The sequence below is a fragment of the Hibiscus syriacus genome, unplaced genomic scaffold (assembly GCF_006381635.1).
Source record: "Hibiscus syriacus cultivar Baekdansim isolate YM2019G1 unplaced genomic scaffold, ASM638163v2 tig00112507_pilon, whole genome shotgun sequence".
Taxonomy (NCBI): Eukaryota; Viridiplantae; Streptophyta; class Magnoliopsida; order Malvales; family Malvaceae; genus Hibiscus; species Hibiscus syriacus.
Window position 1 is genome coordinate 577,748 of NW_024063351.1, and position 72,089 is coordinate 649,836.

Sequence of the window (72,089 nt, forward strand, 5' to 3'; positions counted from 1 at the left end):
TACTTGCTAAGATTATCCAGTACCTCTGAATAATATTTGTAAACTCTGGTGTGTTCCCTAATCATATAATTATTTTATCTGATTTCCGACTTGAATTCTGTTCTGATACATAACCTGAATTCTGTTCTGATTTCTGATCTGGATTCTGTTCTGATATCTGTTCTGAATTTTGTTTTGATTTCTGATATCTCCGTTTAATGACAGAAAAATGTTTTAATTGGGGGTATTGTTGAAGGAAGAAGTTTCGCAGGTTTCTCGACTTTGTGCTCAAGGCCTTATATGATGTTGGGTTGGGTGTATGGTTCTGGGGAACCTACACATTCTGATGTGATGGGATGAGGGTATATATATATATATATATATATATATATATATATATATATGTTTTAAAAGATCTGTATTTTTTTATTGGTTTTACGGAACACACTAGATAACCTATTCTGATCTCCTGAACTCAGTCATCCGAAATATTTGTCTGAACTGAAAGCTCATTGTCCGTACCATCTGAAATATCAGTAGGATCTCTGCTCAGCATAAAAATCTGTAAATGTTCGGAAATAATAAGGATATGTATGCTTATCTGTATATGCACGTTCTTCAGCATCATCTGGTAGTTCTGTATTACTGAGCTTTTCGAAGCTCACTCTATTACTCACCTTTTCAAGTTAAAAGAATTGTACCAGTGCATCTATCGACTTCAGTAAGGGAGTTCTTCCGGCGTTGTTGCAAAGTATGGTACATGTGATTAGGGGGTATGTAATTGTATTTTGTTTTGTATACGAGTCTGGAAATATGTTTTATTTTTAAATAGTGACAAATGATTTTTATAAGTTTACATGTTCTGATAAAAAGTTTTAAATTTTCCGCTATTTTTATAGTGGGTCGCTCCGGTGACCCTAATGTGACAACCCAGATCGGATCGGGTTATTCGCATCGGTCTGGGGGTTACATTTAGTGGTATCAGAGCTTTGGTTTGAGTCAAAAATTTTCAAGATAGACCGGCCGGTCGAATGTAAAATATGTCTGATCAGTACATGCCCCTAGACTACAATCGTACCTCTCTGAGCCAAAACTCCAGGACTGAGTCCCTATCTGTAACGAGTAAACCGAAGTTTCTATCCTTTAAGGATATACTTGTACAAAAAGGAATACGAGTAACATCTGTTTAAACGCTGTGAAGTACCTCACGATCCATGTGAGAGTTATTTATCTGAAAAATTCTGACTTGACTCCGGAAATGAAATTGGGATATGCTACTGCTCTATGAGCCTATTCTTATGACAAAGACTGAATTGATTACTCAAGGACATTTTCGTTCGGATTCTTTTATTGAAATAAGGAAAAGTTCTGATAAGAATGTATACTCAATTGGTTAAGGATTAGTGGAGAATCAGTATTTCTATAAAAGCTACTCGAAGATATGGAAGAGTTGATGGAAGTTTCATTTCTACAATTATGTGACATGAATAATTTCGAGGACGAAATTCTTTTATGGAGGGGAGAATTGTAACACCCCAATTTAGGGGCTAAATTTAAGAAATTATAAAGTGGTGAATTTAATTGGTATTTTTGGAAGAAATTGGGGATTAAATTGTAAAGTTTTAAAGTTGGTATATCGTTTTATAAAGTGCAAGAAATTCAGTGGTTAAACCCATGATTTAACCATTTTTTATATATGTTGAATTATATAACTCTCCCCCGTTCGCAGCTCAGCATAATTTTTCCCAGTTTTCCCTCTCCGATCAACCAACTTTCAACTCCGATCTACTCGCCGTCCGACCTCTGATCGACGAGCCGAAACCACCATCGTGTTCGTTGTCAACCGAGGAACACCTCAAACCTTTCGTCGTGAATCGTCGCCGTTCGTCCTTATTTTCAGTCGGAAGTATCATCGGTAATAACTCGATTTCAGTTGGTTTTTCATCGATTCACGATGACCCGAGCATCCGTTTACGACACCTCCCACACCATCGTGTTCCTTGCATCGTTCCGAGTCCTCCGGTGTCATCCTTGGTCTCCGATGACGGCGGTGCGTGAGGAGGTGAAGCGGTCAAAGTTTCCGATTCATTGAAATCGAACTCTCCGCCGTTCAAAATTTGAACCGAGCTTTGTAAGTATCTCGAAATAGCTTAAATAATTTTTAGGAATTTTTCCGGGAATTTAGAACTGTTCACGCGCCGCCACTGCGCGTGGGGAAGAAAAATGATCGGTTTGACCGGTTTTGCTTTTGTTTTAACGGTCATAACCCAACCCGACCCAACCCGTTGACCCGACCCGACCCGTTGACCCGACCCGTTGACCGTTGACCAAAACTTTGATCGGCTTTGACCGGGCCTTAAACGACCTTTGACTTTGACCAAGTATACCTATCCTGACATTTTTCGACGTTCCAAATCCGATTCCGAAGTCCGTTTTCGAAATTCAGACCCGAAGGCCTTGAAATTGCCGGTCAAACCCGTTGACTTTGATTTTGACCGAAAATTCCAAATTTTTGAAAAGTCTTATTTTATGTTTTCGACGTCTTGAATCCAAATCCGAAGTTCGTTTTGCCAAATTCGAACCCAGTAAGCTGTTTTTCACTGATTTATCACCCGATTTGATCCGTTTATCGCAATTAAGCTTCGTTTCTGGTATAATTTATGTTTATATGTATCTTAGGAATTATTGGAAGTTGAATTAAAGATCAAAGGCGTTCGAATGGAATTTTTATGGTCGATCAGTATTGCACAGAAATCGAGGTAATACTTTACTACCTCTTTATGCTTTATGGAACATGTTTATATTGATAAATACATGAACAAGATAATGTTGGTCACTTTGGTGGAGTTGAATAATTTATACACTCGATATGATGTGGTAGAAATTCTGTAACTAATTACGGATCGAATGACTAATATAAGAGATTGAGGAATTATTAGATTAAATTACAAGTTTGTGATTAGTGATAAAGAAATCAGCCCTGTATCTGCAACTTATAATTTATTTCATCAAAGGTTAAATGTTAAAGGTACTTGGATGAGAAATTATGAGAATACTTCGGTAGGGTAAAATTATGAAAATACCCTTATGTTATAAAAAGACAAGATTTGAATATGGAAGTTAGATAAGAGGATTTTACATACATATTGATCTGATAAAAATATTGATGTGCATAAGAAATGTTAGTTTTATTTGGAAATTATGGATAATCGGTTTTAATCCTAAGAGAGTTTGTGAAGGATACTAGAAGTCTGTTAAGAGAACCGTTTCAAGATCATAGAGTGTTTAAGAAAGCAATTAATCATAGGATCTCTAAATTATATTATTTTCGTTAAGAGCTAATATCGAAATTATTTGGTTAAGAAATTACGGAAATGCCCTTAAGAGGTAGAATAGTCTGAGTTGACCCTGAATGAGAAAATACTTTGAGGATTCGTACTTAACTCGATTAAGTACGGATTTGATTGTTAAGATCTTAACTTAGTTCAGGAAAATTCCTGATATTCCGTTTGTAAAATCTGAGAAGACACTTGACCCAGAAATATCCGAGTTATGAGTAAATACCTGAAGAATAATTTGTTGGGGTGTTCTGTTGTCATAATTGTTCGAAATGACTGAAATAAATGATAAGATTGAATTTAATAGTAAGATCAGACGGAAGGAAATGATTGAAATACGATGAATCTATAAAATGACCAAAATACCCCTGTAATGGAAATGACCCAAGAATATAACTAAGCTCAATAATGATTGGATATCTTCGAGCTCTGAAATAAATAGAATAAAAATGAATACCAAAATTACCAAAATACCCTTGTGTCCTATTCTAAGTAAATGCCTTGGATTAATTAAGGAATCCAAATAAGCATAGGTGTTGGACTACCTTTAGAAGTTATGGATCATTACTTAAGTAAGTTGATCAATCTTAAAGATATGTTAATACCTGAACGACATAGATGTTTCTTGAATGTGTGTTCGTCTTCTCAAGTGTGGTTCGATGATAATTTTGAAAGTACTCAGCTCAACTCTGGATCACATCCGGTACTAAGAAATAAATATTCGTTAAAGAAATCAACCAAGAAGACCAAATTGAATGGATCTGAAGTACAATATATCTGAAATACAGGAACGTTTGTATTACTCTGAAAAACCCCGAAGTAACTGGAATGGACTTGACTGCTAAATAAGCTAAGTAACCTCAATGATTGAGGATTAAGTAAGTGAATTGGATAAGTCTGGAAATTCTGATGAGTTTATAAGATGTAATGTCCTTATGGAACATGAACTAAAAATCAAGCACGTCAGTATTTCATGATATCGTGGAAGGTTAGAAATGAAATAAAGATCATTGGATGATATATTCAGCGATGATTCTGAAGATGATCTATGAACAAGAATTTGTGGTATTAAAAAGTAAATACCCTGGAAGGAAAATGAATTGACAAGTGGACATAAATTGTTAAGGTTCTGAATCTTCGTTCTCAAGTTGTTCGATTATCCGATCAATTGACATGGATGTAAAGGATTCTGAATACCTTTCTGATTATGTACAACTTCTGAAAATTGTCCGAATAAGATATGATCCTGATAATTCACATTCTGAATAACTGATGATTTCGTCAGTTATTGAACTTTTTACAATTGTGATTCTAAATTCTGACATTCTATCGGTATACTGAAAATCCGTGTTTCTCTACTTGCTAAGATTATCCAGTACCTCTGAATAATATTTGTAAACTCTGGTGTGTTCCCTAATCATATAATTATTTTATCTGATTTCCGACTTGAATTCTGTTCTGATACATGACCTGAATTCTGTTTTGATTTCTGATCTGGATTCTGTTCTGATATCTGTTCTGAATTCTATTTTGATTTCTGATATCTCCGTTTAATGACGGAAAAATGTTTTAATTGGGGGATTATTGTTGAAGGAAGAAGTTCCGCAGGTTTCTCGGCTTTGCACTCAGGGTCTTATATGATGTGTTGGGTTGGGTGTATGGTTCTGGGGAACCTACACATTCTGATGTGATGGGATGAGGGTATATATATGTGTGTGTGTGTGTGTGTGTGTGTGTGTGTGTGTGCTTTAAAAGATCTGTATCTTTTTACTGGTTTTACGGGAACACACTAGATAACTTATTCTGATCTCCTGAACTCAGTCATCCGAAATATTTGTCTGAAATGAAAGCTCATAGTCCGTTACCATCTGAAATATCAGTAGGATCTCTGTTCAGCATAAAAATCTGTAAATGTTCTGAAATAATAAGGATATGTATGTTTATCTGTATCTGCACGTTCTTCAGCATCATCTGGTAGTTCTGTATTACTGAGCTTTTCGAAGCTTACTCTATTACTCACCTTTTCAGGTTAAAAGAATTGTACCAGTGCATCTATCGACTTCAGTAAGGGAGTTCTTCCGGCGTTGTTGCAGAGTATGGTACATGTGATTAGGGGGCATGTAATTGTATTTGTTTGTATACGAGTCTGGAAATCTGTTTTATTTTTAAATAGTGACAAATGATTTTTATAAGTTTACATATTCTGATAAATTTTTTTAAATTTTCCGCTATTTTTACAGTGGGTCGCTCCGATGACCCTAATGTGACAACCCAGATCAGATCGGGTTATCCGCATCGGTCTGAGGGTTACAATTATTAAGTTTATAATATTGAGCAAAGCAAGAAGAATAAGAATTGAGAGAGAGAGATATATGAAAAAAATTATTATTTCAGAGGTATTTGTATCTAAAGTGGTGGGAATTATTCATTACCTAAGAATTTAGAGGTAATGACATTCCCACCATTTTAACCCGAAAATACTACTATTAGTAATAAGTTATTAGTTAGTAATGATATTTTCCGCGAACTAAACGTCCCCTTAGTTCATAGATGGGTTTTTAGTAACACTATTCTTCCTTCCCTTAGAGTCCTCCTCCTCTCTCTAAGTAGTATTATGATTAAATTTAAAATTTATCAAAATAGAAAAGTTAAATATTCAATTTACACAGTTAAAAATTTATTATGTTGCACATAAAGTTACATACCAAATGCAATATTTACTTTTTCTAAAATCTAATAATAAATCGATTTAAATTCGGCTTTCTCCGGAATCCCTTGTTTTTCAAACTTCAAACAAATATGAATCATAATGGGATAGTCAAAAGAAAACAACCAGACAGGAAAAGGTTGTTTAACAGAAACATGGATTTAGGTATTATTACAAATATTACCTCTTTTATTAAATGCGTTAGTTATTATTATTATTTCAACTCCAATTTTAAGCCAATTCTTTCTCATTTAATATTTTATGCTCCTATAAAATAATCTTTTAAATAAATAAAATCTGGTTTAAAATAAATAATTATTTAAGTATGTATTTGAACCGATCAATTTATTGGTGGCCAATACTCCATACAAAACTAGAAAGTCAAAACTATCAAGTAAAAAATCTAGACTCCCATTAGTATTATTTTGGATATCATAATAAAATATAAATAGAATTATTATTATCATATATATTAATAATAGAAAAAATTCACAAGTGTTATTCAAATTAGTGACAAGTGTCCAATTAATTTATATTTTGATTTTTTAGTGAATATATTTTGATTTTTTAAATAAACGTAAATGACACTTCACATTATTCAAATTAGGTTCTCTCTAAAGAACCTAAATGTGTATATATTTTCAAGGATCATTCTTCTGCGTTCGACGAGTAGCGATGAGCACTACTAATGACGAGCACCATTAATTTTATTTATAAAAATTTAAATTCTAAATGACTCAACGTATAATTATAAATTAGTTAAAATTTAAAGATGAATTATATAAAATAAAAGGTAAACTATACCAGTGACCACCTAACTATTATCCATTTTTTATTTTGACCAATATTTTTGAAATTTTGTCAGTCAGATCACTCAACTATTTAAATGCATTCAATTAAGCTACTTGTCGTTAATATTTAATGGAGAAGCTGATGTGGCAGTTAAAATATTTGATATAATTACACATTTGATCACTGTTACTTATATATATTTTATCAAATTGGTCCTAATTTTAATAAATTAAAATAAATTTAACCCTCGAATCAATTTGGTCACTTACAATTATATTTTTAACTTCCGAACTGAAAATCAAATATTTTCAGTTTAAATGACAGTATAAAGAGTTACGAAAGTTTAATTTTTTTTTCTACTACTTTTCATTTCTTATACTATTTCTATATACAAACCAAATCAAATATCAAATATAATAGAATTGAATAATATCGAGGATCTCTCGATATTGCTCCATATTGCATAGCCGACGATGCTAGGTGCCCATTGCACACAAACAATTCCCTTTAAGGGATTGATGTGGGTTTGCTCCATATTGCTCTCTCATTTTATACTCTTCGTCAATTGGTCCTCCAAGCTTTTTTGACTCTACAATTCAGTTCTTATCATTGTCATGCTCTCAATCAGGTCATCATGTGATGCCTCGATGTCCGAAAATAAGTCACAATAAACACTATACGCTAACTCATATTAATGTAAATTACGATATAAATTATTATTTTATATTTTATATTTTATATTTATCTATAAAAAATAATTTAAATTTAAAAAATATTTTTTATAAAATAAATATAATTAAATCATGTTACAATTAATTATAATTCTAAAAAGTATTTTGAGTATAACTTAAAATTTTATTGTTATTTTTTTTAAATTAAATAGTAATAAAAAAGAAAGTATGAAAACATATAAATATTTTCAATTACACCATTTGATTTGAGGGTTAAGTTTATTTTAATTTATTAAAATTAGGACTAAATTGATAGAATATATAAGTAATAGTGACCAAATGTGTAATTATAACAAATATTTTAACTGCCATATCAGCTTTTCCGTTAAATATTAACGACAAGTGGCTTAATTAAATGCATTTAAATAGTTGAGAGACATGATTGACAAAATTTCAAAAGTATTTGTCAAAATAAAAAGGGACAATAGTTAGGTGGTCAATGGTATAATTTACCCTTTATTTTAAATAATTTATCTTTAAATATTTAACTAATTTATAATTATACGTTGAGTCCTTTAGAATTTAAATTTTATAAATTAAATTAATGGTGTTCATCGTTAGTGATGCTCATAGTTGCTTGTCGAGCATCGCAGAATTTTCTTACTTTCAATTATCTAATAAAAATTCTAAATAAATATTGCCTTATAATCACTCCAGATTATTTAAAAATTATATTTTAAACTAAAATATTTTATTCTAATATAATAATGATAAACAAGTACTATGACTTTCAAGTTCATAGACTTCATCTTCTTGAATCTAATTATTAGAAGTTAACTCAACTTTCCTTTGGATTCTCTCCATTATTAGGAGATGATGTAAAACTAAAACAAGTGAGGATACCCCAATCTTTTTACTTCCTTCCATCTTTGTTAAAAATTAATGAAAAGTATAACGATCTCATAATAAAATAGAAGCTAAGATTTTACGTAATTTTTTTTAAAAAAAAATCAAAAAGCAAAAGAAGAAAATTTTCATTCATGTTTAAAATAAAATAACATAAGAGAATTTACAAAAACTACTTAATTTCTAACTCTTATCTCTAGTATCTATCTAAGAGTAAAATATATGATATATTGCTAAATTATATTGAAATGATTGTTTACGAAATATCATTAAACTAAATCAAATAAAATAATTATTAAGATATTATAATAATTATAAAAATTGATAATTTTAATGACCCAAACTAAAGGCATATTTTTACTTTTGGTGGATTTGATTTCTTTATTGTTAACTTGTATGTTTCTGAACTCAGAGCATTATTAAAAAATAATTTTAAAATATCTCGTGACTATAAAAATAATACTACATAATTTTAGCTCATACTGCCTCTTCCATCTCTCTAGTAACTATAAAACGCCGTTCCATGTATGTTTTCCTCCTAATTTTCCCTCTCTTTTCCATTTTCGTCCAAAATGGACAGATCATTCAACTCGGTGACTCGTCCGCGTTGGACGCAGATCCTTTTCCTACCCATCATTTCATTTCTCTGCATGTTGACATGGCCATGTACCGCCGATGCCGCCGCCCAGGAGCTTCACAAAGGCTTTGAAGCCACCCCAAATCCTTCAATCTCCTCCTTCCAACCTCTCCTCAACGATTCTTCAGACAAGTTCTCCTTCGGTTTCCTCCGAGTTAACTCAACCCAACTCGCTCTGGCTGTTCTCCACGTACCTTCCGGTGAACCCCTGTGGATCGCCAACTCTACCACCTTATCTCGATGGTCCGACCACACAAAGACGTTCTTCAATGGTAGTCTTGTGCTTTCAGATCCGCGGACAAGGACGTTTTGGTCAACTCAAACACAAGGTGACAAACTTGTCCTCCTCAATAACTCCAATCTTCAGATACAGAAAGCCCTCGACAACAGAAACAACGTCCCAACTATTTTATGGCAGAGTTTCGATCATCCCACGAATACTCTTGTCGAAACTCAAAATTTCACTTCTACCATGACCCTCGTTTCTTCAAATGGCTTGTATTCAATGCGTCTGGGCAACGATTTCATTGGATTATACGCTAAATTTGATTCCGATTCCGATCAAATTTATTGGAAGCACAAAGCTTTACAAGCCAGAGCTCAGATTGTTGAAGGCGGTGGACCGATTCACGTCCGAGTTGACCCGGATGGGTGGCTGGGAATGTACCAAAATGAAACAGCCCCTGTGGACGTTGAGTCCTTTAACAGCTTTCAACGAACGCTTGAAGGACTCCTTATGGTCCGGTTAGAACCGGATGGGAACCTCAAAGCTTATTATTGGTCCGGTTCAAGTTGGGGTTTGGATTATCAAGCCATTAGTGACACTTGCGAGCTACCTAACCCATGCGGTTCGTACGGGCTGTGCACTCCAGGGACGGGTTGCTCTTGTTTGGATAACAGCACCGAGTTCTCATCCGGCGAGTGCTCCTCCGGTTCACCCTCTTATTCGAACGACCCGTGTACCGACCCGGAAAGCCAAAACATCATCAGAGTTTTAAGGAGAGAGGGAGTGGATGTGCCGTTTAAGGAGCTAATGAGGTACGAAACGACGTCTTCTTTAGAGGCATGTGAAAACTCGTGTGAAACGAATTGCAGTTGTTACGGGTCGGTTTATAATAATGCATCCGGGTTTTGCTACATCTTGGATTACCCGATCCAAACCCTGTTGGGAACGGGCGATGATAATAAAGCCGGGTACTTCAAAATCAGGGAAGAAGCAGATAAGAAAAGAATGGATCCCGGTTTTAGGGGTGGGGATCGGTCTGCTGGGAGCGGCTTTGTTATGTTTGATGGCGGCAATCGGGTTCGGAAGCTACAAGGTTTGGGTGAATAAGAGAAGGGTGAACCGGATATTAGAAGAAGAAACGGGTGGGGCGATGTCCGGCCCGTATAAGGATCTCGGGTCGGCTAGCTTTAGATCGATCGAGATGTGTGGTGGCAGTCATCTATAATACCGGAAATCCGACCTAAGGCCAGGGCTTGTTTTTATTTTAATAGGGAACACGTGTAATTTAATTTTATATTATATTATATTATATTCGACTGATTTTTATTGAGAATTAAAAATAAAGTGAGAATGATGTGAGCAATGACGTAGGAGTGGGTTTTGACTTAGAAAAGTTTAGGGCATCCACTAACTTTAGTTGGCCTAGTGGTAATGAATGTGGGGTCCCCTTTCAGATAGAGTGAGTTTTGCTTGGTTTTATTTTTCTTTTCAAATTTAATTTATTGTGATTGTGACCGTATTTATTTAAAATTTTTCTTAATTATTGATTATATGTATATTTTATAAATGTAGTTATTTAAATTTATAATTATTAAGAAACACAAGCTAATTTACTTCGGCAGTTGAAGAGAAACGTTGTTCTTAGATCTTATAGTTCAATACTATTAACTATAGCAGTTATTGAACCTTTAATATTAAAATATTCAGAATATTTAGAAAAAAAATATTATTTTATAATTATTTTAACTTAATAAAAAAATTCTAATAATGATAACACTTTCTTATATTATTAAAGTCGTTTAATAACGAAAAAAGCTAAATTGTAAAGGGAGGATCTTGACAAAATACCAACCTTTATGTAATGTAGTGTGTGTTTTCCTTTGACTTGAATGAGAGGATAATGGGTACTTCACTTGCGATCATGTGGGCCGCACTTTGATTTGGATGTATTTGTCCACCTTTATTCATCCATCTATCTATGTACTATTATTATTCCACTGCCAACCTTATCTATATATTATTATCAATGGCCACTCCAAACATCAAGAAGATGTAACTTGAGTTTACCATAATTTCATTTAATTGAATGTAAACTCTTAATATCTTATGTCTTGAGTGGAGGAAATGCTAAGATATCAACAATGATAATTTTCTTTCATTTTTAGTCATATTAAAGTTTAATTTAAGTAATATGTATTTTTGCTTCTTTTTGAAAATTAACTTAATCAATAACTAATTAACAATTAGTTGGTCAAGTGAAAAGAAACACTAGATTCATTAAATAATTCATGAGTTCAAATTCTAACATTTGCGAATAGAGTAAACTGAATTAAGAGGGTTGTCATCGTCTCCGTAATACCTGATCTAGATCACTAATCCAAGTTTACGCATGCTATTTTGTGTATTTATTGTTGATCACCTTATTGATTATCCACATTGCCGTAGCTTGGGCTTGCCGTGAATGATTGAATATGGTGTAAATATTATAAAATGTATGTAAATAATAAGTTAGTTTTTTTCATGATTTTGAGGTAAAGTCTAGAAATAATCTTAAATTGGATTTTGTATAAATTGTATTTGGGAAAGAAGAAATTTTTAGCTGAATATTTGGGCATGTATTTCCGTGGGCCATAATAAATGGCAAAGAAGGTCGACCACATCCCGTCTGGGTTTACTTACAAGAGCCACATCGAGGCGTTCGTTGTTTTAATCTCACCAAAAGTCTGATTTCTTAACTAAAACATCGCTGAGAATCACGTTATTCACTCTTAAAGATTGATTACTCTTCTGACTTTAAAATATCTGATCTTTTTTACATAGATAATTGTGAATTATTGTCGTCAACACCCAAACCTGTTCAGATATGAGTCTAAAGCTCAAACGTAACTCAGACTCAAATAAAAGGCTATTCATCAAAGCCTAACTAGCTGAATTCAATCCCAAACCTCAAAAATAGCAAGAGACAATCCCAAACTTTTGTGATCCATGTATCCGTCAAAATTTGGGGTCTTATGGTGTGCGGCGCCTAAAATAAGGCTAATTAACAGCATGGCAATATTATAACTCGAAACTAGAATAATTATGTAGCACCCACAGACCGATGTGGGTGACCTAATCCGATTCGGAGTGTCACATTAGGGTCATCGGAGCAACCCACCGTAAAAATAACAGAAAATTAAGAATTTTGTTAAAACACTTAAAATCATAAAATAATTTATAAATACAAAATACAACCTACATGTCCCCTAACCACATGCACCGTACTCCATAAGCAAAGCCTGTGGAACTCCTTTATTTATGTCGCTAGATGCACTGGTTTGATCCTTTTAATCTGAAATGGTGAGTAAAAGAGTGAGCTTTGGGAAGCTCAGTAATACGGAACTACCAAGTGATGATAAAGGATATGCAGATAAATGTAAAGCCATAACATTTTCTTGTTGATTCAGATGTCTCCAGGTTTTCAGGATGAGCTGCAATTCCACTGGTATTTCTTCAAGTAAAAGCATTGAAGATTTCATTTCATAGGAAACATTCAGAGTACCATGTTTTTAGGGGATTGGAATAGGATGTCTAGTGTGTTCCAACCAAAACCAATGAAAAATACATATATTTTTAAAACAGTAACAATTTAGAACATATTTTTAAAACAATAACAATTTAGAACATATTTTTAAAACCATATTAGAACCCTCCAACCGAACACTATTATGCAGTTCCCAAGAACTGCATCCATAAGGACTTACCCTGAGCACACAACAAAGGGAGCCACCCTAAGGGAATGCCTTGGGGCCCAATAGCCTACCCAAGAAAGTTTTCTAGGGCCTCGGAGCTACCCAAGGGTCACCTTAGGTCCGTAAGGATTTACCAGTTTGATCAGTGCTGAACCTCCATACTCTAAAATCATGCCCATACAATATCCAGTAAAAATCAGATTTAACAGTAAACCATAATATCTAGATCGAAATCCAATAAAATCTCGCAAACGTGACAATGAAATAAACTATATAACTGCCCTACATTCGTACACCATATGTAGTCCCATGATTAACCCAAGGGAGTCCCTTGGGGCCTGAGAGCCTACCCAAGAAAGTTTCTCGGGGCCTTAAAGCCTACCCAAGGGTCACCTTAGGTCCATAATGATTTACCAACTTGATCAGAGTTGAACCTCCATATTTTCATCGTCGCCCAAAACGGGTTCTTCGGTTTCTTCATCTTCGCTTGAATCATCATGAATTTCTCCCCATCGATTTTCAGCATCAATATCAACAACCAATTCTGGTATGTTTCTCGTCTCATACTCTGCTGCTGCAGATGTCCCTTTGACTTCATTTACATTTTCCAATAGTGCCATAAAACTGTTCGGGAACCTGTATGTCGGCTCCTCAAACTGACTATATAAAGCCATTTCAGATGGATTTTGAGCCACACCTCTTGATGACCCAGGAACATCACATATGTTACGCACATCAACAAATAACTCAATAACTGTTATATTGGTTGACTCATGTAATCCAACCATGGTTCCAATATCATCATCTTCTTTAAGTGGAATTGCAACATATCTGACTCGGTTGAGGCATATCATAAACCTATACCTCAAACCATCAACTGCAGTTCGAATTTTTCTTTCTATCTTATGCTTCATTTCTATAAATGTGATGTCTTTTTTTAACATCATATTTATTGGTTTTTCAGTCTGAAAAACTACTCCGACCTCATTTTCCATAATATGTCCATTATAATGGAAAATCGTGTAACAGTTATTGATCATTTTCTTTACAAATAAAAAAATCAATAATTTAGATTAAAAATTATATAAGATAATTACATAAATAATTAAATAATTAAATATAATATAATATAATATACTATTATATTAACGATCAAATAAAATTTGTTATTTAACTTGATTGTTTGATTACTAATATTACTAATAATAATTTAATAATTATTAATCTAATGATTTGATATTTAATGATTTAATAATAATATGATTTAGTCATGATTACTAATAATTATTTATTATAAATATTTAATGATTTATATTTGATACTAATCATTTAATAATGATTACTAATAATAATAATATTAGTTTGATAATATTTTTTTTTATTTTTTTAAAATATCAAACACATTTGTTAGGAAAAATTGTCGAGATAATGTTCTCGAAAGAATTATTTCACGAGATAATGAGTTGGCCAGATTATTTCATTCAATTAATTTTTATTCCTTACTAATTTACATATATAATATAAATTAAACAAAATATTTTTTAAAAAAAACTCTAAATATTTTTAAACACAATATTTTTTTAAACGAAAATTATCTCGCACAAATTATCTAATATAAACTTACTAACTAACTAATTTGCACATACACAACAACTAAAAATTGACAACAAAAAATAATAAATTACCCGCGTATTTGTGCCTTCTTCCTTTCCTTTCTTTTCTTTTCTTGTTTCTTTCTTCGAATTAATATGTACGTAGGCAAATGTTGTGGAATAATGCATTGTATGTGTAAACAAAATATTTCTTTAAACAACAATAAATTAAACAAATTAACTTTATATAATCTAATATATTATAATATAACTTAAACTAATAAATTATTTCTTTATTATAATATAACTTAGTTAAAATAACAAACTAATTAAGCACTAATTAATTTTTTATAATATAACTTCAACAAACAACCTAATATACGTTTAAAGATACTAACAAATTAATTAAATTTTTTATATTTAATAACTTAAACTAAGAAACTAATTAACTAATTTTTTATATAATATAATATAATATAATATATAACTTAAACTAACAAACTAATATAATATAATTTAAACTAACAAACTAATAATTTATACTAACAAACTAATTAACTAAATTTTAGTTTTACCCTAAACCCTAAGCTAACAAACTAATAATTGCATATAATAAACTAAATTAAACAATAAAAAATTACCTCAAAAAAGAATGTTTGAGCCTTTATCTTCTTTTCTTCTTCTTCCTTTTCTTTCTCTCGGTAAAGTTTCTATATATACTGCTTCTGCTTTTAGCCTAAACCCCCATATCCTCTATATAAAGAAAATGAGCGTTGGAGAGCGTCATTAAATTTGACTATTGAAGCAAATAATATTGAACATTGAATCGTGTAACTATTGAGCGTTGAAAGGCTACAATTCAACAGCAATATTTGCTGCATTTAGCAGCTAAATTAACGCTGCAATAATGCAGCTATGGATGCAGGAATCTCCCAGCTATGGATGCAACGCATGCATGAGGGAGCAGGGTTAAGTTTGGTCGCCAGCTTGGTCGCCTGGCGTGCATGGCGACCTACCATGTCACCGGGACTGCTTGGCGACCTACACAAAGAAAATTCGACGTGGATAGCTCGCCGGGCGTGCATGGCGACCTACAAGGTCGCTGGGAGTGCATGGCGACCTGTGTTGGGGACGTGCATGGCACATACAGACTTTAAAACGTCCATTATCTGTGTGCAGCTCGTTGGGAAGCCATGGCGATGTAGTAGGTCGCCCGGAAGGCATGGCGACCTACGGCCAACACTGTGGATTTCACCCTATTTCAGCAAATAATATGGGGAGTGCATTATCTCGTGAATTATTTATTTTGAAAGTATTATATCGTGAGTTTTGCCCATTAAACCGTATAAACAAGAAAATTGATGAGATACAAAATTACAAAATAATTCATCAAAATATAACCAAATTCTGGCAATTTTGTTCCGATAATATTTGAATTTTTTTCTTAAAATAAAATATCTTAAAAATTATTTCCTGAACCAAAGTGAATTGTTCTATCTTAAAAGAGGACAATATAATCACCATGCGAATTAAGATTTGCCATATACAGTAACACCTTGTGAAGCTGAAGACTTACTGTAGTTGATACGTTTTTTCAGCAAAACCAAAGAAGACACTATAATTCATACGTTTTTCTAACAAAACTAAAAAAGATGTACCGCAATCCATGCATGTTTTCTGACACTATAACAAATATTTTATTCGAAAAAATAATCTTAAAAATACAACGTACGAGATATTGTTTTTTCATTGCCCCATATGAGCAATTTTGCCCTAAAATATACTCATATAATGATGTATTTTAGATAGATTGTCCAATCATTTGTTACCATACAACAAATTGAGATTGGGAAACGAAAAAAAACATTCTCAAATAAAGTGATACATATTTTATTTGTTCAAATGAGATGAGTGTTATAATGTTGGAGAATACGTCACTCGACGTCTTTTATGGAAGACACGTGAAAGATATGATATCTTTTTCAAATAAACACAAGAAAAATATTATGCTTTTCTTGCATCTTTCACTAAAGATGTTGAATACTCTACGCATTTTTCTCAGCACTATAACATTCATCTTATTTAAACAAATAAAATCTAAAATATCCCTAGCAAACAATATTCATTTTTCAACCCACTATCCAAATAAATCAGCCAATATTTTAACAGTGTCCCATATTTATTTATGAGTTGACATTTACATACAAAGAAACCAATGATCCTTGATGGCCAAGGATTGAATCCAAATATAATCCACGAACCTCCTTTTCTATTCATTTCCAGTAAAGGGAAATAGAAGAAATTATGTTATTATATATATATATATGAGGATGTAGGCATAATGCAAATAAACATCTCTAATGTTTGATAACATATACAATTTTATTCATATTATTTTTTGGAACATTTAACCTTCATGTTTTATTTTGAGTCAAAAAATATTCTTGTTGGATAAAAATCATTAGTCAACTGACGGTTAACGTCTGAAGTTGACTCAACAAGAATATGTGAAGGGAGATGCTGACGTGGCATTTCCATATCATAGTAGTTGATGATGTGACAGATACACGTAGACTAAATGTTGACTTGACAGAACCACATAAACTAAATACTGACGTGGTAGATTCACATAGACTAAATATTGACGTGACATGTTCACATGTGACGCCACATCAACAACATTTTTTTAAAATAAATAATTATTTTTTACTAAATTAATAGCAACCAATAAGATGTTGCCACATGAAAAATGTACTTTTATTAAATTAAGAAAGGATTTCACAACTTATGGGATTTGAACCTGAATCTAAAAGATGAAAGGTTTGACACCTAACCACTAGACCAAATCACTTGATTGTTATTCAATAATTAATAACATCATTTAAAGTATATTGTTGTCATCAAAACTATCACTAACACAAACATTTTTTTTAATTTATTGTTAGATTTAAATTGTTAGAATTATTTGAGTCAATTTAAATTCATATTTAAAAATTTAAATTTATAAACTTTAAAAAATGATTTAATCTTTTAACAAAAAGATTAATTAATTTCAAAGAACATTGGTTAAAAAATCTTATCTTTTGCTGCTACGTGATGGGCGATACGTGCTCGAATGGGGATTCTACATGACATCTTTTGCTGCTACAATCTTCACTGCTGGTGTTGTATTGGTAACTTTGCTCGTCAAATTAGCAGTAATGATGAAGTCTTGTTAAAGCAGGAGCAAGGGAGTAGTACAGGTTCAGAAAGGCAGTGATGTTTACCATTATTGCAAGGCTTTTGCTTCACATGGCGAGCTCAACAACTGGGAAGAATCCGAGATTCCTCCGGTCTGCCTGAGTCTTGCCTTTCGATATATCGAACGGGGAGAATACGAACGAGACTTAAATTCCACTATCTCGATGATCGAAAGCTTTTTCAAGACTATTCGATGGTAAAATTAATTAAAATTTTAAATTAACTCAAATAAATATAACAATTTAAATTTAACTAGAATTTAAAAAAGTGCTTGTGTTAAGTTTATAAAAAGTAAAACGATTTAATCTTTTAGTCATAAGACTAAAATAAATAAAATTAAGAGATTAAATTATAAAAGAAATATATTTGTAATTAGAGAGTATGTGATTTAAATTTAATAAAAATAAACTTAAAATTAGAGATTAAATCATTTTATTTTTTTTAAAGTTTATAAATTTAAATTTAATTAGAATTTTAAATATCAATTTAAATTGACTCAAATAATTCTAACAATTTAAATATAACTATAATTAAAAAAATATTGTGTCCGTGGTTGTTTTGATGACAATAATATATTTTAAATGATGTGATTAGCCATTCAATAACAATAAAGCGATTTGACTGGTGGTTAAGCATCAAGCTTTTCATCCCTTAGACCCAAATTCATATTCCATGGGTTCAAAAAATTGTTGAGGTTTAATCCCTCCTTTTTTAATTTAATAAAAGTTTATGTGTCATGTGACAACATCTGATTGGTTGCTACTAATTTAGTAAAAATAATTATATATTATTAATTAATATTTTTTTAAAAAAATTGTTGTCATGGCATCACACGTGGACATGCCACATCAACATTTAGTCTACGTGAATCTGCCACATCATCAACTACTATGATATAGACATACCATGTCAGCATCTCCCTCCACATATTCTTGATGAGTTAGTTTCAGGCGTTGATCGTCAATTGACTAACGGTCTTCATCCAACGATGGTGTTTTTTGACCCAAAATGAAATGTGGGGTCAAATGTTCCAAAAAAATAGAGGCAAAATTGCATATATTATAAAACGATAGGGGTATTTGTTTGCATTATACCTAAGATGTATTGCATATACACAACATAATACCCTGCTTTCAGCATTGCATCTTTTCAATTAGTGCTATTACTTATGAGCAAAGGCAGGTGACTGTACTCTAATCAATATACGGTTTTGGAGGGGGATGAAAGAAACATCATCTTCAAAATTTGTTCCCTATCAAGCTCCGGTTAAACACACTAGTTCTTCCGATAGTTCTTCCATCAGTAATCCGAAGATTGCGTATTCGACTTCTAACGCGGTCTCTCTGGTTTGCACTTGATGTCTTCTCCAACAATCGAGCTCTTTTCTCAAATCTTGTTCCACCATCATGTCAATGGTGTTCGATTCCACCTCCTTCCATGACTCCATCCTCTTGCATACCCTTTTAGTTACTGCTTCTCTATCGGGGTCGTGGCTTTGTTCCGTCTCTTCCTCGGCGACAAGGTCTGTTACTAGCCTTTTCATGCCTCCAGGGACATGTCTTAGATTGTGGAAGCTTGATTTAAGAACTTCTTGGACAAGGCCATCAACATTCATTTCGTCGTCACATGAAACAGACTCGATCTCAAATTCCTCTTCTTCTACGTCGCGAATTCTGTCATCGTCATTATCGTTATATTCCTCTTGTTCTATCATTCTTTTCTCAAGTTCGATCAGATCAAATCCGGCCAGTTTCTCGAATCTACGAAGTTTGTGCAGTAACTGCTGCTTTGCTCCTGGTTATAAAACAGCGAAAACCAAAGAGGATAACAATGGTAAGCAATCCTCCGTTAAAGAGAAGGGAACAAGCAAAGTTATGACAGTGACAAGAAAGTAACCGAACTCTTCTGGTTTTATGTCCACATTTAAGATGTTCATGCATACAGTCATCACATTTAAGATGATCATGCATACAGTCATCACATTTAAGATGATCATGCATAGAATCATCATATTTAAAGATGTTCATGCATATAACCATCTTATTCAAACTGAATTTTTCATGCATATAATTAATCATCATATAAGATGTTCATCTTTATAAATCAAATTAAAACTATGCATTGAACATGGGAAAACAGAGAAGCTGACAGATAAAAGGACCACACAGAGCAAGTGGTCCAGTAAACATACTTTGTACGACTGTGTAGTCGCATTCAAGATCGAAACCATCGTTCTCATGTCGATCGTCATCGTCCTCGAACGGAGGGTCCAGTACAGATACAGGACTGCATTGTTCTTTCTCTTCATCATCCTCTTCCACTTGCAGTTTCTTCAAGCTCTCAAATTCATAGTTCTTGTCCTGTCACAATCAATACCAGCAAACCTTTGAATAGCATACTACTTTTTCCAGACAACATTCTTTAAAAGGGTAGTTGCTAAATAATTCCATAGCTGAGAGAACTAGAATTAGAGTTATTAACACATATAATTGAGGATTGATTGGGTTGTTGAATATGGAAATTTAGAAACAATTGTCTGATTTTGGTGAAGGGGTCCAACAGAAAAAACAAAACCTTTTAGTCCCTTTTGGTAAATTACTTTCTGAAGTTGGTAGAAAAGTAAATGGCGAAAACTAAATCACATATATAACCCTCAAAACCAGTCCAACCAACCGAAACCTTCCAACAAAAAGACTCCAAGAGTGGCAGCGTTTATCTGTCAATTCAGGTCCAATCCGGCAAAAATTATTTTTGTAGGAAAGGATCACATTTGCCGACAGTTAAAGCATGTCAGAGAGAACTCAGTCACCTGAGTCACGAGTTCACTCAAATGAAGAGGCTTTAAAACAGACCAGATTTGCAGTTTTAATTAATCAATTTATTTCCAATATTTTTCTTTAAACGTACTGACCTGGTTTTTGTGGCGACCGGGGGATCCCGCCGGGGAAGAAAAGAGGGGTGTCCGGTGACCAAAGGATGGGCCTCTTTGAAGCACAAAGTGAAAAGGGCTCTCACAAGAAGAAAAGGCTGAATAATTTTTGAACATTAAGATGTCTTCGAAATCCTCGGATTGACTGCAGCTACATGAAGTGTCCATGGATTTTTCTTCATTGCTTTCCGACCAAACAGCACTGCTTGGTCTACCATTGTAAGAAAATGAAAGCCCCATTTCATAACCACCTTTGACCGAAACATCTGCTCCTTCATTAGCTATTTTACGCTTCCGGTTCGCGTTGCGCTGTGTTAGCCTCTTGAGAATGGAACGGAAGAACCCAAAACCATTGTTTCTGTCGTGGCGCTTGGTTTTCGATGAAGATTGTTTTTGAATCCTGAGAGCGGCTTCGAGAAGAACAGCCGCCGTTCTAGCTGGAATGTGAAGAAAAATGGAGTTGGGATTTCTGCAAGGAGGGCTTTTAGCCGGCGATGCCAACTCGAACAACGGAGACTTCCAGGGGTGGTCCGGCGAGTCGTGGAAGGAGAAAAGGCAAGCGTTCTTGCAGAAATTTGTAGGGAACTTTGGGTTTCGAGAGACGGGTTTTCGTTTCTCGAGTTGGAGATGAGTTTGAGTCGATGGTTTCTCGAGTTGACAACGCCGATCAGAAATGTAATTCTTCAGAAGAAATGGCTCTTGATCTTCCTCGAGTAACTCGTGCAAATGCTTGTGAGCCATCATCAACCGATAATCAACTTTGAAGTTCAAAGCAGAAGAAAGAAACGTAATGCGGAATGCGGAAGTGGAGAATCTGGAGGAGACAAATATAGGTAGCAGGAGGACGATAAAGTAATATAGAGGGACTTTACAAAGTCCAGGCATTAAAATAATAATAACAGTGAAAAAGGAAATGACTGCAAACTGCAGGTGTTTTTATGGGAAGTTGTGGATCAATAAAATTACCTAGCCCCAAAAAAATATACTATTAAACATTACAGCAAGTCTGCTACAGACAAACTAATAAAATTTAGTGCTACAACTTTGGTCATTGTTATATCCACTAAAAATGCCATCTAATCATACTTAAAATTCCTTAAAAATAAAAACAGAAGGAAAAGTCATAAGATCAGCGTTTGAGAATAGACACGTGGCACACAAAGTCATTTGTGTGGACAGATGTCGGGCTTAGATCGCGAGTTGTTGGTTAGTTCCATAGCTTGGTAGGGTTCATAATTAATTAGTCCATAATCTCACCCAAAAAAAAAACAAAAAAGGTGAAAAGAGATACTCTAGAGAGGAAGAAAACGACGATAAACAGAAGTGCGCGCGTGCTCACTAACTTAGAGGGTTCGGATCTGCACTCTTTCATCTATTTCCCATTCCTTTCCCTTTCTTTTTCAACCTTTTCTTTTCGTTTTTTTTACGGTTCAATATCATTTTTTATCACTTTAATTACTGGAGTGAGCATTCGATTTAGTGGAGTAAAAAAATTTCAAGTTATTCGAGTTGAAGAGTCCTATTTTATAACTTTAACTTAACTTAAAATTTTCTCGAGTTAAGTCGAGTTTAAGAAATTCGAGTCGAGTTATTTTAATTTACAATTATAATTATTTATAGTATCATAGCAAGGATTTGTTTCAATTTTCGACTTTCTCTAACCATAAACGATATATATATATATATATATATATATATTATTCTTTTCATGTTATAATGTTATTTAATATATAAATACAATCTAAAATTATAAAATATATTTCAAAGAAAATATTTTGATGGTAACATATTGATGAGAGTATAAAGGAGTCACGAAATTGATGGAAATAAAGAATTTGCAAATAATTGTAATCAAAAGATCAAATAAAATAAAATGAAAAGTTAAGGGATTAAATAAAAAAGAGAGAGTACATTTCTAGTAAAAAAGTAGAAAGTCAAGTTACATTGGTATTCCATTGTGATGTATGAGGATGTGGTTCAAATTTGATAAAAAAAAGGGACTTAAAATAAATGATGAATTGAAGAAATAAGGAAATTATGAAAAATTGAGGGACTAAATTAAAAAATAAAAAATTTATTATAAAAAAGAGGAATTAAAAGTAAATATGTATTCTATGATATTTTAGGAGTATGTAGTTCGAATTTTGTAAAAATAGATTCAAAATGAATGAGGAATGGAAAAAAATAATGAAATTACAGACTAAATTGTAAAACTGTCAAAATACTCATTCAGTTTTTTTATTTTTCGAGTATCTCGAAATTTCAAAATTTCAAAATTTCAACTCGACTTGAACTCGAAAACCGAATTGATAATTTGAGATGACTTTAATAACTTGAATAACTCGACTCAAATAACTCAAATGAAAAAATTGATTTTCCGAATCGATTTGAGTTTTGTTAGCCCCTAATAATTACATGTAACTTTAATATTAAAAATATTGGGGTTAATATGAAAATAAGTTCCTAAATTTTATTTTTTTTTCATTTAGGTACTTCAAATTGATCAATTTAGGTGCATAATGTTTTTAACGTTACACTTTTAGGTGTAGTCAATCACGATGTTAAATTTTAATGTTAGATGACACGTGTCACCTTTATAATTTTTTGAAATAATTATTTAAATTTAAAAAAAATAATTAAAAAAACTTAGTTTTTATAAAACTACAAAAAACCCCAAAAATCTTTTAAAATCCTAATTCAATCTCTTTGCCACCGTTGACAACCACTAAAGTTATCAATCGATCGAACACCTAATGATATATGATCGACCAATCAATTACAACCAAAACTCATATACTTTCACAATTAATTGAACACCCAACATCAATGTAAATGTAAGATTTCACGATCATCAATTTTCACCACTATCACTGGTTTTGGATGCAATTAGAAGTTGGAGTAGGGAGTTTCAATCGTTGAGTGTTCGGCCGACGATGATAAAGGGATTGAAATTAAGTTTTTAATATTTTTAGTTTTTGCAATTTCAAAAAAATAGGGTTTTTTAAATAACATTTTAATTTTTTTTAGATAAATAATTTTTTTAAAAATTTATAAATGTGTCACGTGTCATTTAACAGAAGATTTTAATAACCGTGATGGGTTAGGTACTTAAGAATACAACATTAAAAACGTTAGGTATTATACACTTGAATTGATCGAATATTAGTTTAAAAAACTATACTAGAAAAATTATAATTTAAATATTTATTTTTATATTAAACCAAAATATTATCACTATTTAAAAATGTCTTTTCGAAATGCGTGGTGTAGCGAGAAATTATTTGATGTATCATGCTCACCATGTCATCCGTGATTCCAATAAATGAGAGCTATAAATTTTAAAATAACTTTTAAATAACTACCATTTTCTTATTTACATTTAGAAAAGAGGTAAAACTTTATATTAGAAAAATGATATAGACAAATATTTTAGTTGGACCACAAATGACGTAGTAACCCCTGTCGTCTAATAATTTTTCATGGCGCGTGACCCACCGAAGCAGGTATTTTCGAATTGCGGTAACTTTTATATAATCATCAGCTGCGGATTAGTAATAAAACTAACCATAGCAAATATAGGGACAGACGAACAAAAATCCTCTGCCCCCTTCTTGTGCCCCTTTTTGTGTCCCACCTGTCGTAACCATCTTTCGGTTGGGCCCCGGAATTGGGCTTCGACTTGGATTAAACGAATTGGAGTCGCCACCGACCACTTTAAAATGAATTTAGATGGGTCGAACACCATCTTACCTGATCTGCGTTGTACCAGAAACGTGTTGGGTTCGGGAGTCGGTTACGGTCAAGGAAGGATTAGCACCCTTGAACCGCCCTTTCGGTACCAATTAATTTGTCGGTTGTCTCTGGTTGCGAAAATTGAAAAATTTAATTTGAAATTTAAAAATCCGATCCTAATTACTTACCTTTGATCAATCGAAAAAAATCTTAAAAAGTCAAAAATGTTAGATAAGAAATAATAATAAACATTAAATAAATCAAATGGAAAAAAATTAAAATTAAAAATTAAAATTTTAAAAGTAATAACATAAACGACATAAAAAAGAAACCTGACTGGGTAATCCACTATCAGTGACATTTATTAGCTGCAAAACACGAGCTGAAAGTTCTACATCTAGAACTTCTTGTGATTCCATGATGTTCTAATATACTTCCAGACACCGCCCTTTTCTGCCTTCAAGAACTCTGACAGCTCAAACTTGCTTTCAACAATTTCAGTGCTTCCTCGATTCCGTCTGGATTTAATCGGTTCGTAAGCTTGACGCGTCTATGGAAACAAAATCCTGGGCACATGCGAGATTGTTGATGACCAAAGTGAAGAATGGGTATGGCAGTGTTGTTGTCTCCTGCTTAAGGATTGGAGTGACACAGATTTCCCTTAACATTTGAGCATCCGAATAGGTCATGCATGGAACTAGTGTACTACGCAAATTTCAACATATCTCTCCGACAATGCGGCCTTGCGGATTGGACAATGATGTCCAGAGGGTTCTCGACAGCGACAATTACACGAGCAGTAAACTGAAGCTTCTCCCAGGTCTTGCCAAGGTTGATGATGTAGATTCCATTATTGTGACGCTTGAAAACGTGACGCTCCATTTGGAAATCAAGGTTCTGGGTACCGAGATGGACTTCGGCGGCCAACATCGTCTGAATGTCGGCTTCTTTAGGAGAAAGCTGCCTCAGCATTTGCAACTTCTAACTTCGCCTGTAATTCACTTATTAATTAGGAAGGTTCCAGTTTTGCCGTATCTTTGTTGTCCACTAGAACGACATCTAGTCCGGGTAATCGTTCCTCAGCCTCGATAGCTCTCTGGTAGAAGGGCTTGAGGAGCTCTTCACTCGCCATGTTTGGTTTCATTTTTCGTATAGAAGAGCGATGAGGCACTGGCGAGGCTTAGCTTTTTGGGGTCGACGGCCGGCGTTGAGGCTTGAAGTTTTGAGAGTACAACCGACCGTATGGTTAGAGAGAGAGAGTATCCGAGAAGATGAACGTGGGTTTTATTTGGAGATCGAAAAAAAATCCCCCGATTCCAAGCTACCCCCGATTCCAAGCTACCCCCCGCTGCCTTTGTTTCTGCTTCTCCCTTCTCCTGGGATCAGAACCCCCCCTTGTTTTACCCTGTTGCAGGTACTTATAGGTGAGTTGGGGGGGTTGTTTCCACTCAATCCCGAGATCACCGGGATTCAGTTGTTGACGAGGGGTTGTCGCTTGGTGGTTGAGTGTGCCGAGAAATCTGGTGCAAGGGTTGTGAGGAGTCATTGGCGGAAAAACAGGGAGATGGGTGAGAAATTAGTGTCTACAGCTGCCTCTCTTTGTCCTTTTTCATGGAACGAAAAATAGGACAAAGATAAAATGACACTAATTTTCGTTCGGTGGAGTTGAAGAATGACTCCCTCATGTAGTTGACAGGCCCTCGAGCTGAATGAAACCGAACCCGAAAGGTCTTCGCTGACAGATAGCTTTCCTCGACCTAAGCTATGTTACCGGAAAAACGGCTTATTGTCACTAAGACACGGTTAACCCAGGTCTTCTTCTCAACTTGAAAACCTCGATTGTAGCTGAACAGTAGTGTGATTGAGGTGTCATCGAGCTGAATGGAGCCGAACTCGACAATTTTATTGACAGATAGCCCTTCTTGCCTGGAGCTATTATGTAAGCTTGATTTCCCTCTAAGTTGAATATAATCGAACTCGAATGTCTTTAGCAGATAGCCCTTCTCGACTTAAGCTATGCTGCAAATGATGTGCTTTGGAGCTGAGCCTAGTCGAACTCAAAGGTCTTTGGTTGGCAGATACTCCTTCTTTGAGTTGGATATCCCTCGTCGTGAAGTTGAAATCCAATCTAGAGATTGATGTTGCTTGTGTGCACGATTCCCTTCGTCATGAAGTTGAAATCGCGGGTGACCCTTCGTCGTTAAGCTGAGCAAAGAATTGGATATCCTTCGTCGTGAAGTTGAAATCCAAGTAAGTTGTATTGTTCCAAGTCCAATATCCTCCGTCGTGAAGTTGAAATTGGCTTTGGAACTGGGAAATTGTTTGTTGACAACCAGTCGTCCCTTCGTTGTGAAGTTGAACTTGCGTTGTCTGGAGTCCAATATCCTTCGCTGTGAAGTTGAAATTGGCTCTGAAATTGGGAAGTTGTTTGTTAACAACCAGCGATCCCTTCGTCGTGAAGTTGAACTTGCATTGTCTCGAGTCCAATATCCTTCGTTGTGAAGTTGAAATTGGCTCTGAAATTGAGAAATTGTTTGTTGACAACCAGCGGTCCCTTCGTCGTGAAGTTGAACTTGCGTTGTCTCGAGTCCAATATCCTTCGTTGTGAAGTTGAAATTGGCTCTGAAATTGAGAAATTGTTTGTTGACAACCAGCGGTCCCTTCGTCGTGAAGTTGAACTTGCGTTGTCTCGAGTCCAATATCCTTCGTTGTGAAGTTGAAATTGGCTCTGAAATTGAGAAGTTGTTTGTTGACAACCAGCGGTCCCTTCGTCGTGAAGTTGAACTTACGTTGTCTGGAGTCCAATATCCTTCGCTGTGAAGTTGAAATTGGCTCCGAAATTGGGAAATTGTTTGTTGACAACCAGCGGTCCCTTCGTCGTGAAGTTGAACTTGCGTTGTCTCGAGTCCAATATCCTTCGTTGTGAAGTTGAAATTGACTCTGAAATTGAGAAGTTGTTTGTTGACAACCGGCGGTCCCTTCATCGTGAAGTTGAACTTACGTTGTCTGGAGTCCAATATCCTTCGCTGTGAAGTTGAAATTGGCTCCGAAATTGGGAAATTGTTTGTTGACAACCAGCGGTCCCTTCGTCGTGAAGTTGAACTTGCGTTGTCTCGAGTCCAATATCCTTCGTTGTGAAGTTAAAATTGGCTCTGAAATTGAGAAGTTGTTTGTTGACAACCAGCGGTCCCTTCGTCGTGAAGTTGAACTTACGTTGTCTGGAGTCCAATATCCTTCGTTGTGAAGTTGAAATTGACTCTGAAATCGAGAAATGTTTGTTGACAACCAGCGGTCCCTTCGTCGTGAAGTTGAACTTGCGTTGTCTAGAGTCCAATATCATTCGTTGTGAAGTTGAAATTGACTCTGAAATCGAGAAATGTTCGTTGACAACCAGCGGTCCCTTCGTCGTGAAGTTGAACTTGCGTTGTCTAGAGTCAAATATCCTTCGTTGTGAAGTTGAAATTGACTCTGAGATTGAGAAATGTTTGTTGACAACCAGCGGTCCCTTCGTCGTGAAGTTGAACTTGCGTTGTCTAGAGTCCAATATCCTTCGTTGTGAAGTTGAAATTGACTCTGAAATCGAGAAATGTTCATTGACAACCAGCGGTCCCTTCGTCGTGAAGTTGAACTTGCGTTGTCTAGAGTCCAATATCCTTCGTTGTGAAGTTGAAATTGACTCTGAGATTGAGAAGTTGTTTGTTGACAATCAGCCGCCCCTTCGTCATGAAGTTGAGCTTGGAATTGGATATCCTTCCTCGTGAAGTTGAAATCCAAGTAAGTTGTATTGTTCCAAGTCCAATATCCTCCGTCGTGAAGTTGAAATTGGCTCTGGGTTTGGGAAATTGTTTATTGACAACCAGCGGTCCCTTCGTCGTGAAGTTAAACTTGCGTTGTCTGGAGTCCAATATCCTTCGTTGTGAAGTCGAAATTGGCTCTGAAATTGGGAAATGTTTATTGACAACCAGCGGTCCCTTCGTCGTGAAGTTGAACTTGCGTTGTCTGGAGTCCAATATCCTTCGTTGTGAAGTTGAAATTGGCTCTGAAATTGAGAAATGTTTATTGACAACCAGCGGTCCCTTCGTCGTGAAGTTGAACTTGCGTTGTCTGGAGTCCAATATCCTTCGTTGTGAAGTTGAAATTGGCTATGAAATTGGGAAGTTATTTATTGACAACCAGCGGTCCCTTCATCGTGAAGTTGAATTTGTGTTGTATGGAGTCCAATATCCTTCGTTGTGAAGTTGAAATTGGCTCTGAAATTGAGAAATGTTTGTTGACAACCAGCGGTCCCTTCGTCGTGAAGTTGCACTTGCGTTGTCTGGAGTCCAATATCCTTCGTTGTGAAGTTGAAATTTGACTCTAAAAGCTGCAAAATATTATGTATGTGGAAAATGATAAATATGATGCTCTAAAATATATGCAACATGAATGAATTATGCTTTATCTCTTGGACTGGAGTCCTGTGTTTTGCCTGCCAATCTGGTTCATGGAATTGACCGTGCCCCATTTGCTTCTCGAGCTTTGGCTTTACAGACCTTTCATATTTGAGACTGTCATGTTTAAAAATGTTTTTCTCCTTTTTTCTTGTTTTAGGAGGGAAAATGATAAAAAATTCTGTAAAATATTGTTTGCAATTGAATCAAATTATAAACATGAGTTCAGAGTATATCAAAGGAATCAATAGCTCTTTTAATGCTTTCAGAGTTACAGCTCTTTGACAAGTGTTCAAATGGATGAGTTGGCTTTAGGTTGGTCTCCTTTCTAAGGTTTTGGTAACCCAAAATGTCAAAATATCGACATATGCTTTGGCATTTCATTTGGGTGCGGACATAATGACGCAACTAGAATGACCACTTACTAGACATTTTATTTCGGTCCTCTGAAATCTTCCATTTGTTCAAGCTTTGTAGGCTCCTCCAACAAAGGCAGTGCGAAAGATATCGGTCTAAAAATGAAATTCTTGAGTTCTCGTGTGAAATTGACTATAACAGGTGTTCCTTGACTCCCTTAGTCCATCATTACTGAAAATTTATTGCTTAGATAAATTTGATTTAATTTGCCGTTATCTGGCTAGCTGAATCCATAAAGCCAGGGCGTTTAACCAATTGCTTTAGAGGGACAACTTAATATTATAATCACTTTTATCAAGTTAACTGAAGGGTTCATCTCATCACAAAGTCTTCAGCCTGACAAAAGCAGTGGAGCAAACACCGAATTGCCAAGTGTCCGAACAATGTCATTGTTTGAATGTAATCTATTCATAAAGCCAGGGATTTCGAGTTTCCTCTGTAACCAATTGCCTTAGTGGAATAGCTCAGTTTTACGGATTTAATTTCTTAAGATTGTCAAGAAGAACCTGTTATAGTCTAGGTGTTTGTTGAAAGTAAAAAATTTCATCTTTAGAGTTCAATTTTCAAGCAACTGACCTAAACTAGATTCACTTACTCGACTATTCCATCTGTGAATATCATTATCATCACTGAACGTCTTAAATAAAAAGTATAATAATGTCATATGCAAAAGGATGCCCCATGTTGTCCGCACCTTATGAAAGGAAAATGTTATATTGGTTAATTACAAGAGCAGGGTACGGTGTTTGAGTGTATATTCTGGGTAAAGTCAAATTCCTTGTTTTAAATCATGTTACTTCGTCAAAGATATGTAACTTTGAACCATTTCAGAGTTTCTTAATTCAGATGATATTCAAAGAATTGCAAGTTTGCAAAAGTGATTCATTGTTTAACATCTTTAAAGTAACATAAATTTATTTAAAAGTCCTTACAAAAACTTGAGAAAAAAAATGAAAAAATAAATTCAAACAAAATGTCTCAAATGATGAAATGGTATTCCTCACTTGGATGCCCCCAAGTTGTTGAAGTCGATTCGATTCTTGTTACGTATTTTATGTATGATTCTCTTGATTGTGGAGTAATTCTCGATAGTGCGCCCTGGGACTCTGCTATGATTTTCGCAATGAGCGTTTTCATCATACTACCTGGGGTACGGGGCTTCATGGATTTCTCTGGATATGGTGACACCACGTGTGCGTCAAACAACTATTGGTAAAGCTCCTTATATGTCATAGGATCAAAATGTTCTCATTTTTGATGAGACATGTGAATGTAAAAAAAGGAAAACTAATGTGAATGTAAAGAAAAATAACAAAATGCATAATATGTCTGAATGCATGATGCATGAAATGTTTCGAGGCATTGATCCAAAAAATGTATCTGTTATTATAAATAATCCTTATTGGGGCAAAAGTGTTACGTCTTAAGAGACAAAAATATTTTGAAGGCATAGACCCCGAACAGCTTCTGATAGGTTGACTAGTCTTCTGCCTTCGTCTGTCACCGGTTGAATACCCTGTCAAACCGTTCCGGCTCCTTTGGCTAAAATGTGCAAATAACGAGCTGCTTGCCCCCAAAAGGTCTCGAAGGACTGCATCGCCGGCTTTCACTCTATGTCGAGCTTGTTCCAAACGAAAGTGCCATCGGAGCCCTCCACCCAAAGTTTATCGACTTGTTTCTAGAATTTATCAATAATGATCTCCAGCTTAGCTAGGGTTTCGCCATCTTGATCTCGCAGTTTTTGAAAGGACTCTCCGGGTCAGTAACATTTTCCTCGTCTTGCCCCTGCACCCTTTGCCTCCGAGTATTCTTTGACCACGGCTGGGCTTCTGAGCTTTTTATCTCTTTGTATTATAATCCATTTGTCCATTAATGCATATTATTCATGTTGAACAAACACATTTTTGGTTGATCAACACCTCGTTTTAAATTATGCGAATGATGAAAACAAAATGAAATAGAACAAAAAATAAAAGGGGTTAGTGAGGTAAATCAAAATAAAAAAATAAAAAATCTTACCCCACATGATAATCTACCCGAACATGCTTAATATTCCTACACATACATGATTTCTATCCCGCATGCTAATTTCAAACAAATCCTAGCCGCATATTTGTCTAGTTCGCATGCTTTGAACAGAAAATAAAGCAGGAAACAAAGCATCCTAGGGTTTGGAATGAGGTCTTGGGGTGAGCTCTAATTCACTGCACTCTCCCGGTTTAGGTTCTAAAAAGGTACTCGAGTTCTCCTTGCCGGTGCCCCCTTGGGCTTGCCAGACCCTTAGTCCTAAGCCTATTACAAGCTTGTGTGGACTAAGTTAAACTCGAGAGGACACATTCCCTTATGCCCACACGGTGAATAAATTCACACGAAGACATAAGTTATATGAATCCCGAAGGCTACTTGCTAGGCATATGCGGTGAATAAATTCACACGAATGCGTCGCTTTCACCCCCACTTAAAACGGGTTCGGAGCTCAGATTTAGAGCTTAGAGATGACAATTTTGAAAAAAATCTGAAATAATTAACAACGTCAGTACAACTATTTATTTGAAAAATAATCAAAGATAAATAATTGGAATCGAATAAATAAATTAAAATTTAAATTTACCGTTTTCGCATAAAAGACAACCGAAAATTAATTTCGGCCTGACTTACTTACCTATTCCCAGTGGAGTCGCCAAGCTGTCGTAACCATCTTTCGGTTGGGCCCCGGAATTGGGCTTCGACTTGGATTAAACGAATTGGAGTCGCCACCGACCACTTTAAAATGAATTTAGGTGGGTCGAACACCATCTTACCTGATCTGCGTTGTACCAGAAACGTGTTGGGTTCGGGAGTCGGTTACGGTCAAGGAAGGATTAGCACCCTTGAACCGCCCTTTCGGTACCAATTAATTTGTCGGTTGTCTCTGGTTGCGAAAATTGAAAATTTTAATTTGAAATTTAAAAATCCGATCCTAATTACTTACCTTTGATCAATCGAAAAAAATCTTAAAAAGTCAAAAATGTTAGATAAGAAATAATAATAAACATTAAATAAATCAAATGGAAAAAATTAAAATTAAAAATTAAAATTTTAAAAGTAATAACATAAACGACATAAAAAAGAAACCTGACTGGGTAATCCACTATCAGTGACATTTATTAGCTGCAAAACACGAGCTGAAAGTTCTACATCTAGAACTTCTTGTGATTCCATGATGTTCTAATATACTTCCAGACACCGCCCTTTTCTGCCTTCAAGAACTCCGACAGCTCAAACTTGCTTTCAACAATTTCAGTGCTTCCTCGATTCCGTCTGGATTTAATCGGTTCGTAAGCTTGACGCGTCTATGGAAACAAAATCCTGGGCACATGCGAGATTGTTGATGACCAAAGTGAAGAATGGGTCTGGCAGTGTTGTTGTCTCATGCTTAAGGATTGGAGTGGCACAGATTTCCCTTAACATTTGAGCATCTGAATAGGTCATGCATGGAACTAGTGTACTAAGCAAATTTCAACATATCTCTCCGACAATGCGGCCTTGCGGATTGGACAATGATGTCCAGAGGTTTCTCGACAGCGACAATTACACGAGCAGTAAACTGTAGCTTCTCCCAGGTCTTGCCAAGGTTGATGATGTAGATTCCATTATTGTGACGCTTGAAAACGTGACGCTCCATTTGGAAATCACGGTTCTGGGTACCGAGATGGACTTCGGCGGCCAACATCGTCTGAATGTCGGCTTCTTTAGGAGAAAGCTGCCTCAGCATTTGCAACTTCTAACTTCGCCTGTAATTCACTTATTAATTAGGAAGGTTCCAGTTTTGCCGTATCTTTGTTGTCCACTAGAACGACATCTAGTCCGGGTAATCGTTCCTCAGCCTCGATAGCTCTCTGGTAGAAGGGCTTGAGGAGCTCTTCACTCGCCAAATTTGGTTTCATTTTTCGTATAGAAGAGCGATGAGGCACTGGCGAGGCTTAGCTTTTTGGGGTCGACGGCCGGCGTTGAGGCTTGAAGTTTGGAGAGTACAACCGACCGTATGGTTAGAGAGAGAGAGTATCCGAGAAGATGAACGTGGGTTTTATTTGGAGATCGAAAAAAATCCCCCGATTCCAAGCTACCCCCGATTCCAAGCTACCCCCGCTGCCTTTGTTTTTGCTTCTCCCTTCTCCTGGGATCAGAACCCCCCCTTGTTTTACCCTGTTGCAGGTACTTATAGGTGAGTTGGGGGGTTGTTTCCACTCAATCCCGAGATCACCGAGATTCAGTTGTTGACGAGGGGTTGTCGCTTGGTGGTTGAGTGTGCCGAGAAATCTGGTGCAAGGGTTGTGAGGAGTCATTGGCGGAAAAACAGGGAGATGGGTGATAAATTAGTGTCTACACCACCAATAATATTTTGACACATCATGTTTGTATTTTTACAGCAAAAAAATTTATGTAAATCTTTAAAAAGATTTACTTTCCTATCTTACTTCATCTTTTACCTTCTACCTTCTACCTTCTACGTTCTACCTTCAAACTCATTTGATAATTGATACACCATCAATAGAAGATGAAGAGTTTACAAGTTTTTGGTTCGGTCTGTTATATAGCCTCTCCGATTAAAAAGAGAACTCCGATGAATAAACTTAACATCACATTACGTGACCATTAGTTCAGAATGCTGCACTTCACTGAGTTCTCATATGGAAAAACTTGATTTTGTAGAAATAGGATGGGATGTTGCTCTAAAGATTGGTGAAGCTAACTGCATAAATGGAGCTTCCTTTATCCGATATCAGATAGCACTAAACTTTTTGGGATTACCTGCTGTGATTATTCCGGTTGGATATGACAAAGCAGGTTTACCGATTGACCTTCAATTTATAGTGAAACCGTGGTTGTAACCTACATTGATGCATATTGCATACGCGATGCAAACCATGTACATCTCGGACTACAGAAAGCCGAAGGTTTTCTATGATCTCGATAAGAACTGAGCAGTGCAGCGCGAGAACCACCACAAAGGGGCGAGAAGGGGGCACCCATTGTAGAGAAATGGATCATCTCTCAAAATCATTAGCAGTTAGGAACTGTGTTTCAAGTGATTTACATGGCTAAATAGACTTATCGATTCGGATATGACTTTTGTTTCTGTTTCGAAACTGATAATCAAGCTCAGTTTGTTGCTGATGATTCAACTCTACTGTTAAAGAATTTGAAACTAAACAAAGAAGGTGAAGTTAGAGGTAAAAAAAATCATATATAAATATTATATTAATCAGATTTTGTTCGTCAAAGTTTTCTTTTCTACCGGAGAGGTTGCATAACAATCGAACCAAATACTTGTAAACTATTCATCTTCCATTGATGGGTGTATCTAATGAGTTTTAATGAGTTTGAAGGTAGAAGATGAAGTAAGATAGGAAAGTAACTCTTTTTAAGGATTTACATAAATTTCACTGTAAAAATACAACAATGACAAAGTGGGACACAAGAAGGGGGCAGAGGATTTGTGTTCGGGACAGACGTATCATTTTGTAAAAATAATTGGAAAAATCAAACATAACTAGATATATAAAAATTTCTCAAACTGAACAATAATTAATACATTGGATACAATTTATTTTCAGTTAATGGATAAAAAACACAGCATCGGATGCCTACTGCATGGGGGTTGGGGGAAATTGGATTTATATTTATTCATTGTGTTTCTAGTATGAAAAGCTCAGTACAAAATTTTAAGTGTCAATTTTTAATTTAAAAAATATTAATTAATTTATATTAGCTGCCCCCTTGAAACATCGACCATCCCCACGAGAATCAGAGTCTAATTTAAAAAGAGATGGGTGATGCATCAATGAACTGCGTTAAATTTAGATCTTAATAATAACATACATAAATGTTGTAAAGATAAATTACACTAAATACCACTAAAAGTTTAACTTCAATTATGTCAATGGATCGTTAATTTTAATGGCATGATAACATGCACGCTTTTTATCACTGTGATGATGTGGACAAAGCAAAACCATTTTGGTACTACTAGTGATGCTCAAAATAACATCGTTTTGGGTACTAAACTTTAAAAGTATATCAATTTTGTAACTAAACTTTAAAAAAGTTTAGTTTTAGTCACTAAACTTTTTTCAATTATCGTTGGTAGCCAATTGAAACTTGACACGCGTTATTATTATGTCAAAATAAATAGTCTTAATCTCAAAAAAAATAAATAAGAATAAGTAGAATAGTGAGAGTAAGGGTCGATCCACAGGGACTAGGAGTTTGACCATTTTCTCGCTTTTGATCTTGTTTCAGGCGTGATTTGTAAAAGAAATTAGAGGGGAGATTTTGGAGAGTTGAAATGAAATAATAAAAATGATTGAAATAAAATAAAATAGTAAATTAAGAAAATAAAATTCAATTGGTAAAAATCAACCTTGGGCTAAAGTTTTTGCCTCGATTTTAATCTATCCTTGAATAAGATTTTACTTCTGGACTCATGTTGGTCACAGCCTACAGGGTCCAACCCCTGTAACTTGTTTTTCTCTCAAATGAATAGAGAATCTAAAATCAATTTTCAGATCTCAACTCTTTGTGAGTTAATGGCGACAATTGCTTATTAATTCAACGCTTTTGAATTCTAGAAAAACTCGACTCGGATTCTATCGTCTCAATTGAGAATCTAACCCAATTTCAGTGACCGCCGCTAAGTGTGTTCATAGGAAGTCGAATGTGTCACAGGCCGATCTTTCCTCCCAACTATTATTCGAAACCGAAATTCAATTCTAACGTGCACTTTTTGAAATGAAATCGCTTTGATTGTAAAAATGTGGTCGATTACCGTTCTTGATATAAGCTAAAATGTTAGGATGCGAGATTTCAGGAGAGGGAATAGGCAAGGAAATCAAAGAGGCGATATTGGTCAAAAACTGCTACTTGATGGGGTGGGTTGCTGATGATTCATAACATCTTCAAAAAGGGGATTCGTTGTAAGGTTAATTGTGGGAACTTGTTTGGGAGTTTGACTTACGGAATTGGTTGGTTTTTGAAAACATTTCTCTTTTTCAATAATTATCCACGAGCAATGAAAGCAAATGGTGGTCGCTGGAGTCGGAGACTCAGAGGAAGCAGTGGAAGGTTGTCTTATTGTATGTTGTCTGATTGCTAAGGAGGAGAAGGGTTCAGACAAATCTCTTTTAGGTAACCATAGATTCAACAATGAAAGCAAATGGTCGGCAGTGACTCATATTCGATAAGTTGTGTGACAATTGATAACGAGCTTTGAAATTAGAGGTTTTATAATGTTAATGGTGACAGCCATGCAAGCAAAACAAACTCGAAAGTCATTGTCCGTTCGATAATCAATTTTATTAACATAACCGATCTGACTCCCGATAGCCTCAATAAAACTACGTTTATACAAAGTGACCGGTAAACACGGGAGGCGAATCCAAGCCATGAGGCGACTGGGTGAAGCCTGAGAAGGTTGGAAGTCAATTGACCAAGGTTCAACAGTGATATAGTGACCAAAAATACTCCATGGTTCTTCGGCTAGGACTTTTAGGTAGTCTCCCCAGTCACTGAACTTAACAAGGTAATTATCGACTTCCATATCCATCAATTTTATCGAATGCGAGGGTTTCTAGTTTCCATAAATTTGATTATGAAGGGTATTGTACCCAATACGACAGCCAAGAATCTTGATGACTAGCGTGAGATCCATGCTCTTGATGGTCAAAGATTGGATCCTTTTAGAGAAATCAATGGTGGGAATTCCTTCTAAAGAGCCAAACGAGACATCATCTTTGTTCAATTCCTGTAACAACCCGGAAATTTGAAAAAAAAAATATATATTTGTAATTTGAGGATTTAATTAAGTAATTTAGTGAAATTAGGGGATTAAATTGAAAGATTTTAAATTTTATAGCTTGTTTTAAAGTTAAAGGAAATTCAGGGACCAATCCCTGAATTTACCGTAAAATGTTAGGTATGTGGTATTATATGCGTGAATTGGTTTCTGAAAACCAGAAACCAATTCATCCCAAATTCCCTTCCCAGAGCCCATTTTCCAACCACGATCCCGACGCCGTCCGAATTTCGATCGTCGTTTTGAAACCACCATCGTGTTCGTTATCGAGTGAGGAACAATTCCCTTAAATTAATTGAAACGAAACACTGCCAAACGCCGGGAATTTCCAATCAAAGCCTCGACGTTTGTTTTAGCTCAATCGCCGAGAAAGTCTTAAATTCATCACCGATTGTTGCTCCGTTTACGACACCTCCGGCACCATCGTGTTCCTTGTGCCGTTCCGAGTCCACCGGTGTCCTTTTTCTCCAACACCGACGGCGCGTGTGGTGGTAAAGCGGTCAAAGTTTCTGATTTGATGAAACCGAGCTCTCCGCCGTTCAAAAATTTGAACCGATCTTTGTAAGTATCTTGAAATCGCTCAAAATAATTTTTAGAAATTTTTAAGTGAATTTTACGCAACCAGGAGAGTCCTCACGCGCCACCACGCACCGCCACTGCGCGTGGGGAAGGCTAAAATGATCGGTTTAACCGGTTTTTCAAAGGGTTTGACCGGTTCCGACCCGACCCGACCCGTTGATCGTTGACCGTTGATCGGGTGACATTTTAGGAATTAATTTGAAATGGGTGCTATTTCAGGAATTTAATTCTAAAAAAAGGTTTTATTTTGAGAATTTAATTCGAAAGTGCTATTTTTGGAATTTAATTCGAAAAAAGTGCTATTTTGGGAATTTAATTCGAAAAAAGGTGCTATTTTGGTAATTATTTTAAAAAGGGTGCTATTTCTGTAAAATGGTTGACAATTTGTTGACCTCCTTTGACCAGAACTTTGACCGGCTTTGACCGGCTTTGACTGGCCATTAAACAACCGTTAATCTTTTCCGATAATACCTATCTTGACATTTTTCGACGTCTCGAATCCGTTTTTGGGGTCGGTTTCACAAAATTCAAACCCGAAAGTCTCTGAATCGTCAGTCAAACCCGTTGACTTTGATTTTAACCAAGAATTTAGAATTTCGGAAGGTCATAGTTTATGTTTTTCGACGTCCTGAATCTGATTCCGAAGTCCTTTTTGTCAAATTCTGACCCCAAATCCCCGAATCAAGCATGTGAACCCAAAAAGGCTTAGTATTTTAATATTTTGATTATTTATTTGAGAATTGGTTAAGGAATTGATCCAGTAAAATATTTTATGAAGGTACCCGTGTTTCACCTGAACGAGGATCAGTGAGGTCTGGAGTTGTTCGTTCGTCAGATCAGCTTGAATCGCGTACTATAAGAATTACCCGTAGGTTTCCGTATATTATTTAAATAAAGATTATTTATATTAGGATTCCAATATAGATTTTTTCAATTCGTAGGATCTAGCGCTGCAACAGAGCGTGATCGACAAACACAATGATAGGCTTTCCTATCTGATTTCTCAGACTGTTGCAGGTGTGTTTACTGACAGTGTTATCTTACTGTTTTAAACTATCACATAAATAGTTTATTTGATTTTTGAAGTGGATTTTGATATGATACTTGACATGGAATCTGATCTGCTACTTGACTTGAATTATATTTTAATGTTTGATATAATTTTTCGTTATGAACGGAAAATGTTTTATTGGGGGGGGGGTAATGTTGAAGGAAGTATACCTGAAGGCTCCTCGACTGTGTGCTCAGGGCCTTACTTAGCGGCTCCTTGGCTGTGTGCTCAGGGCCTTACTGGACGTGACGGGGTGTATGGTTCCGGGGAACCTACACATTTGGTACGTGACGGATGGGGTAGTGTTTATATTTTAAAATAAAACAAACATGTTTGATAAACTGTTTTTACTAGAATATTTTATTCATATGTTTTTAATACACTGTTGGAGCACACTGAGCTTTTTAGCTCATTTTATATTTTTTACCCTTTTTCAGATAACAGCAGACCGTAAGCTAGCAGATTTGGTATCAGGGGAGATCAACTACTTATTTTGTACGAACATATATCTCTACATGGTTTCCGTTGTATCTGGTGACATGTATTTGCTATCGTTTTGGATATATCTGTATTATTAATATTTTGGTTTTTATTAATATAATGTATTGTAAGATAAAAAAACCTCTGAATGGGATATGTGACCACTTAGGTTTGGGTCTAACTTACAGACCGGGTCTGGGGGGTTACATTTGGTGGTATCAGAGCTTTCAGTTTTAAACATTAGGACTGTATATGGGTCCTAAACTTTGAATTTTTAAGAAATTTTGAAAAAAAAATGTGTCACCTTATTTTATGATTTAAAGTACTCTCGAGATATCTGATGCTAATCTGACATATATTTTAAACTCTTTATGTAGAGCCTTATAGACCCAACGATGAGTGCTGCTAGAGGTCGTAGGACAGGACGTGGCCGTGGTTGAGGGTGAGTCGCTCGACATTCTGTTACGATAGACGATCCGATGTTACCACATGATCCTCCTGTTCCACAAGTAGATATGATTCTTTCTCATGATGATCAGTTTACTCCTGTGAGAGACCCTCTCGTCGCTGAAGATGAGGATACTGAAATGAATGAAGACACCATTAATAGAGCTATCTTCCGCATGTTTCAGAGAGCTGCTAGAGCCCCTAATAACATGACTGCAGTGGAGATTTCAAATTCTCTGGTTGCTGTTGGTGTAGTTCCATTCAAAAGTATTACTGGTGGACCTCCGACAGACGCTGAGTATTGGCTGGAGGACACAAAGAGGATTATGGATGAGATGGACCTCAGACCTAAGCAAAAGTTAAAGGGGGCCCTAACTATGTTGAATAAAGAAAGCTTCAGATGGTGGCAATCCATTTCTGGTAGTATTCTGAGGAACCAATTAACATGGGATCTTTTCAAGACGCGCTTCCGGAGTCGCTACATCGGAGAGAGATACCTTCAAGAGCGACGTCAGGAGTTTCAGAATCTGGAGCAGGGTAGCATGTCTGTTATGGATTATGAGGTGGAGTTCATCTGATTGAGCCGCTATGCCCCTGGACTTGTTGACACTGAGGTAGATAGATGCTTGAGGTTCAAGAATGGACTCAGGTATGGGATCAAGAGTCGAGTTGCTACTCATCGAGAGAGAAATTTTGATGCATTAGTTGAGATAGCCAAGACTGCTGAAGAAATAGAGCGTTTGGGTATGGAGCACAAGAGAGATAGTGATCGAACTCAAACCCGATTCAAGAGGCCTTCTGGTTCTGTAGATTCTTCTGCACACCCCAGCAAGAGAGGCAGGGGTGAATCCTTTCAGAGAGGTAGTGTGAGTGTCAGGCCTATGACATCCAGTTCTTCAGCTGTACATTCTTCTAGACATGGGGGATCTTCTGGGTTGCAACTTTTGAAGATATGTGATTACTGTGGAAAACATCACCTTGGGGAATGTAGGAAGAAATTGGGCACTTGTTATAAATGTGGGTCTGGCGACCATTATTTGAAAGATTGTCCAGAGATACCTCATTTTGTTCAGTCACCAGCTCGTACTCCCGCTCGTACTCAGAGTATTGTTCAGGCTCCAGCAGTGAGTCATAGTCAGGGCAGAGTACCAGGATCGGCTAGTAGAGGCCAAGCATCTCAGAGTAGGGGTCCAGTCAGATCTGATACCAGACATCCTGCATTGGTTTACACTGCCAGACTTCGACAAGATCGTGATGGGCCTAATGTGATTGCAGGTACTGTTACTATTCATTAAGTTCCATACTTTGCATTGTTTGATAGTGGCTCTATCAATTCCTATGTATCACATTCTGTTTCTGAGGGTCTAAATATTCCTGTTGAGAATACTGGGCATTCGGTGATAGTTCAAAGTCCCTTAGGCAAGTCCATTGTGTTGGATCGTATTTATAAAGAGTGCCCTATTGAGATCAATGGAGAGATTTTTCTGGTTGACCTGATGGAGTTACCTTTGGAAGAGTTTGATTTGATTCTCGGTGTAGATTGGTTGGACAAACATCGAGTAAATATTGATTTTGAGACTAAGAGAGCTGTTCTGAAGACCCCGGATAATCGAAAGATTGTAATAATTGGGGAACGCCGTGGATTTCTGATGAATATTGTATCTGCTTTGGTAGCTGAGAAGATGATCAGGAAAGGTTCCGAGGCGTTTCTTTCTTATATATTGGATACTAGGAGTTCTCAGTCTGATATTGAAGGTATCCGGATTATCAAGGAATTTTCCGATGTTTTTCCCGAGGAGTTGCCTGGATTACCTCTGGATAGAGAAGTTGAGTTTGAGATTGAAATCTATTCAGGTTCCACTCCGGTTTCAATGGCTCCTTATCGTATGGCCCCAAAGGAACTTAAGGAATTGAAAGTTCAACTCCAGGAGCTGTTGGATATGGGATTTATCTGACCCAGTGTATCACCGTGGGGAGCCCCAGTTCTCTTTGTCAAGAAGAAAGATGGGACATTGAGAATTTGTATCGATTATAGGAAACTGAACAAGCTCACGGTTAAAAATAAATATCCTTTGCCCAGAATCGATGATCTATTTGACCAATTTCGAGGGGCTTCTATCTTTTCAAAAATAGACTTGAGGTATAGATATTATCAACTCAAAGTGAAAGACTCAGATATTCCGAAGACTGCTTTCCGTACCTGGTATGGGCATTATGAGTTTTTAGTGATGTCATTCGGGTTGACAAATGCCCCTACTGCATTTATGGATCTGATGCATGGGGTGTTTCGACCTTATTTGGACCAGTTTGTTGTTGTGTTCATTGATGACATACTGGTGTATTCTAGAAGTGAAGAAGAACATGAGGAGCATTTAAAGATTGTTATACAGATTCTCAGGGAGAATAAGCTTTACGCTAAGTTGAGCAAGTGTGAGTTCTGGCTCAATGAAGTGACTTTTCTTGGACATATCATTTCTGCTGATGGTATTCGGGTGGATCCAAGCAAAGCGGAGGCTATTCTGAACTGGAAGCAACCCAGGAACGTTTCTGAGATTCGTAGTTTCTTGGGCTTAGCTGGTTACTACCGTCGTTTCATTGAGGGGTTCTTCCTTATTGCAGCTCCTCTAACGAAACTATTGAGGAAAGATGTTTCATTTGTCTAGTCGGAGAACCAACAAGCTAGCTTTGAGAAACTGAAGATTGTTCTAACTCAAGCCCCAGTACTAATTCAGTCTGAATTTGGGAAAGATTTTTCTGTCTACAGTGATGCTTCTCACTCTGGATTAGGTTGTGTTTTGATGCAAGATAGGAAGGTTGTCGCTTATTCTTCGCGTCAATTAAAGCCGCATGAGCGTAACTATCCTATTCACGATCTGGAGTTAGCTGCTGTGGTCTTTGCTTTAAAGATCTGGAGACACTACCTCTACGGAGAAAAGTGTTATATCTATACTGATCATAAGAGTCTGAAGTATCTGCTTACTCAGAAAGAATTGAATTTGAGACAACGCCGCTGGTTGGAGCTTCTAAAAGACTATGATTTAGAGATAGAATATCATCCAGGGAAGGCTAATGTAGTGGAAGACGCCTTGAGCCGTAAGGCGATATCAGATCTCATAGCCTTATTCGCCAACTTGAGTTTATTTGATGATAATAGTCTGTTAGCAGAGTTGCAGGTTAAGCCTACTTTGGCCGAGGAGATTAAGACCAAACAACTTCTGGATAGCTAATTGCTTTCCATTATTGAGCAAGTTAAACAAGGATCGAGTTCAGAGTATACTATGGATCAGGATGGTATTTTGTGTTTTCACGGTCGTTACTACGTACCTAAAGATGATGATTTGAGGCGAGTTATTCTTCATGAGGCTCATAGTAGTCCTTATGCTATACATCCTGGCAGGGATAAGATGTACAATAATCTCAAAGAGCGCTACTTCTGGACTGGTATGAAAAAGAATATTTCAGATTTTGTGGCGAGGTGTTTGACTTGTCAGCAGGTTAAGGCAGAACACCAACATCCATCTGGATTGTTGCAGTCAATTAAGATTCCTAAGTGGAAATGGGAGCGCATTACAATGGACTTCGTTACTGGTCTTCCTCTGACTCCTTCAAAAAAGGATTCTATTTGGGTGATTGTTGATAGACTCACCAAGTCAGCGCACTTTATTCCTATTCGGGTTAATTATTCTCTGGACAAACTGGCTAAGTTGTACATTTCTGAGATCGTTAGACTTCATGGTGTTCCGTTGTCTATCATATCTGATCGAGATCCGAGATTCACTTCCAGGTTCTGGAAAGCTTTGCATGAGGCTTTGGGTACTCGTTTGAATTTCAGTACATCTTTTCATCCACAGACTGATGGACAGTCTGAGCGAGTTATTCAGGTGTTGGAGGATATGTTACGGGGTTGTGTGATTAATTTCCGTGGTAGTTGGGAAGATTTCTTGCCATTAGCTGAGTTTGCTTACAATAATAGTTACCAGACAAGTATTCACATGGCACTGTACGAGGCTCTGTATGGACGTAGATGTCGTACTCCTATATGTTGGACAGAGTTGCATGCTAGAAAAATTTTGGGTCCAGACTTGGTTCAAGAGACTGAAGATATTGTCAGATTGATTCGTGATCGCATGAAAAAGGCATTTGATAGGAAGAAATCATACACAGATAAGCGACGTAAGGATATCGAGTTTGAGGTTGGAGATCAGGTTTTTCTCAAAGTATCTCCATGGAAGAAAGTATTGAGATTTGGACATAAGGGTAAACTGAGTCCGTGATTTATTGGGCCGTATCGTATTTTGAAGAAAGTTGGACCTGTTGCTTATCAGCTCGAGTTGCCTCCCCAGCTCAGTCGTATTCATGATGTTTTTCACGTGTCTATGTTGAGGCGATACCGTCCAGATCCAGATCACATCATTCAAGTTGATGAGATAGAGTTGAGGCCTGATTTGTCATATGAGGAGGAGCATGTTCAGGTTTTAGAGAGAGATGAACGAGTTCTTCGGAATAGGCGAATTTCAATGGTCAAAATTCAGTGGAGTAATCGTAGTCCCTCAGAAGCTACTTGGGAGACATTGGAGTCAATGGAGGCTCAATTTCCTCATCTATTTGCATAAGGTAAATTTCGAGGACGAAATTTCTTGTAGAGGGGGAGAATTGTAACAACCCGGAAATTTGAAAAAAAATATATATTTGTAATTTGAGGATTTAATTAAGTAATTTGGTGAAATTAGGAGACTAAATTGAAAGATTTTAAAAATTTGTAGCTTGTTTTAGAGTTAAAGGAAATTCAGGGACCAAGCCCTGAATTTACCCTAAAATATTAGGTATGTGGTATTATATGCGTTCATCCCAAATTCCCTTCCCAGAGCCCATTTTCCAACCACGATCCCGACGCCGTCCAAATTCCGATCGTCGTTTTGAAACCACCATCTTGTTCGTTATCGAGTAAGGAACAATTCCCTTAAATTAATTGAAGCGAAACGCTGCCAAACGCCGGAAATTTCCAGTCAAAGCCTCGACGTTTGTTTTAGCTCAATCGTCGAGAAAGTCTTAAATTCATCGTCGATCGTTGCTCCGTTTACGACACCTCCGGCACCATCGTGTTCCTTGTGCCGTTCCGAGTCCACCGGTGTCCTCCTTTTTCTCCGGCGGCGGCTGCGCGTGTGGTGGTGAAACGGTCAAAGTTTTCGATTTGATGAAACCGAGCTCTCCGCCGTTCAAAAAATTTGAACCGATCTTTGTAAGTATCTCGAAATCGCTCAAAATAATTTTTAAAAATTTTTCCGTGAATTTTACGCAGCCAGGAGAGTTCTCACGCGCCCCCACGCGCCGCCACTGCGCGTGGGGAAGGCTAAAATGACTGGTTTGACCCGACCCGTTGACTAACCCGACCCATTGACCCGACCCGTTGATCGGGTGACATTTTGGGAATTAATTCAAAATGGGTGCTATTTTGGAAATTTAATTCGAAAAAGGTGCTATTTTGGGAATTTAATTTGAAAAAGGTGCTATTTTGGGAATTTAATTCAAAAAGGTGCTATTTTGGGAATTAATTCGAAAAGGGTGTTATTTTGGTAATTATTTTAAAAGGGTGTTATTTTATAAAATGGTTGACAGTTTGTTGACCTCCTTTGACCAGAATGTTGACTGGCTTTGATCGAACATTAAACAACCGTTAATCTTTTCCGAGAATACCTATCCTGACATTTTTCGACGTCCCGAATCCGTTTTTGGGTCGGTTTCATAAAATTCAAACTCGAAAGTCTCCGAATCGTCAGTCAAATACGTTGACTTTGATTTTGACCAAGAATTTAGAATTTCGGAAGGTCATACTTTATGTTTTTCGACGTCCTGAATCTGATTCCAAAGTCCGTTTTTGTCAAATTCTGACATGAAATCATCGAATCAAGTATGTGAACCCAAAAAGGCTTAGTATTTTAGTATTTTGATTATTTATTTGAGAATTGGTTAAGGAATTGATTTAGTAAAATATTTTATGAAGGTATCCGTGTTTCACCTGAACGAGGATCAGTGAGGTCTGGAGTTGTTTGTTCGTCAGATCAGCTTGAATCGCGTACTACAAGAATTACCTGTAGGTTTACGTATATTATTTAAATAAAGATTATTTATATTAGGATTCCAATATGGATTTTTTTTTAATTCGTAAGATCTAGCGCTGCAGCAGAGCGTGATCGACAAACCCAGTGACAGGCTTCCCTATCTGATTTCTCAGCCTGTTACAGGTGTGTTTACTGACAGTGTTATCTTACTGTTTTAAACTATCACATAAATAGTTTATTTGATTTTTGACGTGGATTTTGATATGATACTTGACATGGAATCTGATCTGCTACTTGACTTGAATTATGTTTTAATGTTTGATATAAATATTCGTTATGAACGGAAAATGTTTTATTGGGGGGGTAATGTTGGAGGAAGTATACCTGAAGGCTCATCGACTGTGTGCTCAGGGCCTTACTTACCGACTCTTCGGCTGTGTGCTCAGGGCCTTACTGGACGTGACGGGGTGTATGGTTCCGGGGAACCTACACATTTGGTATGTGACGGATGGGGTAGTGTTTATATTTTAAAATAAAACAAACATGTTTGATAAACTGTTTTTACTGGAATATTTTATTCATATGTTTTTAATACACTGTTGGAGCACACTGAGCTTTTTAGCTCATTCTATAGTTTTTACTCTTTTTCAAATAACAGCAGACCGTAAGCTAGTAGATTTAGCATCAGGGGAGATCAACTACTTATTTTGTACGAACATATATCTCTACATGGTTTCTGTTGTATCTGGTGACATGTATTTTCTATCGTTTTGGATATATCTGTATTATTAATATTTTGGTTTGTATTAATATAATGTATTGTAAGATAAAAAAAACCTGTGAATGACATATGTGACCACTTAGGTTTGGGTTTAACTTACAGACCGGGTCTAGGGGTTACAATTTCGATATCATTGTCATCTAGATCAATAGGGTGTTCAGGCAAGTGTCGATAATTGCTACCGGTGATCATTTCCTTGTAAGAAATCAAGGGTTTTAGAGCAGCTTGTGTGTTTCCAGCAGAAAGACCCGATGGGTTCTCATCTCGACGACATTGTTTTTTTTTTGGCAATTTGGGATCGACAGAGTCGCCATGAGAATTATTTATTATTGAATTTTTTTCTCATAAAATTTTTGACAGACTTCTTATTATTTAAACTTTATTAATAATAAAAATATAAAAAATATATATTTTTAAAAATCTTCAATTGAGTAATTTTCAATATATATTTTATATAGTTTTTAAATATACATTTTATAAAAGTTTAAAGTCTAATGGGATGAGACACTAGATCTCTTAAGCAAAGTCGGGGTTTAAATCCTAACAATTGTGAATGGAGCAAACTAGGTTGCGAGGGTCGCCATTGCCTTTGCAGTAGTCGATCCGGATTAGTTGATCAATAAATCGGATACCGATGGTTATACCAAAAAAAAGTCTAATATTTATTTTATAATTTTTAAAAGTTTAATAAAAATTATTTTAAAATGATTTAATAATAATTTTAAAATAAAAGGGCATTAAGCTTCATTTTCCAAGGAAAAATGCTAATAGCTACATTGTAACATGTCCTTTTTTTTTTTGGATACACATTGTAACATGTCCTTTGGTTTGTCTTATAGAACACTCAGGAAAAAAATAACTTCCATTATTGATGTTAGGTAAAGAATAGGAACTCTAGTGCTCGGTGTTCTATAATTCATCTTCTTTTTCTTTGCAGCGGATCACCAGTTTCTGAGAACAAAATAATTCATAAAATTAATAATTTATGGTTAAAACTAGGTATATTATATATAGTTGATTGGTGAGGATAGTAATTACTATAAATTTTTATTTAAATTTTATTAAATTTGATGTACTCTCATACAATTATTTTATAATTTAGCGTTGATTATAATGAATTTTTTTATTTATTCGTATTTAAAAACATATATATATATATATATATATATTATTTTTATTATTTTGTGATTACTCATCCACTATTATTTATAAAAATTAATATTTTAATATATATATATATATATATATTATAATTGGATCAGGCTATTGGGACGAACGTAAAATTTTATGTTAGGGAGACGAATTTAAATTTAAGGAGACGAACTAAACTTTCAAGGACGAATATAGATTTTCGATAGAAAATATATAAAAAAAATTAAAATATATGACAAATTTAAATTTTCAAAAACGACGAATACCAATACCCACTCCTCGATCCATCCCTCATCATACCATTTGCTAAAAAAAAATCCCAAAGTCAATTATTAATGAAAAGATGCATGAGATCTGATAAATCGGTCAACAATCGAAAGCTTTGTGAAGACGTGCATTTTGTTTGTTATGGATCGGAATTCAATACAAAGTTGAATCATTTTCCAGACATACCTCCTGCTGTTAAATTTGATTAAGTTAATTTAGTGAATGGGAATAAAGTCAATGCATAGTGTTCATATGAAGATAATAGGTGGAAGGGGTAAAAGGTAATAATCCTGTAGAGGTGAAAATATTCCATGCAAATTCAAGAATCTGCATACTTATTCAACACTATCATCACCAGTTGTGTGCCTGACGTCTGGTTTACTGCAACACTTTACAATGCAACGGTCTATGGTATGTAACTCATTGAGTGATGTACGTACTTGTTATATATTTTTTAAAATGAATCAGATTTCGTTTATTAAATTTACTTGATATATACTTCTAAATATATATTATCTTATAATTATTTTAGATTATTTGAAAAAAAAGTACGTTAAATATGACCTTATTAACATAAACATCACTTAATTATAAATTTAAAATAATATTTAAAATTATTCAATTTTTAATTGATTTTTTAAATATAATATTTTTGTTAGAAAATAATTAATTAATTGTATGATATTAAATTGCAGGAAAAATAATTGATTGCATGCTATTTATGTCACTTAGTATAAAATAATAATAATAAGATACTTCATTTAGTGAATAAACTTATTAATAATAAGTGGTGTCACTTAGTGAATAAAGTTATTAATAATAAATTATTCGCTTAGTGAATAAATTTATAAATTAAAATTATATTCAATTTAATCATATTTATTAGATTTTCAAAAAACGTCAAATTTATTAATCAATTTGTCTTAACCTTTCAAATCATCTCCTCTTCACTATATATACGTTAGTAAACACACAATATAGACATAACTATGGAATAGAAAAAAACTTAAAAAATTTCTTCCAAATTCATCTTTTTAATAAATAAAAATATAAGATTGCGTTTAAATGTTAATTGTTGTTGTGCTTACTATTGTGATAGTTTGTTGTACTATGGAAGATTAATATCCAACGTTACTTAAAGCAATGAATAGATGAAGAATTTGTTAAGGAATATAAAAGTTTCAATAAAAAAATCTCTTCCTATTTATCTGAATCTACTCATTTGATGCCATGTCCATATACGAATAAATAGTTTTACTTCTCCATTTTAATATGTATTACGCTTTGTTTAATTCAATAGTAATACCTGCTTATTATTATGTTAGTTTTTAAATTAGCATTTTACATAAAGATTTTCAATAATCAAAATTTATTATGTGTTGGTACGATTTTGTAATGAATTACCCATGTTCAAAATCCCATTTCTGTTCTTAGATGATAAGAAAGACATGGCTGAAAATGAGTTCATCAAACAACAAATAAATAATTTATTTGTTAGGTCCAAAAAACAATACATTCTCGTCCTAGTCTAAGCTCGTCGGTTCACACGTGGTCATGGATCTGCAGCTTCCACGTCAATGATAAAACAACGGTTGATATTTGTCCGTATCTTATTTTGGACCCATACCCCCATTTTAGTCTGATAATAAAATATTTACAAAGCATGACAAGAAGGTATATTTTAATTTTAAGATGATTACATGTGGTTTGTCCACTTTTAGTAATTAATTTTAGAAAACATAATATATGATCACTTTCGTTATTATTTAATTAAGATATGATCGTCTCAAATTAATTGTTATTAACAGTAGTTAAATATTTTGATATAATCACATATTTGGTCCTAGTTATTTACATATTCTCTCCATTTAGTCTTATTTTAATAAATTAAAATATATTTAATCCTTCAATCAAATGATGCCACATGTCATGTCACTGCCGTCATTCGATTAGATGACTAATTTTATTTTAATTTAATATATTTATTTTCACTAACCAAAGAGTGACATGTGTAACCCTAGGTTGAAAGAAACAAAGGAAAGCAAAGCAAATTGGGGCAAAAAAAATTCAAACATGGGTCACTTAGGAAACTAAACATATATTCAACCATTAAACCAAGACTATTGTTTGATTTAAAGTAGACAACATGGTGTATATATTTTGTATTTTATTGTATAAATATTTAAACTAATAATGTTTTTATATATATTAACTTAAAAATATTTTTATATTAACTTATTAAATATATTTTATTATTTACTTAATTTTAAAAAATATTTTCATGTTCATTTAAAAATATATATTTTATGTTGAAATTTATTTAAATGTATAATCAAATTGAGAGAATATGTAAATAAGAAGAATCAAATGTATGATTATACCAACTATATGGTCACATATTATGTTAATTGTTAATATCAGTTGACTCATGATGATCACATCTTAATTAAATAAAAATAAAAGGGATCATATCTTATATATTTTTAAATCAGTGACCAAAAGTAGACAAAATACAAATATAAGTGATCGTTCGTGTAGTTAACCCTTAATTATATTGCCACCGTCGACTTATCTGATCTTTTTTACTCAAAAAAAAGTTAAATAAATCGACAGTGGCTATAAAATTAAACTATACCTCCTTATTATGCTTTGTAAATATTTTATTATCAGAATTTACTTAGTGATTTCAATTATTAAAGAAAATGTTGTTATCTTTAAAAGTTTCGTATTCGAACAGTTACATTTATAAATTATACTTGAATTATCAATAATTAAGAAATATTCTAAACAAATAATATTATATAATCATCTTAAACTATTAAAATATTATTATTAATAAAATTTGAAATTAGATTAAATTATTCTTAATTCAGCCCAATTAGGAGGGACAACTTTTATATAGGATTATATATTATAAAAAATAAAATTAATTATAATATATCGTATACAAATATATTTATTTTTGGTTAAGCTAAGGTGATTATAAAGTAGTATATGTTCTAAATACTCTTAACCATTTAACAATGAATATTCAATCACCCTGCTACAATCGATAGGGGCGTTCAAAACCGGGTACCTGGTTCTCTGGGTAGTATATTTGTCGGCTCAGATCTGGCCCGTTAAGTCCGGGTACCATGTAGTTAGGTACCTGTAAAAGCTGGGTACCTACATTTTCAGGTCACGGGTACCAGGTTCATTTATTCTTTTTATTTTTTAATTTAATATTTAAAAAACACATAAAAAATTAAAAGTTCATTATACACAATTCATACACAAAATTAGTGACTTAAAGTTAGTTTTAGTATATATATATATATATATATATATATATATATATATATATTCACTAATTAAAGTTTATTTCAAAAGAAAAAATTAAAGTTATTCATATCGATCATGATTTTTTTCGAATCTCATATTAACAAATTAATAAAAACTTTTGTAAAATTTAAATCTTAAAATTACATAATACAAATTTAAGAAAAAAATTAGGGATTTAAATTTAATTTTAAAGTAAAAATATTAAGGAACCTAAAATAAAAATATAATTTAAACTATATATATATATTATCGGGTTAGGTTCGGTACTCTTATATAAAAAAATTTGATGCATACCCGGCCCAACTACCTGGGAAAAATCACGGGTTGGATACCTGGCCCGATTGGGCAATTTTTTTTAGAAAACTACCCTCTTTTTTAGGTTTTAGTCGGCGGGTCGACGAGTCGGGTATTTTTGAACCACCCTAACAGTCGCTGGTACTCGAACCCATGATCTCTAAGAACAATAATGATTCTTTTAATCACAACAATTCCATTTTATGTCACAAAATCAAATCTCATTACGCGGGCTTTGACTTTGATTCTGATAAACTAACTAACTGCCTTTTCACTACAAAGAAAATAATTTAACTTAAGACTTTGCTTGGTTGAATTTTTTATTCAAAAGAAAAAAAATCGCGAAGCTGAACTAACTCACTCAGACTACCTTTTCAAGGATTATGTGGTATAATTTAATCGAATAAACCCTTATGGAATAAATATTCAGCATGTGAATCTTCATATATTGTTTTATTCAATGTTTGCTCAATTACTCTTTTACCATCAAATGCAATATGGTTCGCGCGCATATTTAATGATGACTTAATTACATATCTAAATATTTAAAGTATTGAATTTCAAACCATCTTTTCATTTTTTAGATAAATACTAACTTTATATTTAGATAATCACCTCGTTTTCTCTTTAAATTTAAATATTTATTAATTTAAAACTAATTCCTTGTATAGATATTATTTTGTATTCAACTTATAATAATAAAAAATCAACTTTTTTTAGATAAAATAAAACTCTTAGTAACAAAAAAAAATCCAATGCCTTGTACATCTCAAATAAGTTTATCTAATTACATCCGTAAGAATTGCATGTTCATTTTTCCAAAGATAAACCATATTTTCGAAAAGAGAGATGGATCAAACTTCAATAAGATAACTTTTTTGAGCAATTAATTATTTATATGTAGAAATACATCAAACAAAATTATTGGCAATTGAGATTCGAAGTAACAATGTAACATAGGGTGGTGGTTAAAAAAACCAAATTTATTTTATGCCAACGGAGAAGGCAACAGTTTGATGTATATATGAGTAGTACAACGTGGGTTGGTTTCAGATCTCAATACATAGGCCTTGGGATTCTAAAAAAGAATATACACTAGCTCATACGCGTGTCTTATTATTCCATCCACCCCCAAAATGCCTCACCCAAATTCACATTCTTCCCAAAGATTTTCTCTTGAAATGGTTCTCTTCATTTAGTCATAAGTGTCTCCAATAAGGAGTGAGCATTTGGATCAAGTCAAATCGAGTCGAGTCAAAAAATTTTGAGTTTTTCGAATTGATAAGTCATATTTTACTAACCGAACTTAACATGAAATTTTTTTGAGTTGCTCAAGTCGAGTTTAAGAATTCGAGTCGAGTTATTAGAGTTTTTATAATAATTTTATTATAATTATTTATAGTATTATGACAATGATTTGTTCCATTTTTTGATTTTATCTAAGCATATATATATATATATATATATATATTACATTCTTCCATATTATAATGTTATTTAATATATTAAATATAATCTAAAATTATGAAATATATTATTGATATTATATTTTAAAAAATTATTTTGAAGGTAAAATATTGATGATAGTATAAATGAGTCAAGGAATTGATGAGAATAAATAATTTGCAATAAATTGTAGTCAAAAGACCAAATTGAGTAAAAGTTAAGGGACTAAATAAAAAGAGAGTACATATTTAGTAAAAAAATAACAATTGAAGTTACACAAGTATTATGTTGTGGTATATGAGCATGTGGTTTAAATTTAGTAAAAAACAGACTTCAAATAAATGACGAATTGAAGGAATAAAGAGCTTATGATAATTTAAAGGACTAAATTGAAAAATAAAAACATTGTTAACAAAAAGAGGAATTGAAAGTACACATGTATTCTACTATGTTTTAGGAGCATGTGGCTCAAATTTGGTAAAAACAGACTTAAATTAAACGACGAAATGAAGAAATAAGGTGATTATGAAAAATTAAAGGACTAAATTGAAAAATAAAAAAATTATTATCAAAAAGAGGAATTGAAAGTTCATATGTATTCTAATATGGTTTAGGAGCATGTGACTCAAATTTGGTAAACAACAGGCTTAAAATAAATGACGAATTGAAGAAATAAGGGATTATGAAAAATTGAATGACTAAATTGAAAAATAAAAATTTATTATCGAAAGGAGGAATTGAAAGTAAACATGCATTCTACTATGGTTTAAGAGCATGTGGTTAAAATTTGGTGAAAATGAACTTAAAATTAAGGAGAAATTGAAGAAATAATGAAATCATGGACTAAATCATAAAATTGTCAAAATACTTAGTCAAGTTTTCATTTTTTCAAGTAACTCAAAAATTCAAAATTTCAACTTGATTAGAACTCGAAAATCGAATTTATAATTTGAGTTGACTCGAATAACTCGAAATTAAAAAAAATTGATTTTTGAATCGAATTAAATTTTGCTCACCACTATCTCCAATGGATAATTGCATAATATAAAATCAAACCTACATATGATTATGGGTACACATGATGAACCAAGGGTGGGTGGCGACAGTTATCTCGTAAAAATTTTAAGTTCTTATATATTTTAATTTTTTGAGAAAAAACCTCAGTGACAAAAAATGCCTTATAATATACGATTTTAACCAAATTTTTTTGGATTTGCCAAAATGACCAACTAAATCGCAACGCGATCGATAATTCGCAACGCGATTTATTCCAAGTTCGTTGCGATAGTCGAAGTTCGCGTTGCGATAGTCGAAGTTCGCGTTGCGAATTATTCCAAATTCGTTGCGATAGTCCAAGTTCGCGTTGCGATTTATTCCAAATTCGTTCCTACATAGTATTGGAAACACTATTGGGAATGGTATTTAAGGCTTGGCTTTCCCACTTCCTTGTTGAGTGATAGAGAACAAGGGGGACTCTCGTGCGCCGCCGCCGCCGCCGTCGTCTGTCTCGGGTCGGGTCGTGGTCGTGGTCGTGGTCGTGATAATACGTGTCTTCGACACGTCCGCGCGAATACTATCTTTTTAGAGAAAATTCTTAAGAAACAAATGCAATACCACTAGTCGTTGCGATTTTGGACTATCGCAATGAATTTGGAATAAATCGCAACACGAACTTCGACTATCGCAACGAATTTGTAATAAATATCAATGCTAACTTGGACTATCGAAACAAATTTGGAATAAATTACAACGCGAATTTGGAAAATCGCAACGCGAACTTGGACTATCGCAATGCGAATATGTAAATCGCAATGCGATAGTCGAAGTTCGCATTGCGAATCTGGAAACTGATTTGCGATACGGAAGAACGCGAACTTGGACTATCGCAATTCGAATATGTAAATCGCAATGCGATAGTCGAAGTTCGCGTTGCGAATCTGGAAACTGATTTGCGATATCGGAGATCGTGTTGCGAATTATCGATCGCATTGCGATTTAGTTGGTCATTTTGGCAAATCCAAAAAAAGTTGGTTAAAATCGTATATTATAAGGCATTTTTGGTCACTGAGGTTATTTTCTCTAATTTTTTAATTTTTCATTGAAAATTATTTTAAAAAATCTAACATTTATAAATTCGTTTCTCCTTGTAACTTTACCCATTACATAAAATTAATTATAAGTTTACCCTTATAAATAATTTCTTTTGTACATATAAGTTTAAATTATTGTACCTTCGGTCTAACAAACCTGTGATTCAGCGTTTGGGTTTTGGAACAATTATTTTAAACAAAGATTTAAAATATGTAAATCAATAATGATATTCATTTTTGGATATGAGGAGATAATTATGGATGAGAATATACTGCACGTCACACAATAGTTAAGCTTCTTATCAAATATAAATAAATTTGCTCTTTTGTTTTTCGTGTCGTGGTTAGTATCGCAAAATTCGCCGTACAATAATTATTGGATAGATAGAAGAGAAGTGTCGATATTAAACATGTTATTATTATTTTTTCATTCGATTTTTTTAGAAAAATTATTAATTGTAGAGATTTGTTTTTGTCCAGGTTCTAATTTAACATTATTATTATTAGTTATTATTATTATTCTTATTATTATTTTCATTATTAATATTTATTATTATTACATATTTTTTGTTACATGCCCAAAACCAGGCCAAAACCCAAGGCCAAAACCAACCCAAAACCCGATTGCAGCCCAAGCTATTAGGGTGTGAAAAAAACCCTAATTCTCTCTTCTGCTTAACCAAAGCTCGATCTGAATCGTTAGATATGGACCCATCCAATGGTCCATATCTGAATCAACTAGGGTTTTACCCTAAAGTCATCTGCCACCACGCGTCAGGCCGTCGCCATCAAGCGCCCCCGCGTGAGATGCACGCGCCCGTGCTTTTCCATTGCCCTGGGACTGCTACCGCCGCCAGATTTCATGTCGGCCACCGAAAGAGAACAAAGGGCCTCGGGTTAACCCCTTGTTTAACCCACGTCACGCCTGCAGAATATCGTCCTCCCTGGATTTCAGTCTTTTTGGTCAACACCCCTGTCACGAGAATGGAAAAGCAAGCAAATAAAACAAAGGGTTAAACCTTACCAAAACATGCAAGCTCTGGAGGAAGAAAGAGAAAAATCTGAGGAAAAAAAGAAAAAACAGAGAGTTTTTCGAGTAAAAAAAGGAAAAAACCGAAAGCGAGAAGAAAAATAGAGAGCTTTTTTTTAAAAGAAGAGAAAGTGAGAAGGGACCAAAGAGAAGAATCTTACCTCGCCGTCACAGGAGCCTTCAAGCGTTGTCGGAGAGCCGTTTGTTCGAAGGTATATCCCTAGATCTAGGGCGATTGGAGGGTCTTTGGGCGTAGGGGTGTTTAGATTTGGGTTTAGGGTAGAGAGGAGATTGTTTTGGGTAAATGAATCGAACTCCAACCGCCATGAGCGACAACGGAGTGCTTCGATTAGTAGTGGCTTGAGACTACCGACCTCCCCCCGACGAAGAAAAGAGGAGAGAGGTCATAGAGACAGAATTCTTCTCTCTTTTAAAGAGAGAAAGAAAATGAGAAATGAAGAGGATGTGTGATTTTTGACCATGGCTTGGGTATATATACCCATGCCAAAACGATGCAGTTTTGAGGAAGGGATTTTTGCATTTTGGGCGTGGGTAAACCCCTCCCCTCCCTTTAACTTTGTAAATTTATGATTTGATCACTGAAATAGATTTATATTCATTTTAATTTGCACTTTAAATTTTATTTGCGTTCTGTTTTAGTCCCTTTACACTAGTTATGTTATTTTTATGCTTATTTTAGTTTCAGTACCCTATATTAATAATTTTTATTTTAATCCTGAATATTGATGGTCGTTAAATTACGATTCTAGTACCTATCGTGCGTGTTATTCTTGTTTATGGCCATGATTTTTGCTTGTTTTAGAGTTTAATCCTCAAATTTAATATTTTTAGTTTTGAATAGTGTTATTGGTTTATTTACAATTCTGGTGCTTAGTTTGTATAATATTTACGATGGTTACCCTAGGCTTTGCTAGTTATGTAGTTTCGTCTTTAAAGTTTCTTTCTTTTGTCAAATTTTAGTACGATCTATTCGACTTGTGTTATGCGGTGTTTTAACCTTTTTTGTTTGTTGCATGTTATTAGATAGCTATTAAAGGTGCATGGGTTCGATTAATATATGTACATTGGTATTTTACAGAAAAAACTATAAATATTATTTGTGCGAATTTATAGAAACACGCCTTAACTGACAATGAATGTGTTTTCCAAGAATTATTCGAACAAAATAATACCTTTTATATCTGAGTTGTTTTAAAAATTATTATGTATATATGATTTAATAAAATTAGGGCAATATTATTTCATATGGAGAATCCATGGAAATGCCCCCTTAACTTACAAGGAATGTATTTTCGAGAATTGTTCGTACAAAATAATATCCCTTTTAATTTTTCTAAAAAGGATCAAAATTTAAATGTATATTCAAGTTTGCCAATTTCAACATCCAGATGATGTATAATCACTTAGGAACCGATTTTGGGCGCTGTGGAGGTGCTAATCCTTCCCACGCGTAATCGACTTCTGAACCCTTTTTCAAATCAAATTTCTAATTAAGCACATATCATTTTTATCTTTTAAAATTATTTTTCTTAAAATTATTTTAAAGGATATTTTTAGGTATTCGACCTACCACCCAAAGGTCAATGGTGACTCCAAATCCGTTTATTTACATTTATTTTAAAACCAAACCTTTTCCAAGATTAAGTTGGATCGCTCCCCGTCATAGCCCTAAAAAGCTTAAGGACATTCCGACAGCTTGACGACTCCGTTGGGGACATTAGAGATTTAGGTCATAATCGATCATACATCATCCTTTTAGTTAAAAATGGTAAAATTGAATGATATTTAAATTTGATCCTCACGTTTTGTGTGTGCATCACATCGACATCTTTTATTTATTAGTTGTACTAATGTGTGATTTACATGTTTCAGATTTATGACTTTTGTTTTAGTCTGTTGGTTTTGGATCGAGGTAAAGGATTCTGCCTTTTGTACCGAAATTCTATATGTGGTTCTTTAAAAGTCAAAAAAGGGTACTCACTCTAAGCTTTCCTCAAACTTATTTATTTTGCAAAAAGCATGAGAACTAGAAGAGTATGCAGTTAGGTTTGATATTTCCTTAAGGAGCCTGTGAACTAGATGGCATCTGGTTAGAGTTTATTTGCCAAATAAAAGCATGAGGGTAAATATCATGTTGGGTAGGTTACATGTGGGTAAGGTATATGATATAATTTATTGTTATTCGATTATTCATTGTATATACTGACATAATTCTATTTTTTTATGTTTTTTTTTATATTGCATCGCATGATCATTCACTGAGAAAGGTGTTGGTTCACGAAGTGGTAATCAAAATAGAAGGCGATCATAAAATGGACAATAGTTTTCATAACAAGTAAATAAACAATGCAGAAGTGAGGCCATGGTCTGAAGAAACTCAGAGGAAGAAGAGGGATAGTTTGACTGAACACTACATATCAGTACTAAGAGAGGCCGCTCCAGTCAGTCTTAAGAAAAATGATCTGCAAGGGCTACATGAAATCTGATATGAGGCATGCATTCTGGCAAATCTAGGTGAATCTGTTAATACAATTCCGATGACCGATCCTAATATTCGGGAGTTAGCCGCGACACCCACTGAACAAGAGCCTTTATGGATTGATTTTCCTCAAGGCGAAACTCCACACCAGTTGAAAACTGGCCTTATTCATCTTCTCCTTACATTTCACAGATTGCCAAATGAAAATCCACACAAACATCTCACATAATTTCATATGGTCTGCTCCAGCATGAGACCATAGGGAATAACCGATGGCCAAATCAAACTGAGAGGTTTTCCTTTTTCCTTAGCCGAATGAGTGGTTATTTTATCTACCCCCTAATTATATTACTACATGGGCTCAAATGACTCATCTTTTTCTTGATAGGTTTTTCCATATGGCGAAAGTAGTGACTAAAAGGACAATACTTATAATCAAGAAACTTGAAGGAGAGTCACTTAAGATTATTGGGAGCGGTTTAAAAGGTCAAGTTCTTGTTGCCCAAAACATGGGTTAACTCCCCTGGAGATGAAGATGATCGATGCTGCCAGCGGTGGAGCCTTGGTGAATATGACTCATACTGAGGCTGGGGACTTAATCTCCACAATGGCCGCAAACTCCCAACAATTCCACGTAAATAATGAACCTCCTCGAAGGGTTCATGAGATAAGTTCATATTCCTTAGAAAATAAGATAAATAAGTTAACTGAAGTCGTCAACTCTCTTGTTGCAGGAAAGACAGGACCAAACAGATCGTGTGGAATAGGTGCATTACCTAATCATCCGATAGACGTCTTTCCACTGATTCAAGATGACGTGGCAGCTCAAGTCAATACAGTCGAAAATTTTCCAACTGACTCAAACAATGGGGAGATTAGAGTAAAAAATGAGGCTATCATCACAAACTGAGCCAAATCCAAGAGAGAATGTTAGCGCCATCACCCTCCGAAGCGGTATAATTATTGAACAACCAGACCCAAAGGAAGTAAGCGCAAAATCCCAGATGAAAGAGGAAAATTCGAACTCCTGGAGGGAAGAAGAAGCATTTGACGTAAAATCCCAAAAAAAATAAAGATGAATCAGAAACTAATTCTGCACCATCTCTCTATGCCATTCTGCTCCGTTTCCTGAAAGATTCATTAAAAGAGACAAACAATCAGATGAGAGAGAAATCTTGGATTATACAGAAAGTGGAAATAAATATTCCGCTTCTTGAGGTAATCCGAAAAGTGCTGAGATATGCCAGATACCTAAAGATCTCTGCACTAACAAAAGGCGACTTAACCGGAATAAGGTGAATTTAGGTGAGAACGTCTCAACAGTTTTCCAACGACCGCTTCCACCGAAGTATAAGAACCAATGTATGTTTTCAATACCTTGTAAAATGGGAGGTTTAAAATCAAGCAAGCTATGTGCGATCTAGGTGCCTCTATAAAGCAATGCCTCTCCGCTATAATTTAATTTCGCAAATGCAAAAATTGACGTTCAAAGTGGTATTCTTACTATGGAGTTCGACGGTGAGATCTTAAAATTTGATGTTTATAAGCAATAAGATATCCTGATAATGGCATAGTATTAATTTTGTTGGCGTTATTGAACTTGTTGATGATGATTAACTTCGTTGATGATTTATATAGGAAATTGGATAATAAAAAAGACGACATAAGGGAGTTGAAAAATATTTCAGTTGATTCAGATTGATCTTAACTCCTTTAAAAAACTAAAGGTTTACCTTCCCTTTTGCAGACACAAAAATAAGTTGAAACCATCGAGGCATTTGAAGAAATCAATTTTGGTGAAAAAAATGTTTTGAAGGCCATTTGTTCGATAAGATTTTTAATTTAGGAAATATCCGAAGAAATCTTTATGAGAATTTCGAATTTCTCATAAGGAATTTTTTAGTTGGAAAAAGAGAATGAAGTGGAAGTGTTATCACGGTACCTGTAGTGAATCAGATCATCGAGCTAATAACGTTAAAAAAGCGCTTCATGGGAGGTAACCCATTGTTTTTAATTCCATTACATTTTAATTTTATTTGATTAAGCTTGTTTAATTTAATTTATTATTATCTTGCATGAATCAATTTTTTTCAAACTTAAACAACAAAGAATTGAGAGATTATCATCTGAACAATGCCAAATTCGACCCCTAGGAGCATGTAATGGTGTACAAAACAGTGTAGTATCGATACCCCTATGACGATATCGGTATGTGGAAACGAATCGAATATGGTATCGATACTCAAATGGTACCGATACTACTATATGGTATCGATACCCCCTCTACCTGTATCGATGCCGCGTTAACTGCCTACGGTGCACGTTAGCACACTTCTAAGGGAATCGTGGTCGTCATTAAATACGGGGAATACTCTATTCCTTCTCTTGTACATTAATTTTACATTTTTAGGAAAAACACTTTAAGTGAGGGGGAGTAGAATGTAGGTTGAATTTCCCTTTTGCTTATCTTTATATTTTGATTCTAGTATGTGTTGGTTGAATTTGCGAAAATTTCATTGAATTTCTTGTCTTGTTGAATATTTGTGGAATGATATACTTGTTTGGGAACATATGATTGTTTAGGTTAGGTTGTTGATAGCGAATAGCATGATTGTGATTAAGTTGGTATTTTTGTGAATATTCCATGATTTGTTGGTTGAAATGTGCTTAGCTCAATGCATGAAAACAATTTGGTGAGATTGAGCCTTTACCAGCATATCATTTTTCTCCCATTTGTTGGATTGAGTGTGTGGAATTTGACATTGGTATTCTAGAGCTGCATGTTAAATATTGTCGAGATTACACATGAACATGAAGCTTAAAATATTTGGGCACCTTAGGATTAATCATTCAGTTTCCCCCCACTAATTGCATACCCATACATTTTCCCCCTAGTTAACACTTTTGAGCCTATTCCCATTTTTTTTATTTCACCATATTCATAAACCCGAGCCTTTTTTATTTTATCCATCTTTCTATATTTTTCATGGCAAGTGAATAGTTTAACCATTGTAGCTCCATCGAAAAAAAAAGAAAAAAAAAAACAGTTCAAAAAAGAGGGAAAAAAGATGTTAAAAAAAGAGAGAGAAAAGACATGAAAAATGGAAAACAAACAAAAAAAAGTGAAAAGAAAAAAAAATCAATTGCATTTCGAAAAGAATTTTGTTGTTTGATAGTTTGTCTTTTTATCTTGTTGTACTTAATGTTTTGATGGAGTTGAACTTGTTATTTATTAGTTCCTTGCCTTGAATTCTAGCCATATTAATTAGCCTTTTCCCCACCTTTAACTAAGCCCCGTTACAACCAATAAAGACCCTTTGATTATGCATCTAGTTCTTATTAGTAGTGGAGATTTGATTTACTTGCATGCCTATGGTAATATCGTGTCGGTTCTGACATTAAGCGTTTCTATACTCCAAACACATTGAGTGATTGAGTGAATCTCGGTAAAGTGTTGAGTTATGAGCATCAGATTGATGAATGAATGGATGTTACAATTGCATTTTGTTACAATTGCATTTTTGTTCCAATTTGTGATGTTCAATTGATTGATTTCTTGACTTGAACAATTATTGGTCTCTACCTTACTTCCTTAAATGTGAAACTTGATAAAGAACGGTAAATGGGATTTTTGACAAATTTGATTATATATACTTGAGGACAGCATGAGCTAAGTGAGGGGGAATTTGATGAGTGTTCAGAATAGTAATATTTACTCGTTATTTCTTCAATCTTGTGTGGGTTTATTGTTGTTGATTTGGTTGTGTTATGCTTATTTTCGTGCATGTCCTTACTTTCCAAAACTAGTGATAAAACGGGTGCATTCTGTATTTTTTTATTTGGTCCGGCTGGAGACATGGGCACGACTCTGGGCATGACACGGTCTGACATGGCAGTTTCTAGAAGGTCTAGTCAGCGGCGGGTTCTAGAAGATGTACTCAGTGTGCCTTCTTGAGAATGAACGAGCAGAGTTGATTAGGAGACTTGTTTAAAGTTTGAATTTAGGAAAAATAATTATCTTTAGGATTATTTATTTAATTCTGTGTTATCCTTAGGCTTTGAGAGGCTATAATACCCTATTAGGATAAGCCTAAACTCACAACTCATATTAAATTCTCTTTCTAGTTTTATCAAGCTTTCTCTTTATTTTACTTTTCAAGTTTTTTTTTTCATTTTTCCTTTATTTTCAAGCTTGTTTTTAATATGCTAAGTAGACTTTTGTCACACTTAGGTAGATTTTTCATAAGGCGAGAGCTAAAGTGATACTCAATTCCAATTGAGAATTGAATATACCCTTAATATCTTTGGAATATCTCTCTCAATCTCTGCGTTTATTTTTCAAATCAAAACAGTTTTCAGAATCAAATATAGACTTTGGTCTAAATTGTTGTTGCGATTAAACGTGTGGGAAGAAGATTCGACTTATAGAAAGTATATTCGACTTCCTAGGAATATACTTGGTGAGATAGCTTTGCCAAGAGGGAATTGAGATCGGAATTGACAGTTATAGAAGCAACAATCTGAGTCGGTAGCCATGAACTTAAACGGTAATTGATCTACGACAATTGATGTTGATTAGATCAATTTCCGAAGCCGGAATCAAATATTGCCTTGGGTATTCGGTATACAAAATTGAGTCACGAGGATTTTTCCTTGTAGACAAAGTAACTGACGTGAATCCCGAAGGGAAAATCTAATTCGATGATCTAAAGGAAATTGAGTCAAAGCGAAGCTTGAGGCTATTTTTACCATATCTATTTTCGAATTTAAAATCCTTCTTCATTTTTACTTCAAATTGCCTTTATTATTATTTAAAAATCTTTTACCAAACCCCCATTTACTACTTCTCGCCTGGTTAAATAATTCAAATAGAAAATTTATAATTTTCTAAGTCCTTGTGGAATCGACCCTTACTTCTCTACACTACGAATTTTCTTTTATTTATTTATAAAGAGGAAGAAATATTATTTGACATCGAAAACGACATTTTTTAGTTTATCACTTTGTTTCCAATGCCTAACGTATACTACTGAGAACTCTAGGTATTTGAGTACATTGAGATTGTGCACTAATACTGTCACAAAGCTCGTAATTTGCACCGAATTGCCACATAATTGTCCCAAAGGACGACATGGTTTCACTGAAGAGCCACATAGGTTTGCACCGAAGTGCTACATATAGTCCTGAATGACCACATAGAACCCTCGACTCTTGGCATGCCAACTATACCTCTAATCCTCATACATATACTTTGACTTTTAACCATATAGTTTATTTATCTTTCTTATTCAAGTATTTCTTATTCATATAAGCACTTTCACATTGAGAATCTTCGTATAACTCATGTTCACATATCACATATTCATACATATACTCATAATCATCCAACTATACCTCTAATCCTCATACATACTTTTGACTTTTAACCATATAGTTATTTATCTTTCATTATTCCAAGTATTTCTTATTCATATAAGCACTTTCACATTGAGAATCTTCGTATACTCATGTTCACATATCACATATTCATCATATACTCATAATCATTCATCAATTTAAATAATAGAACTTGAATAAAACATTATAAAGATATAACATAAATGAATTTAAAAGTTTTCGATTGAAAACACTGAGGTTGGCTTATCGCAAGCCTTCATCAATTCTAATATGAAATCGAGAAATTGTACTCACCTTTGCCTCACTGATTCCTAAGTGAAACCTTAACGCTTTTGGATTGATACTTATAACATTGAGTTGACCGGAAGTTGATTATGTTCAACAACTACACAAAAAAATCGAAAATCAATATCGTACTTCGAGTCACTTATATCCAATCATAGTAACTTAATCTGATAAAAACACTTAATTTCTCATTTCATGCTTAGTACTATCGGTACTACCACTATAGTACCGATACTTCCTTTCATTGGTATCGATACCCCTACAGTACCGATACCATTGATGTTATGAAAATTTTATATCGAAAATGGTATCGATACCATACCCTTGGTATCGATACTCCCAAGTCAGCATCGATGCCTTACTCAACTAGTACCGATACCACTCTTCATATTCAACTGATTTTACCTTAAAGTATCGGTACTATTCTTTCAGTACCGATACTCCACGCCCAGAATTACCATTTCCAATTCAAAAATAAACCAAAATCTTCCTAAATCTCTTACTTTTATCCCTCATTAAGCCTTGAAACTCAACCTTATGCATCCAAACCAACTTGTCTTCATTTACTACTCTTAAACATACAAAATCTCACTAAAACTCTTACATCTAAAAATCATACCATAATTTCAACCAAGTTCTTAATCATTTCTAACACTCCTAACTCTTTAGTTAGATCATTGACAAGTCAAATTTATCATTAAAACTCCAAAAAGTACCTTATACAAAATTTCACTTCAAAACTCATTTAACACTTTCATCTCTAATTCACTCCTCATGTTGTTTTAATCTCTTAAAAGCTTTCCTTAAGCTTTTATAACCCTCAAACATTCAATACCAAACCAGAAATTGAAAGAACCAACAATTTACAAAAACTTACCTTAAGAAGTATAGTTCACGACACTATGAAGAAGATAAGAACCGACTCCAGACTTTTCTGTTCTTTTTGTCTCCCTCTTTCCACGTGTTATGTCCCTTAAAAGAGAGAAGATAAAAAATATTTCAGGTGAAAAGACCATACTGCCCCTCTACTAATCCAAATTTAATATCAAGTCCTAACCAAAAATTTTCACAGTCCATAAATTTCCTAATTATTCTAATTAAACCACTAAATTTTGAGTTCTTACATTTTGGTCACTGACCCGATGATTGGGATGTTACATATCTATCATTGACAAATGTACCAGAAGAGTATGATGAGGGCACATAACAAAAAGGTTCACCCACGAGAGTTTCAGGAAGGAGATCTGGTACTGAGAAAGATTCTACCAATTCAAAATGACTTCAGAGGTAAATGGATGCCAAATTGGGAGAGACCTTATGTCCTAAAGAAGGCCTTTTTCCGGAGGAGCTTTGATCCTCACCAAAATGGATGGACCAGAGTTATCTAACCCTGTGAATTCTAATGCTGTCAAGAAGTACTTTGCCTGAAGAAAAAATGAAAGAAAATTATAAAAAATGAAAGAAAATTAAATAAAGAAAGAAAAAAGTAAAGAGGAAAGAAAAGAAGAAAAATAAAGAAAAAGAGAATAAATAAAGGGGGTTCAAGATAAAACTCGTAAAGGGTGTCTTGAAACCAAAGGAGGTCTCAAGTTGAAAACCCGCAAAGGGCTGCTTGAGAATTGTATAAATTCAGAATTCGTACATGGTGGAGGTTCTGAATTAGTTTTGAAGACTTAAAATTGTAGTCAAGGTTAGGACTGGAAAAAGAAAAGGCTTGGATAGCCATAAAGAAATGAAGAACACATGAGATTCAAAATTGGCTTATGGCACCCAATATTTGGGGAATTTGGTAGTACAGGGGAAATTTAAAACCTTTTTGCACTGTCACCATCCTCAAGATCCCTTTGATAGAAGCTACACTCGAGTGATTAGTGGCGTGCCAGTTCAAAAGCATTCATACTATTTATATTGATGACACCTACTATGTTTTCTTTAATTATTCCAGTTAAAGGTTTTCCATGTATTTACCTAAAAAGTCTTATTTATATAAATAAAAAGAGGTCTCTTGTTAAAACCATGTTGCAAGCATCCTAATTGAAAGTGAAAACATGTAGATTAACTCAGAAAACATGAGATTATCATGTATATTGTACAAAAAGTTTTAGAAAAGTACAGGAGTTCTGAAGCTGAAAATGGCTTTAGCATGGGGCTTACATGATAGTTAAAGCCTTAGGCCACATGTAAAAGCTCAACAAGATAGGATAATCCAAGAGGTTAGTCATTGATAGAGTAGCTGGTCGTGAGTAGTATCTGGGTTTAAGAGTAAAGAGATTCAGAGTCATGTTCAACCAAAGAGTGTCCGACCAGAGTTGTTAGTCAGGATGAACTATTGTTGATTTCTCGTGCCCATAAATCAACTGAATTAAAAGGCTATTGACAAAAGAGAGTTCTCGTTTGAAAAAGAAATACCCAAAAAAGAACTGCAGCATTGTACACATTAGGCATAAATAGGATCATGACATAAAATGCATGATAATGATAAATGCAATTGAGTACTTAAAGGTTCTCCAAAAGAAAATGATAGAGATGTAAAGACCCAATATATGAGTAACCAATTCAGATTTCCATGTTTGGTGGTGGTAAAATAAACTCCCACATGAGAAGTCCCTTTCCAAAGTTATCCTCCCAAGATTGTCAGGTATGATGTTTTCAAATCCTCAAACACATACTAACAAAAGTTAATGTTTAATTTTCAGATTTAATAAGCTTGAAGACAAGAGAAACAAGTCTGCCTCGATTCAATCTTCCCTGAAGAACAATGGAATTAATCAACATCCTCATATCTGATTTTCCCCCAAGAAGAAGCGAGATAGATCCCTCTCTTTCTAGATTTGATATTCCCTAAGTAGTAGTGGAACAAGTCTGCTTGGATTCAATATTCCTTGAAGAACAGTGGAATGAATCAGAATCCCCAGATCTGATTTTCCCTCAAGAAGAAGTGGAGCAGATCCCTCTCTTTCAAGATTTAATATTCTCTGAGTGACAATGGAACAAGTCTACCTCAATTCAATATTCCCTAAAGAATAGTTGAATGAATCAACATCCCTATATCTGATTTTTCCTTAAGAAGAAGCAGAACAGATCCATCTCTTTCAAGATTTGATATTCCCTTAGTGATAGTGGAATAAGTTTACCTCGATTCAATCTTCCCTGATGAACAGTGGAATGAATCAAAGTCTCTGGATCTGATTTTCCCTCAAGAAGAAGCATAACGAATCCCTTTCTTTCAAGATTTGATATTCCCTGAGTAACAATAAAACAAGTCTACCTCGATTTAATATTCCCTAAAGAACAATGGAATGAGTTAACGTTTCTCGAAGGAACAGTGGAGCAAACCTCTTATGAGGCTCTAGAGCATAGATTCGACCGGAAAAAAACTCGTTGTCTCTTCGTCTTTCCCTTATTCTTGTTAACACAAGAATGTGCAAATAAGGGCAGTTGTAGACACCCGTTTTTATCCGGATTCAAATTTAACATTATTATTAGTTATTATTATTATTATTTTCATTATTAATATTTATTATTATTACATATTTGTTACAGGCCAAAACCAAAGCCTAAACCCAGTTTCAACCAAGCTATTATGGTGTGAAAAAAACCCTAATTCTCTCTTTTACCCAATCATCGTTTGATCTGAACCGTCAAATCTAGACCCATCTAATGGTCCAGATATGAATCAACTAGGGTTTATCCTAAAGTCATTTGCCACTATGTGCCAAGCCGCCACCGTCACGCGCTCCTTGCGTGAGATTCATGCGCCCGTGCTTCTCCACTATCCGAGGGCTGCCATCACTGCTAGATTTTATGTCGGCCATCAAAAGGACAAAGGGCCTTGAGTCAACCCCCTGTTTAACCCCGACACGCCTGCAGAATATCGTCTTCGCTGGATTTCACTCTTCTCGGTCAACACCCCTGTCACGAGAATGGAAAAGCAAGCAAATAAAACAAATGGTTAAACCCTTACCAAAACATGCAAGCTGTGAAGGAAGAAAGAGAAAAATCATTTTTCTCTTCTCTACATATATACGATGAACACCAACAAGAGAAAAAATAGAACAACCAAAGGGAACCAAAAAAGAAAATCAGAGAACAAAAACAAAGAAAAAATCGAGAGTCTTTCGAGTAAAAAGAAGGAAAAAACTGAAAGTGAGATGAAAAAAGTAGAGTTTTTTTAAAAGAAAAGAAAGGGAGAAAGGGATAAGGGACCGAAGAGAAGAAGCTTACCTTTCCATCCGGAGCCTTCAAGCGTCGTCGAAGAGCTGTTCGAAGGTTTATCCCTAGATCTAGGGCGTTTGGAGGGTCTTTGGGCTTAGGGGGTGTTTAGATTTGGGTTTAGGGTAGAAAGAGGATTGTTTTGGGTAAGTAAATCGAACTCATGCCGCCGTGAGCGGCAACGGAGCGCTCTGGCGAGCGGGGGCCGAGGTTGTCGATCTCCTCCCAGCGAATAAAAGAGGTGAGAGATTAAAGAGAAAGAATTCTTCTCTCTTTTAGAGAAAGAATGAAAAATGAAAAATGAAAAATGAAGAGGATTTGTGATTTTCGGCCATGGCTTGGGTATATATACCCATGTCAAAATGACGCCGTTTTGAGGAAGAGATTTATGCATTTTGGGCGCGTAGGTAAACCCCTCCCCGAGCCCTTTACCTTTGTAAATTTATGATTTGCTCACTAAAATATATTTATATTCATTTTAATTTGCACTTTAAATTTTATTTACGTTCTATTTTAGTCCCTTTACACTAGTTATGTTATTATGCTTATTAGTTTGAGTACCCTATTTTAATCCTGAATATTAATGGTGGTTAATAACGATTCCAGTACATCTTGCGTGTTATTCTTGTTTATGGCCATGATTTTTCTTGTTTTACAGTTTAATCCTCAAATTTAATATTTTTAGTTCTGAGTAGTGTTATTAGTTTATTTACGATTCCTGTGCCTAGTTGTATAATATTTGCGATTACCAAGGCTTTTCTGGTTTTGCAGTTTGGTCTTTAAAGTTTCTGTCTTTTGTCATATTTTAGTACGATCTATTTGACTTGTATTGTGTGGTGTTTTAACCTTTTTTGTTGTTGCATGTTATTAGATCGCTATTAAAAGTGCATGGGTTCGATCAATATGTATTGGTATTTTACAAAAAAAACTATATAATTATTTTGTGCTAATAATTATAGAAATGTGCCTTAACTGACAAGGAATGTGTTTTCCAAGAATTATTCGAACAAAATAATACCTTTTATATTCGAATGATTTTTTTAAATATTTAATATATGTATTTTATCTATAAGCTAAGACAATGTATTTGTATGGGAAATCTATAGATATGTGTCTTAACTTAAAAGAATCACATTCCTGATTATTTTTCATACAAAGTAATACCTTTTATATCCGAGTTGTTTTAAAAATGATTATGTATATATGATTTATTAAAATTAGGACAATATTATTTCTTATGGAGAATCTATGGAAATGCCCTCTTAACTAACAACGAATGTATTTTTCTAGAATTGTTCGTATAAAATAATACCCTTTTAATTTTTCTAAAAAGGACCACAATTTAAATGTATATTCAATTGTCAATTTCAACATCAAGATGACGTATAATCACTTAGGTACCGATTTCGAGCATTGTTGGGGTGTTAATCCTTCCCCACGCATAATCGACTCTCGAATCCTTTTTCAAATCAAATTTCTGGTTAAACGCAAATCATTTTTATCTTTTAAAATTATTTTCTTAAAATTATTTTAAAGGATATTTTTTAGGTTTTCGACATACCTACCCAAAGGTCGATGGTGATTCCAAATCAGTTTCTTTATACAATTATTTTAAAACCCAACATTTTCCAAGATTAAGTTGGATCGCTCCTCGCCATAGCCCTAAAAAACTTAAAGATCGTTCCGACATTAATTAAAGTATTTTAATTAACCATAAGTATGTCTATTGAGTTTTAATTTGATTGATCGGGCTATTGTTATAATATAAAAAAAGTAAACTTAAATTTATAAAATTATAATATTTATATATCACATGAAAAATTTAACACATAAGTCAATTTTATTTTTGATAAATCTAGATGAATACAAAACAATGCTTAAAGATTTTCGACCATTTGATAATTTTTTTTATTAATCAATCATTTGATGATGAACGGTGATATCTCTACATACATAATATTCGAATCTAAAATCTTAAATAATAGTAACAAATCTTTTAGTTACTGAGATTATTTGGTTCAGTATACATAAATGAAATTAACTTCAAGTTTTCATAATAGAATTCATAAATTTTTCATAGAATGACAAGGAATCGTTGGGCGTTTCACCCTACTCCAGTCGAGAAAGCTCGATGCTTTTATAACACAGCAAGATGGGTCTGGGTTTGGATCTTAGGAGCATTACTTATTTATGTTCTTTTAACAGCATAAAACGGGGACTGGCTTTGGACCTCGAGATTTCTTTTCTTTTAACAACTTGGACACGGAATCACTCGTTCACTCATTATTAGGTCAGTAAATAAAATAAGATAGATTGTGAGTTATTCAAGTTCGATTCGATTAAAACTTAATAATTGAATTGGATAGGTTCGACTTGAACTTGAACTCAACTCAAATTTTTAATGAATCAAAATGAGCTATTTGATGCCCGACTCAAAAAACTCACGAGTTTTAATTTTTTATTTCGAATTTGAGTCAAACTTGACAATTTTACACTCATAAACTTTCAAGTCGAGTCGAACTTAACAATACTCAAACACGACTCAACCCGTTTACATTCCTATTTTTTTATATAAATATGAGGTTAATATAATGTATTATCTGTTCAAAGATAACACACTTTCATTTCACAATTAACGTTTATACCCTTAATATATATGATGCTCAAAATTAAAAGTTGAAGGGATAACAATAAATTCCTTGACCACGGTGTATAATCCTACTTATTACAACTTTTCTTGTAAATAAATCATTCATCACAATACCTATTGAGCATTAATCTCAATTATTTTCAATAATGATACATGTATCACAATGCTCGCATCAAAGAAAGATGGACTAACACTTCAAATTGGTCCACACGACCAAGCCTTGGAAAGGAAGAACATAATAGCAGCAGACTTGCGACTACTTTTTGAATTAGATCCTGATGTTTTTTGGTTCGATAGTCTTTTGGAGTTATAACCGTCTATCTCTTAGTTTTCCAATATTTCTTGAATCGCATCAATTTGATCAGGAACTCAAGGCATGCTCATTTAGTGAAGACAACACATGCAAAAATTCATATACTGGATTTTGTAAATTATGAATTTTCAATATTTTTATTGATTATTTTGTAATATAATTTAATATAGGATGATGTCTTATCTTTAGGATTAAATTTATATTTTATTAGGGATTACGATAGAGTTAAAACATTTATCTTTAGTTTATTATTATTACGAATTAGGATAGTATTGTTATTGTTATTTTTATTAATATTTTCAAGTATTATTTTTTTGAAGAGTATTTTCAAATATCAATGATACTACAACAAGGACTCCTTCACCCTATATAAATGAGGCTCATCCAACCATTGTAAACACGAATTTCTTGAATAATAATACAATGTGTATGTTTTTGCAAGTATTGATTGCCTTGTGCCTTCGAAGCTTCTTCAAACTCGAGTTCTTTCAAGTTCTTGTGAGAGAAATCAATCTTCACACTCCTATTTGCATCTTCATTGCGATTAGGAGGGCTGGTTAGAGTCATTTATTGA

The 72,089-nt window shown here is 34.5% G+C and overlaps 2 protein-coding genes across 2 annotated transcripts; one reads left to right on the top strand and one right to left on the bottom strand.

The window, feature by feature from the left end:
• Nucleotides 1-8,881: 8,881 nt before the first annotated feature.
• On the top strand, nucleotides 8,882-10,553 carry LOC120181017 (PAN domain-containing protein At5g03700-like). Its single transcript, XM_039186264.1, is given in 2 exon segments — nucleotides 8,882-10,273; nucleotides 10,275-10,553. Coding segments are annotated over 2 exon segments (1,515 nt in total). The 5' UTR covers nucleotides 8,882-8,965; the 3' UTR covers nucleotides 10,482-10,553.
• An 8,521-nt stretch (nucleotides 10,554-19,074) lies between these two features.
• On the bottom strand, nucleotides 19,075-21,633 carry LOC120181049. Its single transcript, XM_039186280.1, has 3 exons — nucleotides 20,731-21,633; nucleotides 20,011-20,179; nucleotides 19,075-19,613 (listed from the first exon to the last, which is right to left on the bottom strand). Exons 1-3 carry the CDS (start codon nucleotides 21,631-21,633, stop codon nucleotides 19,075-19,077), a joined length of 1,611 nt encoding a protein of 536 aa, XP_039042211.1.
• Nucleotides 21,634-72,089: the final 50,456 nt, after the last annotated feature.

Excerpts from the sequence above, each read along its gene's own strand:
- LOC120181049 (XM_039186280.1), bottom strand. The coding sequence starts at position 21,633 with ATGCCTGGACTTTGTAAAGTCCCTCTATATTACTTTATCGTCCTCCTG. Across the intron at positions 20,180-20,730 it reads CCGGTCGCCACAAAAACCAG|GACAAGAACTATGAATTTGA; the intron begins GTCAGTACGTTT and ends TGATTGTGACAG. Across the intron at positions 19,614-20,010 it reads CGACTACACAGTCGTACAAA|GAGCAAAGCAGCAGTTACTG; the intron begins GTATGTTTACTG and ends TTTTATAACCAG.